We start from the raw sequence: 71236 nt of genomic DNA, 5'->3' as shown, positions 1-71236 counted from the left end.
TAAATATTTAATGTAGAGGAACCGTTCATGTTACTCACTTTGACCAAAGTGTTTTGACAGCCATGCTCACCACATGACAATGATGCTCTATTTAACACTGCAGCTGCAGACAGGAGGATTTGGTTTCAGTTCTATACAATATTGTGAAACTGATGACCTCCTACAAATAAACCACTTAATACATTTTTAAGGAGCGGAATTTAAATGCATTAGCAAGACAATTGTAAGTAAGCCACTACAAGAAAGAAAAACAGAAATTTAATTCCTGAATGCAGAAGCCTGCTTAAATTTAACTGCAATTCCTTTCTTAATAAGCCTATTCAGATGGTGAAAATTAAAGATAATCAAGTCTGCAAAAGCCAAGTAGCATCCTAAAACTGTTTCTCTCATAGCTACAATAATTTCCAAACTTTCCAGACTGCATAATGTCATCAGCCCTCAGAGGCCTCTACACACTTTTACCAGCCAGTTAATTGAATACACGCAGAAGATGATGACGGCTCAGTGGATCACTTAGCTGGCCCCAAGGGAGGTTTGATCCCAGCCTCTCTCTAACATACAAAGACTCAGCATGGTCTAGCAGCAGCTAACCAAGAGTCAGTGTTTCACATCTGAAGATTATAACATTTTTTCAAGTCAAGAAAAGTCAGGGAAATAAAAAGACCTAAGTAACCCAGCCAGTCAAACCCACACAAATAGCTCTGCTACTGTTAGTGATGCAGAAAGACACTTGAATATTCTCACTTTAATGTGGAATCGTTTAAGCACAGTTTGGAAAAAAAAAAAAAAACATGTAATATAAAGTGAGAAACTGAGTCAGCAGTGCTTATCCTTCCCCATATCCCCTGGCCCCCAGGGGTTGTCTCAGTTACCCAGGGGTTCATTAATGCATTCATCTGTTACAAGCTTGCTGGTAGCATGGAGCGATGCCACTTCAGTGTGAGCAGATTTATCAAGCACAGATTGTCAACCTTCCACTTCAAGGCAATGCCATCTCCTTCTAGGCTACTTCAGCAGGCAGATTCAGCTGGATATTGTCATTTACTTCCAAGACAACTCATAAACGTAAAGTGATTAGCCATCCCTTGCAGCGTCTTTTACTGGAGTTACTCAAAATTTAATGCACTTATTACAGTTTTATGACTCCTAATGCATCATTAGCACTTTAATACATCAGACTACAGATTTTTGTTCTTACCAATATCATCAGAAAGGTCAGAAGAGTATGTTAGAACAATAAAGCATGAGGATGAGCTGGTTTGTTCTTGAATGTAGGAAGGGGTAAGACAAGAAAATAAAAAGATAGTAAAGAACTCTCTTCCCCAGCATATTCTGATTCTGTATCTCCCATTCAGTACATTTTGAAAAAATACATTAGTGTTTTTCCATACACACATCTCTGGATGCAATAGTACCAACACAGTCAAGCTCCTACATCCTTTCATTAAGCTTGAGGAAGGACTTGGACTCTGATAACAACCATCTGAGAACTGCTATTTATTGTCAAACATAGCTTTGTTCCCACTGTAGGGCCTGAGACTGAGCAAGAAAGACCAAGAATGACAGCTTTAGCACATCTGTAGGTTTTCACAGATATGGGTGAACAGCACTAGGAATTATGCAACAGGATGGAAGGTCAGAAATCACGGACCTGTCATGTGCAGCTCCTTTTTCTCATGCAGGCCTGCTAGCTCCAATAGTCCTTCCTTCCTTCCTCCTCAGTACCAGGAGTTGCCTTTGCTCCCCACCAGATGGGCAGGAGGCAGCGCGTGCTCTGCTTGGCTCCCAGCTCTGAGGCTGCCAATTAGCCTGCCAGGATACCCTCGTGCAGGGGCCTCCCTTGTTTTAGAAAGTGCTGTTGCTTTTCCTGCAGCCTTTGTGCTATTGTGTTGCAGCATATGTTGCAGTTGAGACAGCTACCATACAATTTCAGGAGGCTTTAAGCATTTGCCCATACCTCATCAGAAGGCTTCAGGCATCAGCCCATACAGAATAACACCATATCACTTCAGAAGGCTGCAAGCATCAGCCCTTCTTATCCTTTAACCCAACCTTTTATAGTCTTCACCTTACATGCTTTACACCTGTGTGCCCTCTGCTCCCTTTAGTGGTTGGTCAGTGCACCTGGGCACTCCATGTTTCATTACCTTCCCTACTGCTCACCTGCTTCTCACAGCTGCAGCCCCATCCCAGTTACCACAAACTGTGTGCCTACACTATTGGAAGGTTAATTAGGATCTCTGCTCTAGCTGCAGGGACTTCACAAAAAAAAAAAAAAATCATCTTTCTTTTCCATTCCATCTCTAACAAAATTAGTTGAAGTTGGTAGATAAGACTGGGAGGAGGATAAGATTGGTTTGCAGGGGTTGGTATTTTGACTGGTTTTTTTTTGATAAAAAGGAAACAAGCCTAGTGTGATCATATTATCAATCACTCAAGCTAAGTATTGAGTGTGATAACACTGAACTATTAACAACACAGATGGTCTCCTGCTTAGTTAGCATTAGCATCCCTTTTGAGTTATTCAGTGCATCACAAGCAATACTGGGACACGGTCAGAAGTCATTGTCACAAAGTGCTGACAAAATATTAACCAGTAACTGAAAACCAATACCGATTTTGAATTGCAGATAGTTTTCAGATAATTAGCACCATCATATATGATCTGTATCTTGGACACGCACTGCAACGGCTGCTCTGAGCGATGCACTCCCAGCTCTGGGACAGACCTAAATCTGTGCCTTTTCTCCCCAGCTGCTGGACAAACAGCTCTTCCAGTGCTAGCATGGACCTGAAGGCGAGGAGCATGAATACATCCAGGCCCCCAGACAAGATGTTTCATCATTCTTATTCCTCCCGAAAGCACAAGAGCTGAACTAATCAGGGCACCGAGCTCCTGGGTCACAGCCAGGGCACCCACGCCAGGGACCTCGGCTCTTTGTCACCTGCTGACAGGGACAAAGCAGGGCTGAGGGGCTTGAGCTCATTAAGGCACAGTTTTCATGGGAAGTTCAGCCCACATGAGGCTGGAGGGATTTTTTTTCTTTTGGATTTGGTTGTTGGTTTTTAAGTGCTTTACGCTGAGCAAATTTCTACAGGGCTCTTTCTTTCCCCGCTCAACTCCACCCTGTGGGCAGCTCCAAGTAGAGAGAAACAAAGACATGGGCATGGAAATGACAATAAGTTGTTACCCAGAACTGCTGTTGTGAAAGCTAACATCTCCCATCAACATTCCCCTTTTGCTAAGTGCAACAGCAGACCACGGTTACAGCTGCCTCACCCCATGCAGATGTTCATATTTATACAGGAAAAAGATGATTACTTAATAGCATTCCCTACACCAGGATTCTTTAATTCTTAGTCATTCCCCAATTTCAGACACAAACACTAGACAACACATCCCTGTTTGAATTAAGAGAGTCAAACAACATCTGCTATCACACTCACTAAAGCCAGGAAGAGTCAATATATTTGCAAATATGTTGTAAGAGAAACCTATCTTGAACAGCATCATCTTGGGAAACAGCTAAACGTCTAATCCATCCATGCTGAATAGCTGCTATCCTGATTTCCAGAGATACAGGTTCTCCCTTAATAGATTCATAGCAATAGTAGTTACAGACAAAGACTGACATCCCCAAAAGGGGTGCATTAAAGACAGTGTCATACCATTCTTCCTGGCCTTGATATTTCTGCAGTGCTTACAAGGCATCATGTACAGCAAAATACATCCTTTATAGCTTTACACACATCTACCAATCAGTCATTTTATAAAGCACCTGGCAGTTTTCAAGCAATGTGAGTCATGACAAACATTTAATCCTCATAACCTCACAAAATTTTAGGGGGATGGGTGTTTTCAGTGTTTCTGTTAGTTCTGTTTGGATTCTTTTGTTTTGAGGTTTTTTTAAACAAAAAGTGGGAACTCTTCTTCAAATACTTGGTGCTGTGTATTTTCATATACTGGAAGAATAAAAGTGAGAAAGCCCAAAATCTACATTACAAAAAAGTCCCATTCTAGAAATTGTGCAGCAGCCCTTTATCTTTTCCACACCAGCCAGTATCACAGCTGAAAGTCTGTGTTAAGAGAGCTAGTGTTTTGTTTTTAAGCATAAAATTGGTTTTCATTTTAAATTCACAACAAGAATATTGCACAGCATAAAACAAACAAGAATACCAAGTGGGAATGCTGATAGAAAAATAGTATTGTGTGAATAACTAACTCATCAGCAAATCCTCCCCTCCCTCAACAATGAAAAGCCAAATATTTATTCAATTGCATAGTGCATTCTTTGCTCAAATATTTCATCATTTGAATTTAAAACAACAAATCTCAATTCTCTTTCCTGAGCATCTCAGGGGAGACCAGAGAGCCCAGCAGAAGGTATTTACACCATTTGACTGGATTAATCTCAGCAGCAATCTGGAGAAAAAGTAGGAAAGGGGGGCTCTTAAACAAGTGATTTGGACCCTCCAGGCAGGCTCCAGGTCAGTGAGAACATGGATTGCAGAACCTGTCAGACACCTGAAGCCAGTGTAAGCAATACCTATTTGGACCATGACAGCAGCATCCTCTTCCAGAAGGCTCCATCTGATTCCAGATGCTGGTCAGTCCAAAGCAGGCTGCTTTGAACTGAACAATATTTCATTGAGGATTTGCCAGATAAGTGAGTTCTGGGTTTCATCGATTCATTACTAAGAGCTCAGCCCTCTTGTGTTTCAGTCACAAGGGACTCAAAGCACCTCTGACACCAGGGCAGAATGGTGTAAGGAGTAAACATGGTGATGCTGGATTTTCCCTTGTAGCTCTAGCTGCTGCTCCCACAGGTGACATGGCATCGCATCGCGTGCCACCGCATGCCAATCCGCTTGTACGTGAAAATAGCTCTGCATGGAAATGAGCAGAGCTTTATAGAGATGCTGAGGGGAAAATGCAAATTTATACAAATAATTTCAGTCATCCGTGAAAAGCAGCAGCCACTACACACCCATGACGGTTGTGCTTGGCTTTTTTTTTTTTTTTTTCGTTTAATCCTGTCATTGTTTACACAGACTGGTGTTTCAGATTAAGCCCCCCTGTACCCTTCCACATGTAAGTCTTTAACATGACAAGAGAATACCAAGAAGGGGGTGGACAGAGGATACTTCTGGCTTTCATACTGTGCAACTTACCACTCACACAGATTCAAAGCATGATTTGACTCTATATCAAGCTTGGTAGGTTAAGTGCTACTAGATCCCAGAATTATTATTGCAATTTGATTCTTAAAATGACTGTAAAGCAAACTCAAATTCATGCTCCAGGGTGAGAGGGTGCTCACTCTACAAGACTGACATATTTAAACATTGCCTCTGAGCACAAACCAAGAACAGCTGACATGTTTGTATGAAATTGTGAAGGCTGCTCTCCAGTGAGAGAACCAGATTTCTTTACAGATCCACCAAAAACATACCCCTCACTCCATTATCATATTCTACTAAGAGTTAATTTTTGTACTATCACTTGAAGCAGGTCACGGAAATCTGGCAAAGTACTTCAAACCACAGAAGGACTCTTCCCATTCCTCTTTCCCATGGAACACTCTTCCCATTTCACTCTTTGAGAATTTGCTTGGATGTTTTGATGTTAATTTTCATGGGCTGAGTAGTCATGGGGTAGAAGCAAAACTTCAGACCCCAAAGGAGAGTGGCCAGCCAGTTTTCAGCCAGGCACTTCCACCAAGCCTAGGACACCCTAATGAGAGAACCTTCAGCTGAGATACAATGCTGATTAAAAATGGTCTTTGACTCCAAGCAAGAAGCACAAATGGAGTTGTTTATATTTTCATACAGGCAATATAACAGAAATTTCTTCCAGCCATGCTTACATCTGACACCTCAGCAGTCTATCACACATTAGTCATCTCCCCAGAATGTTTCTTTTACTATGATGACCTATCACCATTTCTTCCCTAATTGCTTTTGGGATTACCAATATGGCTAATGTGATCAAAAAAACACAGTGAAATCTTACTGTTTCCTGGCCAAATTTGGTTTTCCTCAATGCAATTTTTCCTACTGTATACATTTTTGCTATTCACTGGTTAAGAGATAGACAATGAAAAAAAAAAAAGGAAGAGAAGGGGAAAAAATGGGAGGCTATTTACAGTCATGAGCTGTAGAGATTCACATATTCCACACAGTTCCTCTCCATGCACACCAGGGGTGGCTCAAGAAGAAACTCTTTCCACATGTGTAAGTGGTCCTACATGATCTCATACAGCACCAGCCAAAGATCATAGCATTAACTGCATAGAAGTGCACACACTCTTTGTTTTTCTTCCCCTTCATTCACATTTCTCCTTGACTCCAGCCCTCACTGCAACAGACCAGAACTGCAGCAGGAGCAGTGTGCCAGCCAGTATCCAGTGCCAGCCCATGCAGAGGCTTTGTGGGCTGTACACTTGTCAGCATGTTTTAGGGACGAGCTGGCATTAAGGACAACTTGATTAGACCATGACAAGCAGGTGAAAGAAGGCAGGCAACAGAGCCCTGCCACCCTCGCCCTCCTGGCTTATGTGCAGCCTCTCCTGAAGCAGCTCATTTTGGAGTTATTCCTACATGGAGCTCTGCATTGGCACAGGCGAGCTGTGGGAAGGGTGTCAGGACACTGGCACAGCTCCTGCAGCACTGGCTCTGGCAAGGACAAGGAAAACAGCTGAGCAGAAAAATCAATGTTACAGTCACGCACCGCCCTGAGCAATTGTGCCATATTTATGGTTACTGCTCTTCCGTGCGCTGAGCATCGCCGTCCCCCAGTGCCACTGGCCTCCAGCACCTGAGGACGGGGCGGAGGTGGACACCAGCACGGGAGCCTTTGCCCTGGCAGCAGGACCTTGCACTCAGGCTCACAGCACCACATCCATGCCGTCCCCACCGCCACCGGGCCGTGCCACGGTGTGTCCGGGGGCTCCGTGCCCCAGGCAGGCTGCGGGCCTGGCACCCTGTCCCTCCCAGCCACTGCACCACTCGGCCACCGCGACAGCGCCAGCAGCGACTTCAGGCTGATGCGCAGGAACGAGATTAGGGCTGGATGTAGGTCGCTCTTCTAAAGGACAGCAGCTCAGCCGCCCTGCCTGGCACTGCTTTGATTACTGCTGCAATTACAGTGTGTGAAGGAAAAGGGCTGCCTCCTGCAATATGAACGGGGCAGTTCCTGGGATCCTCCCTGGATCCCCCTCACCTGCACTGTCACACCTCCTCCTTCCCCGCTACTGCAGCGGCCACTGGCAGCCAAGCAGCCTCTGGGAGTGCAAAAGGTTTTAGTCTTTCTAAGTGGAAATCAAAACAGCAGCTTATCTAGCAAGCGAAGTACAAGAAATTCTCTTTGGTTTAGCATTAGTGAGTCAGTGCTATTGACACGAATAATAATGTTTTTCCAACCCAATCAGTACCTTATTTTCAAAGGAATACAGTATAAAAAACTTAGATGAAGGCAAATGTATAACAGAATAATCACACCAGGGCTGGGTGAGCATTTAAATCCAGCATTTCTCCGGCATATATATAGATAGAGAATAAAGTGCTACTGCTGAAACACAGCAATACATCACAGCCATCAGCAGTTCCACAAATGGTGTGTTATCCAAGACAGCAAGAGAGTTACTCCTTTTTAAAGGTTATTTTAACTGGAGATCATACTTGTCAATAATATTGACAGTTCTTTATAAAAAGCATTGTTTCCTTTGGCTGCAGAAATCTTCCTATAGTAACTAAGTCGTTAATGCATAATTCAGATATTTTTTAAAATACATTTTAAATCTTTGTGGTATTACAATGAAATTCTGGTTTCCTCCAATAGCCAAAAAAAAAAAAAAAAAAAAAAAGAAGAATGAACCATTACAGCAATTATCTGTGCCACTACCTTGGAAAATGTAGAAGAGAGCAGAAACATTATTTCTTTATTTATGTTTCAGCATCCAAAAGCAGGGATTATCTCCATACTCCTTTAACTAGAAAAGCAACACTTTATATATGCAGAATAAGATTTGGTTTCACATGAACAAAATATTAATCAAGCTCAGATTTTTAGCAAACAGATTTCCCAAATGAATACACAGTGTTTCCCTATTATTATGACAGTTCACAAAAAATGACAGTTACTTCAATAAGCTGACTAGTCCATCCAATCCCTAATCCATGAGACTTGGTTTTTTCCAGCTATAATGTCAGAAGATTTAGTGCTGCATTTGAGCATCACTTCTTAAGGGGGCTGGAAACATGCTTGAATTCCATTCCTCCCACAAGCCCTGGCAAAGATGAGAAATCCTAAGCAAGCGACCCCAACTGCTTGAACAGCTAACAAAATGAGCTATCTCTGCCTCTACTTGCACCATTCTCATCCACATCTAGGTTACTTAATCTGGACAATCCCTCCAAAAATGCTTTGTGCAAATCTGGACTGTACTTAAAAGTGAAAAGCAAAACTTCTGTAGCCTGCTTATCATTTGTGTCAGTTGCGTAAGTCATGAAAAGGAATCGCAACGGATCAGCTATTCCTCGGTAAAGGGAAACTTAGTCTATTTCCAGCAAACTAGGAAAAAATCCAATTGCCTATTTTCAGAAGAGCCATGCACACAAGAAGTTGTATGACTGTAGTAATGCCACCAAGTTTTCTGGCAGCACACTTCGCGCACAGACTTGGAACGGAGGAAGCGCGAAGGAGAGCGGCGCGGGTGGTGGGGAGGCTCTGCGAGGCATGAGCACGCAGGTGCCAAGCACACACAAGGACAAAAAAGTCTTTTAGCTTTCTAAAAATAAGAGCCTACTAGATAAGAAGCACAGCTAGCCAGACTGCAGCATGCCCTGTTTAGATTTTAACATTTCATTGAAGGGAAATTAATTTCCAATATGTGGATATTTGTAGGTAAACAGCATGAGGTAGAAGAAATGTGCGTTTTTCCCAAGACATTCAGCATTTTCAGTGAGCATGACCAGCATCCACTCTCTGCTCTGCTGGCTATTAAAATAAAGAATTTGATCTTAAAAGTAATGAAGTAATACAGTAATGAAGCCCTCTACAGTTTTCAAGCATACACTGAATAGGACAGTAAGACACTGAATCTTTACACAATGGCCAAAACTAGACAGTGCAAGGTAACATTTACAGTTCATGCGTGGCAAAAAAACCCTATAAAAACCTTATGAATCTTTTCACACAGCAAGCAGGCTACCATAACTCCACCAATATTCATGTCTAAGACAGGGAAGGCACCATCCAATATGGTCCTTCAAGTTCCAGTTCCCACACTGGTTTACTGCACCTTCTCTTCCTCTAAACTGCACCCTCAATGGAGGCCAGTCCTTCCACTTCAGAACAAAACACCCTAATTCTCTCCCTGCTTTCCTCCAGAGCACTAAATTACTTCCCCAATTAAGTATATTTCATATTCTTTTTATTTGAGTCATGTGTACTCTGAATTTTTCTAAACTGTAGTTTGTGACACTCGGACCAGATCCTACAAAATTTAACCTGTTCCCCAAGCAAATGGTAAAAGCTGCTACAGACAGAAAACCTTGTGCCCTGAACATATAACTCACTATATATGCTCATGAAGTTCATATAATATGACAAAACATATGAGAGAAACAATTTAATGAACAATTTGGTCTTTTGTTAAATGCAATGTGAAATATTTACTACAACAAATTCATTTGAGCACATGCAATTCCAAGGCTGATAGTCTCAAAATGGCTCTACCTGAAAGAAGCAGGCATGAAGAGGAAAGTGAATGGAAATTTATTTTCCATAATCCCTAAACATGACAGAAAAGCTCCCTTCACCCTACTTCAGCGGAGTTCAAAAGGGCACTGAAACCAATACTGAAATTTTCATGCTTTTCAAGATATTTCATATAAAATACCCTGCTTTTCTTTTATGACCTCCCCAAATATTAAATGCCAAGAAATCCTTAGATAGTTTCCTTTCCTCCTTCCAGTCCCTGGAAAGAGCCTGGAAGCAAAAAAGTTTTTTTCCTCCATCCTTGAGTAAGAGCTCTGTGATAAGGGCCACAAGTGTTTTGACAACATCATAATCTACACACAATTTTGTTGTGTGCCTGGATACACTACCAAGTTGAGCAATAGGTAAACAGCTTTTAGCTGTTCAAAATTAGTTCACTCAAAAACCCCAAATCAGCCATCTGTAGAACCAGCTGTGGAGCAACTCACTCATTCAAAAAAAGAAAAAAAAAAAATCTGTAACAGAAAACATCATACATGAGAAAGAAAAAAATAATCTAAGCAAAATGAACTATTTGCTTGGTGGAAAATTCTGATCTACCAAGCTTATTTTAAGCCCTGAGCATCCATTCAGTGGAACAAGAACTATAAAATAAAATACTTATCCCTAAAAGCATGTCAAAATGCTATACAACCATAAATGTTGATTTTATTTCATGTTCTGAACAGACCTATCAACACTACAAGAATCAGAAAAGCAGTTCTTTGCCCTACTTTCACGAGTAACATTAAAACATTTCGCTTCAGGCCTGATGCGGTAGATGAGGATTTTTTTTGTGTGTGTGCTTTTTTTTGTTTGTTTTTGTGGAAAGAGATGTTGGGCTTAAGGCAAGGAAAGCCTCCACACAGGGGAGAGTCCCGGGTTGTCCCCAGCCCAGGCAGGGCACAGGTCAGGGAGCTCCAGATGAGGCCAGAGCTGACTCACAGGCAGCTCCTCAGCACGCCCTGCACCGCAGTGAGCTGCCTGCAGATCTGCACATCACCACCGAGCACATCTCACATCCTCAAAGATTTTCTAACTCCTGCTTCTCTCTTCACAGGAGTAGCAGCAGAGCTCCTCTTGTCCCTTCTCCTGCTCTTTGCTCAGTCCTAAGGCAGCTCCATCAGTCAGACCCGGGAGCTCTGTGAACACTGGCTGCCAAGGGATTCACGGGTTTGGAGATAAGCAGGTTCTTGATTACTTTTTTTTTTTTTTTGCTAAACTGGGGATGATCTGTGTAGCAGCTTAAGTCACAGTAACTTTTCATTGATGCCTTGTGACAGCTCAACAAGCTCTTTAAGCACTAGGACAGCAAGATGTAGCTACCACAGCTACATAACACTGAAAGAACAGGGTCATTTACTCCCACAAAGAATTTTAAGAACATTTTTAGAAAGAATAGCCATTTGTGGGTTTGCTGTGATAGAACAGACTTTCTGTTCCCTCAAGCATCTTTCTCTCCACCCATTACATCAGGGAATTCAATTGTAGTACCTTGGTTTTTGAAACCTGTAAGACAGATTTCTAGATGGGCTCTCACTACTGCCTGCCTACAGCAGCATTAGTACTCCCCAAGCTTTAACAGAAATGTTTTCTCAGCTACATCTCAAACCAAAGTTAATTTTTCCACAGCTGTATTATATTTGTGGCTTACAGCACTCCCTGTTCTTCCCCAGAATTTCCCACTGCTGAGCTCCCAGCTGATAGAAAGCTGGGAAATATAACATCAGAAAATATAACATTGCTCAGTGGCAACGTTAAGTCCCATCATATTTCTTTTACTCCACTTCTTCCTCTATCACATCCCAACCCTCCTAAGGCATTAAGAACGTCTCCCAAACTGGCATTACCAAAAGTGTTTGTATGCCCAAACCATATTGCTGGACCTTGCCTAGTTTAAACCAATTGCAAAGACATGGCTTCAAAAATTACTAATTTTGTTAATTTCTCTTTTAAATTATTCACAACTACGCTGTATTTTATAAATGGTATATCCTATATGTGCCAAAATTACTTTCTTTCACTGAAAAATGAAGAGGGAGATTACTTTGGCTTTGAAATCTGCTTAGTGTTGCTGGAGCAATTCAGCAAAACCCACTGAATGACCATGGAAGAGGAGCCTTGTAGTCGAGGCACCACATTGCACAAACCCACCACACTCAGGCTGCCCTTGAGCAGTGCTCCCCAGGAGCACAGCTGTGCACCTCAGCAAAAGACAACGTGCAAAGTCTGGGTACATCAGGGAATGCACAGCCTACCAGCCAACACAGCTTTAAAAATAGTTTCTTTTCAGATAGATGACTCAAAATTTAGGTAGCTGAAACCCCCCCAATAGGTCATACCATGCAAATCAAACCCTGTATACCATCAGCTGGGAGGTGGCTCCTGGGAGTCGGGAGTTTTCTACTAAAAGCAGCAAAACTGAAAACACAGGTTTTTGCGGTCACAAGTACATGTGAAAAAACAAAGAGATGAAAGTACATTTAGCTAATGCTTCAACTTGGAGACCCCAGGGCTGCCTCCATATAGTAGTGTGTGCTCACTGCCAAGGGTAGAGACTAAGTTACCCTGCCTTAAGATAAGGTTCCTTGGAAACATATGTGCATCCACCCCTTTTACTGGTGACAAAAACATGAACTTCAACCAGCGCACATTGACCAGTTGTACAGATCATCGTGTCGTTCGCTTACACAACCAGAAGGCAAGGTACTTCCTGATGCAATAGCTGCAGAGACCTCATCAGGATCCCATCCTCAGGATCCCACTGCCAGACAGAGGGGCTCACAGCTGACTTCAACTTCAGCCACGCACAGCTCCTTTGCCTGCAGTGTGAACGCACGGGAATGGGCAAACATCGGCACTTAGACACTTCCAAACTCCTAACTCCATGAGGAAACGCCAAGCTCCCATGCAATTAAGCCCTGTTATTAAGCCTGAAACTGATCAAATTTTATACACAAAACCCTGACTTAAATAGTTTCTTTTGCATAAACAAAAGTGACATTGAGGAAGAACTGCTGCCTTAAGCCAACATAATCAGCTCATATCCAGTCATGAGCCCACCAAAAATAAACATTTTAGAAAATGTGTTAGAGCCTAAGCAATATTTTTGTTCGATTTTTTCTGTAACATTTTTGGGGTGGAGGGGAAAGAAGGATTCAGGAAGACTATTTCTGAATAGACATAAGGTGCGAATAAACATAATAAAGATGCGATTCCGTTAATATATTCAGTTCTTCTCAGATCCCTCCCCCTCCTTTCCAGTGCAGAGACTGAAGAAAATGCATCTGCCCCGGCAGAAAGCTCGGTCATTCGGCTCCCTCCAATTCCGTAACCCTCGGTTCCCTGGCTCCCTTCTCCTGCCCGTGGCAGCCCGCTGGCCGCGGCGGGGCCGCTCTGCCCACCCGCCGGGGCTGCCTGTCCCCGCCACCGTCAGGGACCGGGCCGGGCGGCCAGCGGAGCCCGGCCTGCGGGTGATGCGCATCCCGGCGGCCAAACGCCCCCCACGCCCGGCGGGAGCCGCTCTCGGCGGGATGCTCCACCGGCCCCTGCGGAGGATGCTTTATCCTCCAAAGTCGCTCCCTCCCTGCGGCTCCCCCCGGCGCAGCGCCCCCTCCTCCTCCCCTGCTCGGGGGGGAGCAGACATTTTGAGGCAGCGCATCCCGAGCGCCCGCCGAGCCGCGGCGGTGCGGGCGAGGCCTCCGGCGGCGCCGCTCACCTGCCAGCTCGTCGGGCTCCAGCCCGCTCTCCGCGTCGATGCCGCACAGCACGAAGTAGTGGGCGAAGCGGCAGGGCGCCGCGCCGGGCCCGGGGTTGCCGCTGCCGCTCATGCCGGCGGCAGCTCCCGGCGGCTCCCGGCGGCTCGGTGCGGCAGCGGTGCGGCTCGGGCGCGCCCGCGGGCCGGGCACGGCGCACCGCGCACCGCCCCCCGTCCCCCGCGGCGCCGAGCGGCGGCCCCGCTGTCAGCTGAGCGGGGCGGGGACGGGCGGGACGCGCCGCGCTGCCGGACCGCCCCCGCGGGGCATTTAAACCCTGCGCCCCCGCCCCAGCGTGCCCGGCGAGCCGCGGACGGCTTTGTCACCCGTCCTGCCCGCGATCCTTGGATACGCGATGAAAGCATAAAGCTCCCCCGCGTGTGAGCAGGAGGGGTTGGCTTTCTTTAAATAAAGCAGGAGACCGTGCCGCTTCCTATCGGGAATGTCCCTTCCGCCCCGCCCCAGGAGGGAGCTCCCGGAGCCTCGCTGCTGGAGCGGCCGAGCCCCGCCCGGCGCCCGGGCTGCGCTCAGCGCTTCCCGCGGGAATCCTGCCCGGGGAAACGGCTTCTTCTCCTCCCCACCCCAACGTGGAAGCAACAGCCACCACCCGCGGCGGATGGCTTTTGTGCGGTCTCCATCCCCGAGCCGTGATGGATGGCTCACGTATGAGAGAGCTATTTCTTGGCTACGCGCATTCCGTTTCCAAGCAAAAATCTAAAATGTTGCTTTGTTCCTAGTTTATTTAATATTTACTAGTCATTCTTCCGTGTCCGGAAATAAATCAGCATTATTTTACCCGTGTTGCTAGAATCATTCTCGTTAGGATCACCCGATGCCAAAACACTGGCAGCTCCCATCCAGGAGCGGCACCTACTTTTAAAGCGGCAGAGATGATTCTTTTGAAGTTTCAACTTTTTCTTCTCAAAGTAATAAGATCCCCCCCATATGTCGATAATTCTGACATCTGGATATCATAAGGATATCATATCATTCAGTATTTTCCAGAACTCTAGTATTATCCAGTGTTCTGGATATCATATCATTCAGTATTTTCACCTTTATCCTTTTGTGTTTTGTCTGTTTATTAGTCCTGGTCCATGCTGCCTGTAGTAATTACCGTCTTGTCATTTTCTTACTGTGGACTCCTATGACCCCTTTATTTTACCCCTTAGCAGTGTGAATCACATCTTTGCTTTTTATGGTTTACATGTCCTTGTTCAACAAGTGCCTATGATAAGAAAATACCTACAAGGAAACTGATAATTCATCCACCTTGTGTCATTTTATGGAGGTACATGGAGTAACTGTCTGACCTGGAGGTCAGCATCTCTCTCTCTTCATCCTGTCAAATTAACAAATTTTATGCCCTTTTATTTCTTAGCTTCCTCTAGTGTTCTAATGAAAGCAGACAATATCTAAACTAATATTTTCCCCTTCTCAATAACCCAAATCTCCAATAAAAATAAAACGAAAAAAATTAGAGGAAGATTAATCCTTTCACAATCCCCAATTCTTATAGTTGCAGCACTCAGTAACAACCTGAACCTTTCTGGAGCTGCAGAGAAATTTTCCGTGAGACCAGTAATTTTCTCGACTTTGCACCAGAGCTAGGTTGTTTTGTTTAGTTTGGTTTGTTTATTAACTTGTATGTATTTGCTTATTCAGCTTTAGGTCAGATGGCAAAAGCTTGACAAGTCAGTCTGTGACTCTCATTCAAAACCAAGTGCTCACGTTGTAGGTACCTTTGTTTTTTGTGGCCCAATGGCATGGATGTCTCCAGGAAGTCCAAGACAGAGGCTCCACCAGCCTCTCTAAAGGATGTATGAGTTAAGACTGCTTCTAAAAATAACCCAAAAATGAACACAATGGTTCTGACCTTTTTACCTTAAGTAAAACCCAGCTGCTAACTGGTTCTAGATTGCTTTGGTTTAGCTGTTTTCTGTAAAGGGCAGCATTTTTTGCTTGAATAAAATTCAATGCACAGACACCTCAATCTCAAATCATATAGCATTAAACAAGAGGAAAAACACAACACATAGGATTGGAGGTGTAAAATTAATAAATCCACTCTTCCTGGGTTATCTGTGAGGTTGAGCTCCCACTTCTATCCATCCGCCACAGACACTTTTTTTTTTGTGGGGGCACTGATTTCTTCTCCTAAGACAACTGATCTTCTGGGCACAGAAGTCACCCTAATGGGGCCACTCAGATCTTTTGCCAAGCAGTGCCAGTAGACACAGCTTGCCTGGCACTGTTAAGCCATGTTATGTCCCTGGGGCCTGGATTTTCTTACCTAAACCCCTCCATCTAAGTTGTTCTAATATTTCCCTCCAGGCTGATCTAGCTTTAGTTACTGCACACTATCTTTGGGTAACTCTTCTTCACTCTCATGGGATGTTTTCCCCCCTCCATCCTGCCTCTCATCCCAAGGAACCTGTAACTTTTATGACATTTGAGCAGAATCTAGGCATTTTGGTTGTTTTTTCACCATCCAAAACCACCCTGCACTGATCACCTGTGCCTCCTTAAAAAGGCTACCCTGCTTTCAGTACTTCTGCTCTACTAGCAACATTGAGTGCTTAAATTTTACAGAAATCACAGCAGGTCCACAAAGGTGCTATGGAGCTTCTTGCAACAGTGAGAGGAAAACAGGGCTGAGACCTAAAAGTATCACAAAGTGCTGCACATACTAACAAATGCCAGGAGTTTGTAAATTTGTACAGCCTGGGAAGCAGCATTGTCTGATAGAATTGTGCCATGATAAACATCTGAGATGATCAGAGATAACTGGGTGGGATTATGGGTATTTTTTCCTTTCACCAACAAAAAGTGTTAAAATTCCACGAGGGATTTGAACAGGATGGGTGTCCTCTAGGGAGATGAGGTTTGTCCCTGGCACAGCAGAGCACAAAGCAGTTTCAGAACCTCTTAAGTATTGCTCCAAGGAACAGGGATAAGGTAGGACTAAGAATTTCAGACTGAGACAGGCACAAAAAACCTACTAGCATAGACCAGATCTGCCTGTGATCTTTGACTTTGATCTGCTCTCACACGGCAGCAGCTTTGTTCCTTCACCAGTTGGATTACCACTGGTACAAGGGAAGGTTTTTGGCTTGGCAGATTTGTTCTTCTTCCTTAGGTATTTGTATCTCTAGTTGCCATGAATATTTCTCTCAATGTCACTTTGGTTCAGGTTTCCCTCTCCATAACCTCTCAGTGAGTCTTTCTTCCTCAGAACCTGTTAGTTTAAACTGGGTCAAATGCTAACAAGCGTGTCAGCTAACCCTGCCCTTAGGATCTGCCATAAAAGATCAGACCATCAAGCTCTTTGGCCTATTTCTGCAAGAAGTCAATGCCCAATGCTTCAGAGAGGTGGAAAAACCTGCTATTTAAAGGTTACATCCCTTCCCCTTGCTGTGACACTGTTGCTTCACTTTCTATTTTCTTCATCATTCTTCCATGAATTGGAAATCATGCTGCTGTGCTCTGCTGTGCTGGATTGCTCATCTCTCCGCAAGCTCCACAGTTCCCTCTCTAAGATCTTTCACAAGCTGCCAAGCCACATTGATTTTCCATTGAAAGCCTCTCCTGTTTTGCTCTAATATCTACGGGGTCATGAGATCCTGTAGGGTGGAAGGAAGGAAAAGATGCAATACGAACGTTTGTAATGCTCAGAACATTTCAATCCTTGGCTGACTTTCAGAGGAGCAGTGTTGTCAGCCCCTTCACGAGGAGCTGGATGTGAATGGTCACGGGATATGGATCAGTTAAAGATAGACTGTAAGACTGAAATCCAAGTCATTCTGGCACAAAGTGCAGAAGACTTGATAGCGGAAGTTGGAAAAAAACAACAACGGAAGATTTTATAGAGAGGTTCATAAAGAATGCAATTTTCATTCTTGGAGCTTATGCAAGAAGACTGCTTAGAGCATGGGAGAAGTGTTGGCTGCTTTAGGGTCTAAACCCAAATAAACCATAAGGCAAAAAGAAAAGAACACTTCCTCCAGCCCAATCCATCATTGCTTAGAAAGCAGATACTGCAGGTTCATATTCTAATATCTAATCAAATTATAATATCATTAAAGCAAGTAACTCACCTTCTATACCTGCCTCATATCTATAAAGATTAAACTTACATAAAGGCACATGGTTTTCCTCTGCCACACTGTATAATTATTATTCATCCAGGAGGCTTACAGATAAAGTAAAAGATTATTGTTTTGCAGAATCTCTACCATAGGACCTCTGAAGCTCTGGTGATTTAAAATTTGAAGGTTTTAAATGTCTAATTCCCTATTGTAGCCCATTGCATTTTATTAATTTTATGTACATTCACCATACACATGCCTTTGCATTGCAAACACATGTAGATTCATTCCACTGTTATCTGCTTTCTGAAAGGATCCTTCAGGGAGTGGTTTCATGAGGCAACTGAAATTATGCAATAGTTTATTGCACTTTCTTCCCCACTCCTTCATGGGACTGACTCTGTGTTCCCACTGCTTCCTTCACAAACAAATCTGTAGCCTTGCCTGCCTCTCCTGAGTGCATCCAGTTCACCATCAGCAAACAGATCCCAAAACACAGGCAGGGATGGAACTGTGTTGTCCATTTTCATTCACATCATCATCATGCTGCAAGCCAGGCTTCTCAGCATGCAGCTCATCCCTCTGCTGAGGAGGCAGCTCTGCTTCAGGGCTGGCCTCTCTGGACCTTCAAACCTCCCCCCATCCTGAATCAGCCTCCTCAAGGGTTTAGTCTTGGAGGGGGGAAGTGACAGCAACGCCCCAGGCTTCACACACCGCCTCAGAAACCACTTCTAGGTAAGTCCTGCGGCTGCCAAGCCTGGTTTCTGGAGGTTTGTGTCCTTCTCCACCCCACTCTTTCCTCTCCCTGTGTTCAGTGGTACAGTATGGCAAAAATCTGTGGTGATTCCTGCCATTTTCCTCCACTTCTGCCTGTGATTCTATACTGAGCTTGTGAGACGCACCTTCTCCTGCCAGGCAGGTGAGGCTTCCTCCAGTCCCTCACTCCATGAAGTCAGGAGGAAGATCATACGTAACCATTACCTTTTGTATGGTTCACTGCCAAGATCCTTGTGTCGGAGACCTTATTTTGCTCTGAGTAAGGTACACTTCCTGCTCTTTGGATGTAGAAGACACAGAGACTGTTCCCACTGCTACTGAGATAAAACCTGATGAGCAAAGTACTGCTTGGATAAATCACTAGCATGTCACGCACTAATGGAGGTGTTGTGCTGGGACTACCAAGCTAAAAGAGCACACAGATATTTCCATCTATCTCTGACAGCATCACTCGCTGCGTGACCTTGGCCAAATTGCTTGTAACCTGACTTGCAGAAGCCCTTGATTCAACTGCCCTCAGGAAAAGAAAGCCAGCACTGCCTGAACATCTGCCAGGCACAAAGCTCTATTGTTCCCCAGGCCAGCCCCATGCACCAGGAGGCAGATGCACCTCTACAGGGCAGCAGCCCCTGTGCCGAGTTCCTCCAGCCACGCGTCCCACCACCATCTCTGCTGACAGATGCCTTTCACACCAGGCCTGTCGAGGCAGGCATTCAGTGAGGACAGCAAACCTCTGCTCTTCATTTCAAACTAATTTCTGCTCTCTGCTAAAGGTGTTTGTTTCCCTGCCTCTAAACTCCAACTCCTCCGTTTTCAGTGCTCCAGGACCCCAGTCCTTTACAAACTGTCTGTTTGGGAAAGACCTGAGAAGGTAGAAGAATCTTGCAACATAATACAGCTGCCCACATAAAGCATGAGGAAAAGGCTGTGTGCATCTTTTAAAGCACCAGAGCTTCAAAGGCACATATTGTGGCAAAGTGAAAGGCATGAGGGGATCCTGGCAAGCTGCTTGGACCACATGCCCACAGCAATATTGTCTGCAGTGGCAGGGGTTCAGGCACAGCTGTGTCAGTGGTCTGTGCTCCCAGTTAGATGATCTCTGGCACTGGGAAAGCTTCCAGAGAAGGTATTCAAGCTGTCACATCTACCTGAGTAACATTGTTGTGCTCAAAGCCTAGTCACAAATATTGCCTGCCTTTATCAAAATCAGGTAATCCCATATCTGCCAATACCAGTGGAAGCATGAACCAACTCCATGGGTTTCAAGTGCTCTGGACAAAATCTGTCCATGAACAGCAGGTAATCCCTTTGTCAAAATGCCTTTGGCATTATTACAAATATAATTAGAGTCTGATTCAAACTTCCCTTTGAAGCCTCATTCAGTAAGAAGTGCCAGACACCCTGCATCTACATTACAATGCATCCTAGCACACTCGAAAGCCCAAGGGCATGCTAAAGAAATCCAAAGCCATCGAATCCATCGCCAATATACAACATGCAATCAAGGACGGATGACAAGTATTTCCTGCAATGAATATGTATTGTGAATTTTTGTGTCATTTAGCAAGGACTGCCTTTGCTCTGTCCTCTGTGTTCACACCATTGCAGTGGTGTTGTTCTGAATCTAGAAGCAGTTCATACTAATCGAGTGTATGTTTCAATTTCCCTACTAGTGCTTTTAGCAAAAATCTAAACATTTACAGGTTCAGCCATATCTTTCTGACACTTTTATTCCTCATGCCCAAGAACAGCACACCTTCTCACAGTATTTGCTGCTTAGGAGAGTTACTACTGACAGCAGCCACACTGCAGCTTTTCTGTGCTGCCTGACTACTCGTGCTTTGCTGGAAATCAGCTCTGAGCTCACACAGAGGAGCTCAACCAGAAGGACAGAGATCAAAGCAGTTTGCTTCTCCTTGAAGATCATATTTCTTAGTGACTTCCTTGCAAAGCAATAGTCCCAATTTATCTAAGCCCGGATCCATGCTGAGCAATTCCAGCAGTTCCCATCAAGCACATCCTTTTGGGGGTGGGAGCATTTGACACTGCCTAATGTGGCAATGAGCTAGCTCAGTACCTCCTCCCAGGCTAAAATTCAGCTGTTACTGGGGAAACCCAGTAAAAAGTCTTTTCCCAGCTAAATCAGAGCCATTGGCTTCCTGATGCTCAACACTACCCAGCAGAGATGAAGGGCAAGAGATGGTCTTGGTAACCTTTGGTGCCAGACACTGTCAGAGTGTCTGGCAGCTCCAACTGTGATGTCAGCCCATGGGTGACATTGAAGACAGCCAGACTGGAAACACGACCTAGGGATGGCAAGGGGGAGAGGGATGGCTTGCTGGGCGTCCATGAATGGACTGGGCAGGACTGTGGGGAGCTAGAGACCAGCCCTGTAGTGACATTGCTTGGGCAGGGACTGACAGCCCCAGAGATGCTGAAATAGAATCCTGGGCTGTGGGCAGGCTATGGGGAGAGCCAGGGCCAGTAAGACCCATTAGTTCCTTCAAGGCCCTGACACTCAGCACACACAGCTGAGATGTGCTGATTTCAGTGGTGGAAGTGCTTACCTTCTTGTGTGGAAGCAAACAGAGCCTGTACGCTTCATTCTTCTTGGGCCATTTATTCATGTTGAGGATTAATTCACCTGCAGGGCTCCTGTCCTGGCTCCCCCAGCACCAGTTCATGGTGCCACAGCTAAAGAGGGTCACAGAGACACTGCTGTCACAGTGACAGAGCTTTAGGGTCATGGTGACACTGCTGCTTCTACTTGATGCAGCTGCTGGCATTGAAGCTTGACACCTCAGCTGATAAAACCCAAGATGAGAGATGGCACAGCACAAGGCTGGAGCTTCTCAGGTTCCCTTTGCTGTTCAGAGCTCTGGGAGCTGTGACTAGGAGGTGTCCAAGCAGCTCCTTGCAAGCTGCCCAGCCTTGCAGGTAACAGGTCCAGCTGGAAGCAAGCTCCTCCCAAGGAGCCATTCGGGTCTTGCTGCACCACGTCCTCTGCTGCAGAGAAAGAAATTGCAGTGTACTGCCAACACACTGAGCTTGCAGAAGCTTGAAATGGACAAAGGCATGGGCTAATGTCAGCTTGAGTTGTTTTGCAAACCAAGCCCATAGAATCGTTTAGGTTGGAAAAGACCTTTGAAGTCTTCCAGCCCTTGTGAATTCATCTGTTCACAAGTGTGTTTGAAATCTGTTGAAACAAAAGTGACAGAACTGCCTGTATCCTAAAGGAGAGGCATGCCAAACACACCATTTTAGAGTATATGCTGCATAAATACGGACGAGAAAGCCAGTGGAGCTAATGCTTTGTAGGATATCGATGAAAATTGAGAGGAGTTCAAAGACAAAATTTTTTTTAGCTCCTTATGACTTTTCCATGCCTCCATGTGCATAAACAGCAGTTATTTGTGTCCTTGGTCACATCCAACTTCACTTTCACCCTGTTCATCATGTGAGGGAGCTGGCCAGTGCTGCAGAGGAGTGTTGTGTCCCTTCCTTTCCTTGCAGGGGTATCACTTGATTTCTATGTCCTCTGGATATTAATGCAAAAGAATGAATAGCACAGGTCCTGTGACCTGACAGGTCCTGTGACCATGACTGACAGCTAAGTTGCCTGAGGACCCTGACACCCTCCCAAGACACAATAGCAAGCATCAGCCAAAAGAGGAAGTATATTGTGTCAGGTCCTTGGCAGAGAGCTTCCTCTAGATGCTCTAGAGAATAAGCACCACCTGTTTGTCTTGTCTGTCTCAGATCTCCACTGTCTTCTCTGTCCCCAGGTCCAAATTTCTGGCAGACTAACATGTCGAAGACGAAATGAAAATTTCTGCTGGTGCCAGGATCTGATCACCAGTGGAAAACTGGAAAAGTTGAATTGTAAAAGCAAACCTGCTGCTCTGAACTGATGCAGCTCCTTGAAAATTTGATTTGATTACCTTGCCTCTTGGCACCAACTGCTGTTAGCATGATCCTTAAAATAGATGACCAAAGCTACTATGGTTTCAAGATTTGTTTCTGGAGCAAGATGGAGCAATTACTCTATCTGGAGAAAAGAGATTAAATTAGTCAGAAGAAGAATTTGTCAAAGACAAATAAGAGGTTTAAACACAGTAGTGAACCCAGCCTGCCTGGCAACACAGAGAGCCAAGACTGGGAAGCATCACTTGCATTTGGGCCCCAGCTGGTGGTCATGATCTCATGCTCCAGACTAAGTGTTGGCTCAGCTCTGGTCTTTGACACTTTTTTTGCCTGTCTGGGAAAAGCAAAGGACTAATATATACACTGAAATAATGAGATTTGCATATCACCCTTGATATATCACACATGGGGAGAATGTGGGACAAAGCCACAGGGAAGACAGATGGGATTGGTTTTACTGTCCCAGGAAGTCAGGAGGGATGAGGTAATGAAGAATGATTTTGTATCATTCAGGAAAACTTAGCTGTTTGTTGTCTGGAGACCAGAACAGAGACCCCATGGTGCCTAAGCAGCCTTCTTCCCTAGCTGCCCAAATTCACTCAGCTTCCACCATCTTTCAGGGCTTTGCCAGAACACACACACAAAAAATGCCTAAAACAATTACAAAACTCCCAAACAAAGGCTCTGATGCCAGGCACAACCACTACTCAGCTGATTATCACAAAATATTGCTGCGACCAGAAACTCAGGAGCCCAAAGGTTGTTGCTGCATGAGATATATGAGAATGACAGTCCCACTAGCTCAAGGAGACTTTAACTGCTCAAAAACAGCACTTGAAAATATGAACCCTCTAGTTTTAAGAGAAAAACAAGTATCCAAAAATAGACTAAAGAGAAGCAAAAGCCGCCTGACTCTGTGCATCTCTCCAATCTTCATTCATGCTAAAAATGTACTCTTGTGTCTGACTGCACATGGATAAATCCAGCCAGCTAAGGCCAAGAATACTTCAACCACAGACATGAACAAAAGACAAAATCAAGAATGAGCTCAGAGATAATAGTTTTCAACTTCTCACTCTTAGCAACAAGGCTCTCACAGAGATCTTCCGTGCCAGAAACCCTGAATCTACAGCAGCACAAAGGTCAGATTATTACAGTTTGTCCTCACTTCATCCCACCTCCACTCTGAAAAATAGCTGCACCTTACAGATTCCCCTTCTTGCCACCACTACCAGAATGCACTTGATGCCTTCATCTCTGCTAGCTGCTGCTCCTTCCTGCTCCTAACCTAATGCAGTTGGCAAGGCAGTGGGGAAGGGTAATCCTATGAAAAGCACATTTGGTGCTTTCAAGACACATCACAGGTAATATGTGATTGTTGTTATGTTAAGATGTCTATTCTTCAACTGCAAAAGACGTACTGTTATTCTAAAATTGGATTGTAGCTGAAGGCATGACAGAATAACTGAATTGCCTCTCCCTCACCTAGCTAGAGCTCTCAGCTTCAATTTTACCTTAGTGACTTGCACCAGCTACATTCTGATAATGACTTGCTTCCACAGCCTCTGGGCAACCACAAATTGAGCCTGATGTGTACATCCTGACTGTTCATACTGAGTTGTTGGAATGCTTTTTACAAATCAACAGCATCCTGAATCCATCCCTTTTCCCCCTGGTGAATTTCCACTGAGGTCTTTTCACCACAGCAAAGTGGAGCAGCTGGCCTTGTCACCTGCACCAGCTGGAAGAGTGACCTGGAGGGGAGGGCACTTGGCTGCTGAACCACTGGCCTGCCTTCCTTTGAGTTTAACCTTTGTATCTGTGAAGATTCATGAATTGTGGGCTTGCTAATGTGAGGGTAGCTCCTCTCTGCCCTGCCCTCCTCTCTGTCCTTGGGCAGCTCCATTTCTTTGTTATTAATTGGCTTGAACAAGATTTCCCCAGACACTTGGGCAGTTGTAGCATCAGCCAGTAATCCCCTAATTCCCTTGGACACCCAGGAGTCCCTTGTGTGCTACTCTGCAACTGCATTTTGCAAGTGTTGCACTCCTCCATGATACACCAAATCAATGTTATGTGGTGATCAAAGACGTCCTTGTCCTCAGAGCAAATTCCAGCACACTTCTGGTAGTTTGCATAGAATACCAGAAATTGTAGCTGAAATTCTTAAGATGTCACCATCTAAAGCAAAAAGCCTTTGGAAATTAAACTCTTTTTCTCATGGATGACAGGCTTTGATACTGTGTTGAAATAATCAGCACAAACCTTGTCCTGAAAGGTTAAGAGGTTCACCTAGACTCTCACAAGAGGCATAGCAGCTATCACTGGTATTGGAGCTTTCTTATGTCACGCTAGGAATCTGTACAATCACAACTAATTCCTTGTAGTTAAATGAGAAAAAAATTTGGTTCTAACATCCCTGCCAGTGTCCCTGGGAAGCAAAGACTTTAACCCTTCTTTTTCACCAAAGAAATCTCTCAGCTGGGAGCAGCCAGACTTCTTTGAGAGGCTGGAACTAGATGATCTTTAAGGTCCCTTCCAACACAAGCCACTCTGTGGTTTTATGATTCTATCCTTTTGAACTGCCGTTTCAAGTGTGATGTTGGTCTGTATTAGACAGCAGTGACTTGACTGAGGTTCATATAGCTACTAAGTAAAGTCATGTATCAGGAGTTCAGAAAAACTAGATCTGAGGAGATACTTGTTAAAACATCAATCAAAGAGGCTGGTGATCTATGTGTAAAAGCTTCCATGAGAACCATGTAAGGCATAAAATAAAATGTGCAAGGAAGAGCTGTATTATCACCTGTCAGTATCCTGGCACTATATCTTACATGACATCCTGAGCTGATGTTGCTAGCATTACCAAGTTCTTTATTCCTAGCATGGTGGTGAGTATCTAGAGGGCACAAACCCCCATGTTTTATTCACAATTTTTATTTCAAAATATATGCTTTATTCACAATTTTGGGTGCTGTGAGTGTTTTCAATACCTCCCTTCTTGGAGACGTACCAGCAAGAGCTGCTGAAAGACCTTTGGAAATTCACAGTTCCCCTAGGGGCTCCAAGAAATAATGGCCACATTAAATAAATAATTTCTTTGATCCACACCAAATAAGACACGGAGGTCCACATTTATACCATTCAAGGGGTCATTTCTAAAAAGACTGAGTGTGGGTCCTGCTTCAGAAGAGTAAAAGGCATGCAAGTATCCCTGTAGTTTAACATGTCTGTGGATTCCAGGCTCCTTCGTGTGGCCGGAGGACATCAGCTTCTGTCTGGTCACTCTACAGCCCAACACGCAGGGGTCAACTTCTCTCGGGAGGCTGCGGATCACCCGCATTTAAAGAAGAGATCCTGGTTTACAAGCAGCTTTCCGACCCTGGAGAGTACATTTTAATTGTAACAAGCTCGCAGATCACTAGATGGCCTCGTAACCTCAGCGATTTGGGCAGACCCAGGCTTGGGCTCAGGGATCGCCCGGTTTAAACCCCTGGTACCCCAAGGGCTGCAGAATCATCACCTCAGGCAATGCACAGAAGTCTTTCATAAAACGCAGCGCGAGAAATTTGGTGTGCTTTGTCCCACCGGGAAGGTAGAGAACCTTTAGAAGCTGCTCGTATTGCCTAAATCCCAGCAGATGGGACTGGAGATGGAGCAGCGACTAGGTGGGAGCTGTTGGGGAATCTCCGGGGTCTCAAAGGGAAGTGAGCCCGTTAGGGAAGATCTCTGTAAACCTCAGAAACTGGGGAATTGGAGGGGATACAGGGGGGTTTTGTGCCTTGTCCCACGCCAGTGTGTCCCAGTCACTGCCACGTGAAAATGCGGCCACTTCGAGGTTTCGGAGGGAACACCAGCGTTCGTAGGTGTAGGTGTGTCTTTCCTGCCACTGAGCTGTGCCCTCCTGAGGGACAGCAAGGACACGGGAAGCCCCCTCTCTCCTGTCCACGCCGGAGAGGGTCTGGGGAAAGAAGCGAAGGGATCTTTGAGGATGGAGCAGGCGGGACGGGAGCGGCAGAGGAGCGGACAGAGGTCCCGCTTGCCCGAGGGGCAGAGCCGGCACCGGGCGCTGCGGTAGCTGCTGCTGTCTCCGAGAGGCTGGAGAGCTTCCCCTGGGCCACACCGGATTGACAGCGCCCCTGATCTGATGTACGAAGGGGAAAAACCCCCTCCTTCCCCCCGCCGTTCAGCTGGGACGTGCGTTATCGCTGCTTTCCCCGCGTGCATTTTTATCAACGTTTTCAAACGCAGGGCTAGCTCGCATTGGCGCACGCCTCTGAGAAAAGCCTCTCAAAGGCACTGGGAGCGGAGCAAGCGCAGGCCCCGAGCAGGGTGCGGACTCGGAGCGGGGCAGGCGCCGCAGGACGGGAAGGAGAAGCGGCCCGAGCTGCAGCGGAGGCGCGGCCGCTTTAAGGGCGGGCGGGCGGGCGGGCGGGAGCGCGGCCCGGCCCCGGCGCGGCGGCGGCGCCAGCAGCAGGTACGTGGGGCCGGGCCGGCCGGGCAGCGGGCCCGGCTGCCCCCTCCCCGGCCGGGAGCTGCCCGTGCTGCCGAGCCCTGCGGCCGCTTTGCCGGGCGGGCCGGGCGGCGATGGCGGCGGGGCGGCCCCGGTTTGCCTCCCTCGCCGGGCGGGAGTGGGGAGGGCTGGCATCCCCCGAGGGCAAGGTGGGGCGGGGTGGCTGGGCTTTGGACGGCTCTTGCTGCCTAAAAAAAAGCAAAACAAACCCCCCAGAGCTTAAATTTCATAGAAATTGCGGTTTTGTTTAGGGTTTCGGGGTTGTTTTTTTTTTGGAGTGGGGGAGGTGAGGTTTTTCTTACGTGTTTTGCTACGTTTTGTCTTCTGGTCCAAGTTCTACTCGTCCACTGATTTATAGTAAGACGGGCAGGCTGGTAGTGTCAAATGCAAGGATATCCACGCTGATTTTATTCCGTGTAAGATGGATGGGCCAGGAGTGTCAAACACAGGGATATCCATCCTATTATCCATTCTCATTTTATTCCCTGTAAGATGGACAGGCCAGGAGTGTCAAACTCAAGGATATCCATCCTGTTACCCATCCTGGTTTTATTCCCTGTAAGATGGATGGGCCAGGAGTGTCAAACACAGGGATATCCATCCTGTTTTTATTCCCTGTAAGATGGACGGGCCAGGAGTGTCAAACACAGTGTCCATCCCAATGCTTTCCCTCACTAAGCATTTAAGCTCAGTTTGGCATCTTAAGCACTGAGCTCTTGGCAGGTACTGACGATTAATTTCAGGAGAGTAACCATCATGACAGGCTATGCAAAATAAACGCGACAGGATCTCAGCCCTGCTAATTTGCAGCAATTCGTGGAGAAAAGCCAGCATACAGCATTTGCTGACAAGATTTATCTCTCAATTGATTGCAGTTACCATCATGCTTCCCTAAGGCAGATGAAGATTATAGAGCTCTGCCTTCAAGAAGGAAAGCATTTGCTAATTGCATTCATTAATTACGTGGACTCTGCTGAATGGCATTCTCCAGTGTGGAAAAATGCAAAATGTTTGATCGTGTGTATTTATTTGTAATAGAAACATTAAGCCTTTAGCCAATGATTTAAACAAAGATTTAGTGGGAGTATCAGCCTAAATAGCAGAGTGTGAAGTTCACAGCTTAACGTTTTAGTAAGTGATGAAACTAAAGCTAGTACTTAAAGCAGAGGCCAGCACACAACAAAAATACCACTAAACATGTATGACTTTTTTTCTAAAGATATAGACAAATAAAGAAAAACTGTTCTAATTAAATGCAAAGTGTTAAGACTCTTTTCACTGGCATATTCTTCCTGTTGTCCCTTTGTCTAATTTTAAGGACAACCTGCACAGCTTGAAGTTGTCCATGATTCTTTTGTTGTGAAAAATCATTAGGGCTGGGATGAAAGTTGTTTTTCTTCACACATTATTCTGCTGGTTTGTGAAAACCACTGCAGAAGAGAGAAAGCAATAGAGTTCTGTTTCTTGTTTGTTTGTACTTGCAGTCTTGCTATTGTGGAAGCACAGGCCTGAAATGCTTCTCTGGTTGCCAGTTTCAGGGGAGGTTCAAAAGCTCTGCCCTGAAGCAAGGAAGTCTGAGTTATTGAAAAGAAATGAGAGAGCAAGGTGAAGAAGGAATAAAATGTATGGAAATACTAATGGATGGTGAAGGAGATCTAAGCAGGGAGGCTGGAAAACAGCTGCTCTCCCTTCAGGCCACTTCTTGCTGAGTGTACTCGCAGGATCAGCATAGGAAAGGCCCAGGGTCTGCAAGAGAAGGCAGGTGAGGAAAGTTTGGTGATAAAGTGCTGAGAGGCTCTCCCTTTGCCTCTCCATGCAGTACTGTGGCTCTCCACTCTCCATGCTCTTGATTCTTAAATGAATCTAAACTCTGACATACCAATCTTTCCTTCTCCTTCACTGCCTGTGTGAAGTGGACTACACATCTTGAGTGGTGTGACAAGGCTGTCCAATCTGAATGTAACACCTTTTAAAAACTTAATTTAAATGTGTTGGATTCAGTTTCTCTCTTTAGACGGCTTGGAGCATGTTTATATAGTGTCTCAGAGTGAGCTACAGGGATGGAGGTCTGCTTTCTTCTACAACTGACAGCATCCACATGAGACTATTGTGCCATAAGACTAACCAGTCCTTTAAAATACAGTCTGAAATGCAATGAATTAACTCTGGTTAAGATCACTTTTGGAGTTTTTCCTATTTTTGTCAATTTTGGAGCTGGCAGATTGATAAATCTCAGGGAGAGAGAGGGAATAATTTAATTGCTTGCCTTTATAAAAATGCTTTTGTATAAAGATTCATCACCATTATGAAACAGATAATTAATCGTGTCTCTTCAACCAACCTACTGATAACCACTGCTATGTCCACAGGCCCTGCAATGCCAGAGTCTTCCTGCAAAATATGAGGATTCAGTGGAAGAACCCTAAATGGGAGTAGATTGCTGTGTGTATATCTTCAGGGAAGAGTGATGTTAAAAGGTTGCACATTCAGTTTTTTGCTCTATTGCTGTTCCACTAACTGGTCATTTCTCACTGGATAAGTTCAGAGTACTCTTCTGAATGGGTCTCTTGATAGCTTCTTCCTTGAATACCACTTCTTTTAGACTTAAAACTGGACAGGGGCAAGGCACAAGAGCACAGGGATCTCCTCTTCTTAAAGTCCCTGGTGGTGCAAAGCCTTGAAGTCACTGAACAAACATCACTTACGTAGCACTTTTCTCCTTTCAGGAATTGTCACCCATCACTATGAAAAACTACATCCTGTGAGTTTGTTTCAAGCTTCATCACTTGCTTCAGATAAGCTGTGCTCTGAGTTCTCCTGAGGACGGCTGGTGTCCTTGGGGAAGCATGGCCTTCCATGGCTGGAAGTGGCTCCTCCTCTTGGGCAGGCAGAACACCCTTGCCAAGGTGTGGAGAGGCAGGAGGGGAGGCCCCTCTCTGTGCTGGAAGCGCTGCTGCCACTGGAGCGCAGGCAAGTCTCTGGACCCTGAGGTGAGAGCGTTTTTGGAGGAGAACACCGAGGTCACCAACAGTGGGCATCTCACACCAGAGATCCGGCTGCGCCTCCTCACCCCTCACTGCAGGTTCTGGAGAGAAAAACCTGACCTGTGGCCTTATGGGGACCCTTTCTGGGCAATTTACTGGCCAGGAGGCCAAGCCCTCTCCAGGTATGCAGCAAAATTCACCACAGCTGATAAGTCCAGTGTGCCAGATGTGGCTCTGTAGCAGTTCCTAATGATGTGTGTTTGCCTCTTATGGGTGCATTATCCATCCTCCTCTGCTTATACTGGAGTGTCCCAATCTCTGTTGGCTGGCAGCGAGTTCCAGCACCTGCTGTGTAAAATGACTTGTGTCTTTTAAATAGAAATTTGTTACAATCAGTGGCCATGCATGTGTGACAATGGGGCTAAATTTGGCTCCATAGAAGCACTGTGCAGTTGTTATCAAAACCTAGCGAGCTGTTTGATTCTATCACTCCAAACAAGAGGATTGCTATTTTGTCATAATGTGTATGGGTTTTTTTGTTGGAGACAGACAGGAGTGTGGATGTGCCTGTGGTCTGTTGAGAAAAGCAGTTTAATGCTGATGCACTTGGAGTGCTGGTTAGCCTGAATAACTCTCCTCATCTAGGATTCAGCAGCCTTATTATTGTGACTTTTTGTGGATTTTCGTCACATCAGAAGCCACATTTTGATTTTGGCCACTGACTGTCAAAATGTTTTTAATGTTCCTGATTCCCAAGAACTAGAGTTCTTTTATTTTGTGAAATCAAATCTCTCACTTAAACAGCAGAAAAAAAAAAATCTTAATTTTTACAGCAGAGAACAAGCTGTCAGAGAGTCCCACATAGATGAAAGGGAAGAATCTGAACTGGGGCGTTACTGTTTTTCTGCAAGAAAGCATAAATAAGAAGGCAGTTTTGACCAGGTAAAAGATGAGTCTTACTGTTAAATTATGAGCTGACTATGCCATGTAGATGAACTAAAGTGCTCCTAAACATGGGGTAAATAAAATAGATTAGTTAATCTATTAATTTTATTATCATATTATTTGTATGCTCAGATATTTGGGTAGCAATAATAATTATCTGGCATTTCATTACTTTTCTTGCTGTTTATGCACTGGTTTGATGTATTAAGAAATGTCAGAAATCAGTTGCATAATATGGAAGAGTTAAAAGGGAGCACAAAAACATGTGGTTGCCTCCATAACTGTCCTCCTATCACAGCTGTTTCCATAGCATCAGAAGTCTCCTATTTCAAGCTATTCTTGGTGTAATCCAAGATTCCTCATTAACCCAGGAGGGCAGAGACACTGTGTACACTGAGCCAGGGGATACAGCAGCATCCAGCTGTCCTGAGTCACCACAATCAGCAGCAGCAACTCAGTAACCACTCAGCTGGAAACAAGGCATTTGGGCATTAGGGCCACATTGTGCCCTACACAAATCACTAATGGAAAGCCATGCCAAATCCCAGCGGAGCCCCATGAAAGGAGAAACACAGCACTTCTGTGGAGATCCCACACTATCCTTGGTCCTGGTGGTAAACTAGGGGCTGTCCTTAGGGGAGTGATGGCCTTAGGGGGATGCTGTTAAACATCTGTTCTGCATTTGACAATCTTACTAGGCCCGCTGGTGCCATTCCTGCTGGTGTTTCAGGCCCAGACATTTCCATCCAGCCATTCTCAGTATACACCAGTCTTAACATTTTTGTTACAATTATCTGCACTGGAGTCCCACTGCAAAAGCTGTGGTTACCTCTAGCCCTCTGTGAAAAGTCAGCCATCACTCTCCCTGTCAGAAGATAAGACAAATGTAGAATCCCTTCTTATTTCTACTTCACAAGAAGTTATGGAAATTGGTAGTAAAATTATGGCAGTTTGCAGTAATTAATTTCACCCAGGGCTCTTCTCCCTGACACCTGGGGCTTTCCTCTCTGCAGCAAACTGAATTTCAAGGCAATTGTTAAAGTTTTGAACCCTCTGCAATGGTTATAATGTGATTAATAGTATTTAACAATAACTACTACTTGCCTTCTGTCAGTTCTCCACTTCCAGCATAAAGGTTTTTCAGGATTTCTCTTGGCAGGTGTCAGCAATTAGATGAAGATACCCTTTCTGCTCACCACATCTCTATTCGTTTTCTTGTTACTACTCAGGAACAACACTAAGCAGTCTCAAAAGTATTTGCATCTCTATCTGCATGGCTCAGGAAAAGAAAGAGGAGAAATTCCTCTTCTTCCAAGCAGTTGCATAAGCAGTGTTTCAGATTGGTGGGTGGGCACCATATTCACTATGAACACATCATGTTTGTTCAGTCAGATTGGTTTAAATTTCTACAAATACTTGCTTCAGTATTTCTCATGCATTCTGACGAATTCTAGTTATCTAGAAGTGTCTACTTACCAGTTTGTGTCTACTTAACAGAAAAGCTCACCTGTCAGAGAAGGAGCTGATTGACATAAAATGTTGCTTACTTGGCTGAATTTCTTGTTTATGGGTTGGGAGGACACTATGGGAGAAAAATTATGGTTCTTGATTTTATATCAGCTGAGACAAGAAGTTTTGTGGCAGCTGCACATGTGGAATAGTGTTAAGGTACCACACTTCATTGCATGTTTGGCAAAAAAGTCTTATGCAGTGTAATGTAAACCTAAGAAATTTGCATGATCTTGTTCACTGCTTTAACAGCTTTTTTTTTCCAGGTATATTTTAGATAATCCACATGTGGTTAAAGGGAGATCAGTTCTGGATCTTGGAAGTGGATGTGGAGCAACAGCAATAGCTGCTGTGATGAGCGGTGCATCCCAAGTCCTTGCCAATGACATTGACCCTAGTAAGGCTTTTTTTCATCTCTGTGTAAAGATACTTACTAATTTTTAAAGCACCTTTAACACTGACTTTTCTTTGCTCCATCTGGGAGAAACTCAATTTCCAAAGAGAATCCTAAGAATGCTAAAAAGAGGAATGGGTTTTGCCAGTACTGGAAGCTGGGTTGTACCAGCCTCTCTTGGCCCAGGTGTATCTCTATAGCTCCCTAGAACAAACAGCAAACTTCGTCAAGTGTTGCCCATACACCATCTGGTTTGGATGAGAACTCCAAGCACAAGCAGCAAGTTGGCTTCTCTGTAGGATCACAGCATTTTCCTGTACTTTCATGTATGTCAGGGCCTAGATTTTGCCTTTTTCCTCTAGGCTTTGTCTTTCCATAATTGATTTATGAATACAGTTTATTCATAATTTAATTATTCATTAGTTAGGAAGGAAGTATATCCATAGATTAAAGTAGTTATTGTATTCTATTTCAATTCTATTATTGGTTTCCACTTGTATCCATTCTAGGAAAAATTCTTCCATTCTGTGTCATGGTGTAATAAGGATAAAATGTCATCACTTCATGCTAGATTTTGACTCATAATAAAAACTGTGGAAGCCCCCTAGATAGGATGAACACATTTAAGAGATGAAACTGAAAGATGTGTCACAGAAATATGTACAAGGGCTGAATGGCAGAATCCTAAAATGTAACTTCAATTTTCCTTTGACTTTTCTTCAGTTGCAGGAATGGCAATGATCTTGAACTGTGAACTGAACCACCTGAATCCCTTCCCCATCACCATTAAGAACATCATTAATTCAGAGGCAGGCAACTGGGACCTCATAGTTCTAGGAGATATGTTTTATGATCAACAGCTTGCTGATGGTCTGCATCACTGGCTGCAGAAGTGCATCAGGATTCACCAGACTGAAGTGCTGATTGGTGACCCTGGCAGGCATCAGTTTTTAAGCCACAGCATTCGCAGTCAGCTGCACAAAGTTATAGAATATTCACTGCCTGAGTATACGAGACAAGAAAACAATGGGCTAACATCAAGTATTGTCTGGAGTTATCAGCCCTCAAACAGCTTAGATGATTCTTGAAGCTGCCTTTCTATGAGATTTTGTCTCACTTGATTGGCTTTTTGCAGGTATATACCATGAAAATGGGAACGAAACAAGGAACATTATCTGTTAAAGTAAACCAGCTTACTGTACCTTCACTGGACTGATTTAAATCATGCTCACTGAGGCTTTTGCTCGATTTGATGTAAAAGCTACATGCAAAGGGGCCTGCATTGTAGTGCAGATCTACAGACAACTTACATGTAGAAGTTTGCATGCTTGATGTTTCCCATGTGTATTTGTGTCTTGCTGACATTACTGTGAAATGTTTTGGATGTCCAGCATACTGCTGTGGGGAGAGGGCTGTGACTGAAGGACTACTGCAGTGCTTCCACAGGCTTTTGCAGCTTATTTATAGAAAATTTCTAAATATAGAAAATTATTGCTGTCCTCCATAAAATTCTCCACTAGATTATTAGCTCATAATATGCTCAACTTGAAGTGCCTTGCTCTTTTTCTGGGTATCTCTTCTGAATGTCAAAGTAACTAATTTGAATCTCCCCCTTTCCCTCTATAATAAAAATTTCCTCTTCCTTGAAACTGACAGAGTGATTATGTAGGAGTTGCACCCAAATCTAAATGCTGCTTCTTGACTGCCAGCCAGTGTAAAAGCTTTAATAAATGGAAAGTGAATAAATAGTACCAGCTAGAGGGTAACTTCATTCCCTTGAGAGTAGGGTCAAATGATCTACATTCTCTACATTACCCTTTGCAATCTGTCACCTTGGGATGCTGCTGAAGATGAAGAAGTCTTTACTTCTGTGACAAACAGAGAATAACGAAACAAAAACAGGGAATACAAGTCTGATAAAATTATTTTGCTGGTCTCCTGAGGAGATACTGGACAAACTCCAGAATCATTGTCAGTTTTATCTGCCAACTAAGAACCAGTTTCATCTGCCAAACCTGGTAAAAAAAAGACCTGATCCTCAGGTAAGATGCTGTAACTGTAGCCATTTGAAGAAGAAACCAATGTTTTCAGAGCAGTCTTACAGGAAGTATCAACTTTAGCAGTCCATTATAGAGCAAGCAGTGTTAGGGAACTAATAACTGCACCATAGACCACCGTGCAGTGGTGCCAGGTGCTGTGGTGAAAGCTTACAAATGTGAAAAAGTGTGTGGTACTCACTCAGAAAACCATGGTATTCATGAAGTAGGAGGTTTAGGAGCACAGTCAGATGTACATGGTTCTATAATCCAACAAGTTTTCAGAAATATCCAAACAGCCAACTTCTAAACTTTAATCTTAATAACAATATATGAATATTCTGCAAGGCTTACAACAGTAACAATGTCCAAACAATCAAGAATATGATGTAGTAAGCACATCCATGAGGTTCTTCTCCCACTTCACCCAGTGCCTGTAAACTTCTGTTGAAAATTACTGTGAACCAAAAAAAACCAGTCCAGTAGAGTTATGCAAATACAAAACACAAAGTCTGAGTAAGGGCAGACTCAAGCTCTAATGGTGAAGGATTTAAAGTAACTTACATTAAACGTTTAAACCTAAAATTAGTGTTACCGCATTGCAGTGTTGTACAGCTTTTTAAGCACCAGGTGAGGAAGTACCACTAAGTCACACATTGAAAAGAGGCTGTAGGGGAAGGTGGTAAATCTACAGGCGCACTTAAGGACACATAAAAGCTGCATTTGCCTTCAACATGACAAATCCAAGGTTGTATTAGCAAGGAGAAGAAAGGCATCTTTGCCACTGAGATGAACAGTAGCACTGTTTCACAAAGTTGCCTAAACAGCTATATGATTCAATATCAAAAATAGTGCAACACAGATTTATTGTCCAAGAGTTCAAAGGAATGATGGGCCCTGATTGATCCCAGGGATTCCACAGGGCATAACAATAAACTACTCCTCAGCAAAAAGAAAAAAAAAAACAAAACAACCTAGTAGATCAGGTTATTAGGCCTCTATCTGGTGCAAAGATCTGCTGCAGTGACAACTGTCGGATGCCTGTAGCTACTGTAGCAAAATCAACTCATCCTTGAACCAGTGGTTTGTAATGGTGCAATTACACCCGCAGAGATCATAGGAACACACCCATCACTGGACTGAGCCATGCAACAAGAATAAGGGATTTAGGTGCTGGTCTTGGAAAAATACACTTTTACTGACACCTGAACAACTTTCTATATAGACTTGCACTTTCAAAAACCATATAATCAACAGAAGAACAGAGATTATAGTCAGACATCATAATATCCTTTAATATCGGCAACAAAAAATACCTTCCATGCAATTAGACCTGAACTTTAAAGAGATTAATATAAGACTAGTTTATTTCTGCAACTCTTAAGTGTGGCTATGACATGAGTTAAATGGTAAAGTAAACATATTCCTTATGGTTGCCTAAATTCTTTAGGTTTCCAGATGTCATCAAATCCATGTTAGACCACCATAGCTAAACCCTTCTACTTCCAGATCCAGAGGATGAACCTCATGTGCTTCATGCCCTTATAAAGCTAAAATGTCTGGCATTAAGGAGCTTCATGCACAAATCATAGGATTCTGACTGGAGGTTATGGTTCAAGAAAGCCAAGGAACATGACTTATAATTGTGATGAGAGCACTGCTCCATCATGTAATAAACTCACTCTACAGTTCAAAACTTATTTTCCAATACTACTATAACTGAACAATAAAATTACTGATATTGTCAGCTTGTGGGGGCCACTGGATATGTAATGAACTGCATACAGCAGAACACACATTCTACCGTCCATGCTCAGACACTATATTTGGTTCTATTTCACTCACAGGTATGCTTATGACTACCAGTGTTTTGTTCCCTAAAAGGATTTTCATGTAGAAACCCAGGCAAAAGCCAGGAAAAATTAAATATTTGCCCATATGTAAAATCCTGTTCTTGGGCACAGCTACTACTCTGAAATTTGTAAAGTCACCATAACAATTCCAAAGCAAGTTTATGTTTACACATTCACAGGCTGTACTTTTGGATGTGTAAAAATCCAGCAAGTATTTGATGGTAAGTAAGAACAGAAACCTGCAGCATCAATAACATCAGAAGAAAGGTACCTATGTTTTTTATTCCAGACCTAGCAAAAGTAAATGGTGAAAGGAGATTCTTTGTTACTACTGAAAGTACATTTGTATCACTGTTAATGGCACCTCCATTCACCAGTTCTGGCTATTGATTTCAGTTAGATTCAACTCCCAACTTCACAGCCACTGCTGTGTGTCAATGTTACATTTGGGCTGGGTACTTCTAATTGCAAGTATCACCCCAAAATACAAACTCAGAACACAGACTCATCTAAACTGGGTTTGCAGCTAAATTGCTAAAGGATACTAAGTAGCAGCCAAATCCAGCACTGCGGGAAACCTGAGCAACGGCCCTGTAGTATTAATTACAGTTTAACTTTCCTCTTAATGAAGTTTGATCAACGCAAAGACAGACAGGGCTCCAAGGAGAGACAATAGGGAAGCCCAGGCTCACAGGCAAGGACTGGAATGGCAACGGAGACCTCCAGTGGGAAGCAGGAGGGATGCAACCTGGCAGAACAAAAGTCACCAGCTAGTTCTTCCAAGGTGCTTGTTTGCTGAAGGAGTTCTCCCACCTGTAAATTTGACACTCACATGTACAGGACAAATAATCAGTAAACAGTCCATGTGAGTTGCTTGATTTTGTTTGATATGATGAGCTGCTCCAAAGCATCTCGGGACTGATCTGAAAAAGAACAAAATAATTTCTTGTTATTCATTCTGAATGTACAGGTGGTGTTTGGAACAGGTACACAACACAGTAAAGGAATTCTACATCTGCATTTATACTTCTTTTGCTATCACAATATCACATTTCAGATACATCTGTAGTAATCCAAACACTCTTGGTTCCTTTTTCAATCACCTAACTGTAAAGCATCACCAACCAACAGAAGTTAAAACACCCATAGGCTGTCCTACTCCATTCCACTGTTTCTTGAATGGATGCTGTTCCACACTTTTTGAAGAGAGTAAGGGTTTAAGATGCTAATATTTTTCTGAAATCTTTGGGTCTTCATCAGCATGCTGAAGGGGAAAAAATTTTGATTTCCAAACAAACAAAAAAATTCCCTCTCTGAAGGCTGCTGCCACATTTCAAAACAAAAACTCTCCTTGCTTTGAAAATCTCAGTATACGATGATTATTTTATCCAGTAAGTTATTTTGTCTGGGATTACTTATAGAGTACAGTGTACTTTTCACAAAGCAAGAAGGTATGATCAGCAAATAATTATCTCCTTGTGATTAGATCTACCTGTTATCAGTGGGCATCCATGGAACAGAAAAATGTGTATCTTGGGACAACAAGTAAGGACAGCTTCCACAGCGATGTCCGTCAGATTCACACAGCGCTCCATGTGGATCTCCTGTCAGGAAAACAGGAATGACAACAGCCTATTAAAGCACTCAGAGTTTTAGAGGCAAAGCTTTCCTTTGCCCAGCCCATTTCAGAGATCCCCAGCCAGAAGGAATAATGACATCTATGCATTGACCTCATATGTGGTCCTGTACAGAACAGGAAAATACCCTAAGGAAAAATAAGACAGCTTTTCTGTAAAGAGTCTAAATTAAAAACATGAAGTGTAAGAGCCTGAGACGAGAGATGTGGGACTCCAGGCAGTTCTTCAAAATGCTGCTTATTGTATAGAAGATATTATTGTAACAGAGCTATGCCTATGGCTGCCAGCTACAGCTTACAGGCAAGCCTGAAGCCATTTTAGTTCTGGTTACAACGCATTATATATTCTTCTTTGCTGAGCATCTTAATACACAACAACCAATCAGCATCATACACAATACCTTTACTATTGCCTATAGCCTATCACAACTACTATCATTGCCATATTATGGTCATTACTATCCAACCACATGAGTTAGCATGTTACAGTTAAGCTTAAAGTTGTTTTTCTGTTTTCTTTCAGTGGAAAATTCTTAGACCTTTTTTCTATTTGCCACATAGGCATGTTTGCCTCTGTTACCTTTCTGTTTTCTTAAGACCTATTCCTGCTTGGTAAAAACATCTTATTTGTTTGTGGTCAATATATCCTTTGCTCTAGTCATAAAACCTCCTTCCAGCTCAACTTAACCTTAGCTTTCTTAGTTGTCCAGTCAACTGGCTCAGCAATTCCAGTTTAGACATCTATTGTTCTTCTATAGCAAAACTTGCTTCCATCTCTATTCTGTTCTCAGGTTCTACATTCAGAGAGCTTTCTGCCAAGCATACATATCTGTAAAACCTTCTTGTCAAACTTTCATATTTTCCAGCACCAAAGGTGAGTTTTCCCAACACACACACACCACTCAAAACATTTGAGTAAACTCTTCAATGAGATTCCATGGTGTTTGAGTCTCATCACTTGCGTATGACAATTGGTTGTCCAGGAGAACAGAACCCAAACTAAATTCTGGTGTTTCCCAAAATTTCCCAAAATAGCCTCTGCTGAAATTTCTGGTATATCTATTTATCTACATGGTTCCTAAAATAAATCAAAGAACTTCTTCAAGATTAGACTAAACCCTGCTCTTTTCTACTTGCTCGGCAGCTGTACAATTACTGTTTCTTGTACATGTTAGGAAAAGATGGAAAGCAGAATAAGGAAACAGATTATTATCAACTTCTTTTCCCCTCCTCTAAATTGCCTTACCTGTCAATAAATATAACATATAAGAAGAAATGCACAAAAAAAGACCATCAAATGAAATTAGTGAGATTAGTGAATAGTGAAATTAGGATTTGGTAAAATATACTTTGGAGATCATAGGGTAAAAGTAAAAAGAACACTGTCTTATTGGAAAGTCTTTGCAATTTATAAACTCCAAGGATCTTGAAAGAGGACAGAAATGAACATCAGTCAGTAAAAACCCTCCCTCAGAAGTAATGCTGCTGAAATTAGTAATTATAATTTTAAAATGCAGGTGTTTCTTTTTTTGTTTATCCCTTTGTTACTAGGTTAAGTCAGTTACCTTTAAATTCGTCGAACATGTTCCACTCACTAATGCTACAACGCCATCATCTGTCACCTGAGGAAAAAACCACAATGGATTAAAGCTCAATGCTTTCAAACACAGCTATTTGGATGCAAAAATTGTATTAATTTATTCACTCCCTGCAGTCAGTGAATACACTTAACACTACAGTATTTTCTTCTCAGCGGAACTAGTAGAGAAAATTATCCAAGGTGGGTTTTTTTCATTCTATTGTTTCATCTTCCTGCCACCTGATTCAGCCTGGCTTTCTGCAAGGATTGTTCCAACTGTGTAACTGCTATTTCTGCAGCTTTCTTGTCTCATTGAACAGTGGGTACACGAATATGGTCAGAGCATAGCACTTTAAGTTTATAGGTTTAAAAAGCATTTCTGCTCTATCTAGACCAATTTAGATTGGGGAAAAAAGCAATCATAGCAGAAAAGTTTAAAAAAAAGTGTAAACATGTAGTTACTGAAGAAGCTTTTACTTAATTTAATATACACACAGGAAAACAGCTATTTGCTATAAAGGAAGAGAAGCAAGGAAATAAAAAAGCAATAAAGGAAGTCTGGAGAAATAACCGTTAACTGGCAATAAATAAAAATTACCAAATGAAATATTAAGACTTTTAATACTCTACTTCTGGAAAAATCAAAAGAAAAATAGCATTTAAAATAAGAACCTCCTACATGATTTCCAGAACTGACATTTCATTGTGAATGCTCAGTACTGGACACACGTTCAACATAATTACTCACCATCAGCGTCAATTGAATGCTACACTTACTGCAAAAAACCTTTCCCTTGCTTCATTATCTCCCTGTAATTATGAAATATGTTACAGGATTGCTTTTGCAGCTTGTCTCTCCCTTCTCATGCTAAACACTGTTGTTAAACCCTCTTCTCTGCCACTTCTGACATTTAAAATGTCATTTTTTCAGCATTGACTTTGTAATACAACTATGACAAGTACAATCACTCCTAAAATATCATTTAATTATGGAGTGTTTACTTCCATTAGGGGCTTGTATTGTTTGACATCCTAGATTATTACCCACATCAGTTTGTCCTAACTGAAAGCAAGCAATAATCTGTCCAAGATTCTACTTTCTCTAAATGGAATATTTTGGATTACTTTACAACTTAAAGAAAATTATTACATTAAATAAACATACGAAAAAAAAAACAAAAACAAGGTAGATTCTACCAAAGTTTATCTTTGGTTCACCATACATGCTCTAATACCAAAATGTGTATTTTTCCAGTCACTAATAAGAAAAATATACCTTTCCTTTTCCTTAAGAGGCAGAAATTAGAAATAAACGATGGTGCTAAATCTTGTCAAGAGTAGAGCTACAATGATCCCCTTTGAACTTTATCATGACAATCTTAAAATAAACCCAAACAAAAGTCAATTGGCTAATTGCCACCATAGCTACCTGAGTAGATGAGAAGTCCACACTGTGAAGAAATTTGCAGTTCTCTCCTAGGGCCTGCAGAGATGCATCCATGATGCCTGAGCAGCTGCCCAAGTTCACTATCTGTAGGAATTGGCAGTTGAGTGCAAGAGCCAGAACTCCACTGTCAGTTATATCACAGCACCTTTTGAAAGATGCTTCACGCAAGTAGGGACAGGATAATGCCAGTGCTATGATTCCTGCCAAAGAAACAAACACTTGAAAGAGTTATTAATTCTCTAACATAACCAGCATGCTGAGTCCAAAGGCTCTGGAACAAGTTTTAAGGAAGGAATAATTAAGATAAAGTGGAAAACATGTTGAGCATAGTGTGGTTTTAGCAGAAATCTAGCAGGAGAGTAACCTGATAGCTCTCTCCTAAGATAATTAGTGCTCTAGGCCTGAAATTTACACCACTGCATAGACTTTTAATTAGTACTGGGGTGGCACTGGGGATTTTTTTAAAGCAATATTTACCCTAGATATATTCTTCGCAATTTATTCCAATCTAACATGAAAAATAAGCCAGAAATAAGATCCCAGTTATCTGTGCACAGATAACACACCTTCTGAAGTAATTCCAAATCTGTTCTCCTTGCAAGAATTTAAGTTGATTTTTTTCAGCTGCTTGCAGTTATTAAGCTGCAATAATGCTTTATCTGAAATATCACAGTCTCGGAGATCCAGAGACTCCACAGCAGGGTGCAATACCTGTAATAAAAACCCACCATTTCAGTCAAACTCTGCTATGCCATCAAACACGTGCATTTTTATATAAAATATTGATATAAAATATTTTGTAATATTAGACATCAGATAGAAGTTTGCAATAGAGGGTGGGGTTACCAGTCCTAGGAACTAAAAACTAAAGAATATCTGGTATATTTGTGCAACAGTTCAGCTCCTACAACATGAACTGTCTCTGCAATATATGGAGCAGGAACACATTACTACTTAAACTATGGATACACAATCTTGGTGGTTCATTTGTTACATGTGTACCCAAGACAATGCCCTCACACTTTTTAGCACGACTTTGGGGGCAGAAATCTGCAGCGCAAAAAAAAAAAAAAAAAAAAAAAATACTGACTTTGATCAAAACTTTAACCTGCATAACAGGTAAGAGTGATATTTGGAAGGTATTTTCCCCTAAAGTATTTTTCTCACCCACACACATACTTTTCCTCATAAACAAGCACTCTCATTACCATACCATGAAGTGGTACCAAATCCTCATTAAATGGGATCTTTCACACCCACAAGACCCAGACTGGAATTTTTGTGACATTTTTCCCAAGAGAATATTTATGAAAGTTAGACCCAATGCAGTGGAAGGCCTTAGATTTTAGTAACAATAGCCAGATACTCCCTTCAGTTTGTCACTCCCGTCCTTAACTCCCTGGGATAGAAACATAAATTGCCATAAACTAGCAAAGATAACAGCACACTTGACTGGCTTGTTAAAGGCCTATTTCTCCAGTTGTTCACTCAATCAAGGTACAATAAAGATACTACAAGGAAAACTGGCTGTTTTGCAAATATGTAAGATTTTTAGATAGACAAAAGGGTTGTCTAGATGCAGCATATAAAAAAAAGACATTTAAAAGTACAGGCTTATATTCTGTGGACACATGCTGAATGGCTTTATAAAACTTTATGGTAAAAGTAATTTAGAATAAAGAGTTTGGCATGCATGTGGTTGGCTGCTACAAGCAAAAAGCAAAGTAAGGGGGGAAAAGATGCATGGTGACACAAGTTTGGACAAGAATAGGGAAGTAAGAGATTAAATAGAAGTATACACAAAAATTCAGATTAACGGAATTTCAACTGAAATTTAACTTCAAGCAAAATTCTTTTAAAAAACTCTGAAAAACAGAGAAAATATATGAAGAATATGAATAAAATGGAAACTGCTAGCAAAGAAAGCTAAGGTATAATATACCCAAGGAAAATTATGACAACTAAGGATATAATTGCAGGAAATTGCAGGAACGGAGTAAGGAAAAACACATGAAAAAAGAACCAGAGCAGAATTTCCCAGGGTCACATGGAAAATAGGCTCCAAGAGAAGGCACTGATGAACTGCTAATGAAGACAGAAGAGACTTTAGGAAGAGACAGCATAAAAATCTGTAAATTAAAGTCTCTAGTTTATTTCCAGACTAAAAATAGCCTAATGGATTTTGTGCCTTCATACACAATCACATGGCTTTAATTATATAATGTTATGACGTTTTGAAATTATTCCTTACTGAAAAGCTAGGCTAAACCAGATTTTGTCCAGTCAAAAGTTTTCCAAAGAACTTGATTTTTACTCAAACAATTACTTTGCGTAAGCACAAAATCATTTTATTTGAAGGCAAATTGTTTTGTTTCTAAGTTTTCCACAGTGCTTCTGCCTTTAGCCTTGGCTCCACTATCATGACTCTGAGAAACTGATAATATTTGTCTCTTGAGTTACAAATCAAAGCAGGAATGCACAGGGAGTCATTCATCTTCTATTTCACCAAGGCCAACCTTTAGCTTCCTTCAATTCTCACGCCTCCCGTTGAGGCTGAACAAGGTAACAGTAAACTGGCAGCAAAACAGATGTGCCCCTGAATTTACAGCTGAAGAAATGTCATTAACTGGGGTCATATTGAAACACATCAGTGTGCAAAAGAAATGGGAGAATTTGAACTATCAATTCCTAGCTCTGCCATCATTATATTTCAAGGAACCAAAACTCAAATAAATTATATGGAGACTGTGTGCTTAGTGTCAGTAGAATTCTATCAACAGAATTCTAACAAGCTGCTGAAGTCTTTATATAACATATATATATATATATATATATATATATATATATATATATAAAATAAATTATGCATGAGCATCTTGAAACACACTACACTCAGGAACAGACAGGTGTGCAAGAGAGGCTGCTTTCCTCTCCCAAAACAGACAGTATAGTTTTGAATGGATTCTTACCTCACTGATATTTGCATCAGTAATTTGCCCTTGCCTACTCATTAATTTAATCAGTTTATCCTTTATATTGGGTGGCAATGACTTAATATCTGCAGAGTATCTGGAAAGGTTCTTTGTCAAACACTGAAGGCATCTGAAATAAAGAAAAGTTACAGTACAGTCAAAAAGAAGCATTACACTGTAGAACTACAACAATCAAGCCATAAATTGTCATCTTCTGCATCTAGTTATGGTTCCCTCAGACATTACCAGTTTCAGCTGTTCCATGCTACCACTGATTCAGCTGTTGCACTTTGGGATCAAGCTGATCCTTCTGTGAAACTCATAAGCCGGTGAAAGCAAAAATCAGCCCCTTAACCATTTTTTTTCTGTGCATTCCTCAAGCTGTCTCTGAAATTCACAGCTGCAGTGTGAGCTGTTCAGTGTCTGATCTGAATGAAAATCCCCTTGAGTAAAACTCTGAGGACACAGAAACAACACTGCCAGGACAAGTGGCTGAGTGCAGGGGGCAGCAGCAGCCTGGAGTAATGCCAAATTAAATTTAGCATATAATCACAGCTCTAGAGTCCCTAAGTTAGAAGTGAGAAGCTTGACTCAGCCAATATATCAAGCAGAAACTCAATGTAATAATTTATTAATTTGTTTGGTCATGTATGAGCAAAGACAGCCCTGGGTACAGTGGTGGGGGCTTTCCCCTCCAACTGCACACTGATTGCTGGGCTGGCTGGTATTTATTGGTCATATTAATGCATATTCATAAGCTTTTCTCAGCAGTTTCTATTTCCCATTTTTGATGTCATCATTCTATACTTTAGGATCTTAAATCTATGATGGTGATATCTGGCTCCTTTCCAAATTCTATACTGGATTATGATCTATTCCAGGTTTCAATATCCTAGGATGTACATTCCAGGATGTGTATCCCAGATGGTGGGGTCCAGCTTCCAGATATGGGGTCCAGCTTCTATTTTCTAGGACCATTAATCTAAGATAGTGATGTCCAGCTTCTCTTTTCTGGGATCATTAATCAGCAACGTTGACATCCATCTTCTTTTTCCAGGATATTTTCACTCTTTCATTTGGAACTTGGGATAGGTTCACTTCCCTCTTTTGTTTAAATCCTTTTACATTCTAAAGCTACAGTTTAAAAATCCTTAATACAAGGCAACATTCTAAAGTTATAATTCAAAGGTTCTTATTTCAAAACAGCTTAAGACTTACAATAGTTAATTGCAAACAAAAGATTGGTTCAAAAGCCTTCTTCCATGCTTTCCTCAGTTATTTATTAGAACTCATATTTACAACTGTCCCATGGCCGTGTTCCACACATTTCACAATTACAATTACACAGGTTGCCCTTATTTACCGACACGAAACACAACTTTGTATTTCACACCTACAGGCAATTGGGTTTGCAACAAAACTTTGTCTTGGCCTCAGGATGCCACCAAACTGCAGGAAATTCAACTCACACACACACAAAAAAAACCCAAAAAACAAACAAAAAAGAAACAACAAAACAAAACAAAACAAAAAAAACCCAACCAAAAAAACCCCAAAACTTTAAAGAGGTCAAAATATTAATGCTGTAAAAATCTGAAGGGTAGCACAGACTTGAAAAAGCAAGATTTCCAGCAGGGAAGCACATTTTAAAAAATCACTGAAGTTCATACAATGTAGGGTGAGCATCTCTCGCAGGTCATTGCAGAGGACACTGTATAGAAGAGACATTTCAAGCATAACCTGGGCAGTTAAACCCAGGCCTTGCCTGCAGACACCCTTATATACCCAAGCATACACCAGGATCACCCGTAACTCATTCCTGCAGAGATGTGCAAGAATTCCATGCCTTCACAGAACCTCACTGACTGCTGGATGATCTCAGCTGACTGATCAACAGAGAAGCCTGTGCCAAGCTCTGTCTCAGAACATATAGGTTACACCATCCACATTCTTTGTTTTGAGATTGAACAGCTTATCTATATATAACATTCCTCTACTTGACTGCAGAAATTAAGAATAGTTGTTTACCTTTAAAAAAAATTCTTGTCAAAGACAATAAACACACCATTTATTATCATGGCTGAAGACCAGAAATGTGAACCTGCTCACAGGCAGGATCTGTGTAACATGGTGAGCAGAAAGCAGGGGCTTGTCTCACTAATGCAGCTTCAAAAGGGGCCTCTAAATCTAAACCAACAACTTACTTCAAATCTGCAGAAAATACTCCAAACTGAACACAGATACATGGAAATCAATGTGAGCTATGCAAACTGTCTCTTACCATGGCATATTAAATTTAGCTTGAATGGTTATTAAGGTTAATCACATTCTTTTCAAAAAGCTAGTAGATATTCTCATAGTACAATACTGATCTGCAGTTTAAATAATTAATCATTTAAATTATAAAGGTTTTCACAGTTATTCTACTTTATAGGAAACTATAAAACACTTATGGGCTACACCATGGCAACTATAATCTTATCTTCAGTGTTTTAAGGTATGAATAACAATCTAACTGTACTCTCTGCTAGCTATTCTTCTTTTATCTTTCAAATGAAATATTTTATTCCTGTGCTTTTTTTTTTTTCTAACTTCCTCCAGAACACAAAGGAATTTGACATTGACAGATAACACAGAGAATAGAAATGTTCAGTTCCCCTTGGGAATTTCAAGATAGAGCATATAACTAGCAAATTACATAAAATAATAAAAAAAATTGACACACACGATGTTAAATGTAGCTGGAACCAGTGCATAAACAGACAATGAGGAATACAGTCGCTTTTATGCTGAAGTTATGCAACAAGAAGCAACCACACATGTCCTAAGAGAAGCTCAAGGCAAAGTCACCCTTTGCAACACCGGGGACACTTGGTGACTACCAGAGACCCCTTCAGATGACCCTCTAGGACCACAAAAGGACTGCCAGTGTGGATGTATGCAAATTAATTCTCGGAAAGTGATATTTATGTACTAGCCGGGAAGCATGCTTGCTTTAAAGAATACGTATGAGCACTATGGAATAAACATTTTGAAAACTGTCATAGATGAAAAGCCCTCCAGATACGTCCAGCTATGCAAGAAAGAATGCCTGCTTTCTAATACTTCAAATTGGGTTAGAAAATTTCTTTCCTAGCCAATTTCGGTATCAATACGGAGAAAACCTCAGAGCAAAAACCCCATTCAGTGGCTTCTCTGGGGCCAGGTGAAGGCAGGGATGCTCAGCCGTGCCTGCGCACGGGGTTCTGTCAAGGATCACAGGCTGTCACCTCGCTGCCACATCCCGTCACCCGCCCTGTCACTCCCCGCCGCCTGCCCCGCGACCGCTCCGCAGGAGCCCGCGGGCACCCCCTGCCACCGCTCCCGCGGCGCCACACTCGCGGCCACCGCCCAGGCCGGGGGCGTGGCGGGGCGGCACTCACAGGTCCAGGAGGAGCCGGACTTCCTCGCCGGCGCCGTCCCAGCTCATGGCAGGGAGCGGGGAGCGCGGCGCGGCCCGAGGCAGGCGGCGGGGGAGCGGGGAGCGCCGCGGTCGGTGCCGAGATGGCGGCGGCGCCCCGCGGCATGACGGGAGATGTAGTCCTGCTCCCGGCCCGCCCCGGAGCGCCTCCCGCAGCCGCAAAAGCGCGGCTCTCACTCCCCATTCCCAGAGCTTAACAGCCCGCAGAAAGTGTTCTCCCAAGCCTGGAAGAGGCTGGGAGCCCTTCCGCAAGGGCCGCAGTGTTTTTAAGCGCTCTTTGCTCCTTGCTGCCGTCAGTGGCGACATCCCGCAGCACCGGCTTTCCTATTAGCGCCATCCATCTGCAGCGATACGGGCCTGCTGTCTGCCAGCTCTTTCGGCCTGCAATTAATTTTGTCTTTGTTTCTCACTTAGGTTTACTGGTGGTTATATTTTTTGGTTTTGTTTTTGTTCTTTTTTGTTTTTTTTCTTTCCTTCTTACATTTCTGCCTTGTGTTAGGTTGCAAATGCAGGATGTGGCCAGGGGTGTGTATTCTATTGCCAGCTGTTAGAGGTGGGGCAGCTTTCTTTATCTCTTCTAGGACCCATCTGTAATAAATTTGACCACACATTTAGATAAATATGATCGAATCAAGGAATTTTATTAATTACACCAAGCAAGGCAAAAGCAAAAACAGCGCTGGGCGACAGGGGAGTCCCCGCTCCACCAACTGCGGCAACCCCAACACATTTCAGTTCATCTTTTATACAGTTCCATAAGCCGTGCTCTGCGCAGGTGCCTTTCAGTTGCTAGGTGGTTGTTTTCTGCCTCCTGGTGGTCCTGTGATAAAGGCTGGGTGGTGTATTCTGCTCCTGGTGGTCCTGTGATGGTGGTCCTGGGTGGTCTTCCTCATGCTTGAGTTCCTGGAACTTGAGGCTTGTTGAGCAATTACACATTAAGCAAGAGCATATTTGCATATGAGTTTCATCTTCATCTTAGAGCCTTAGTTTTCTGGTTTTAACCCTTTGATGAACAAAACATACCTCAGTCTATCACACCATCCTCCCTCTGGGAAATATTTTCTGTTAATGGGCCATTGAGTCTGTTATGAATGAGGTTCTATATGTCCAATTCCATAAACCACAGACTTAAAATTTAGCAGCAGTTTTAATTGAGGTCAGCAATTTTCATTGAGATTAAATAATACAAGCAGATATAATTCAATAGTTACAGAAAAGAAATTTGGCAGTGGTTCGGATAAAGCATAAGCAAAAACCGATTGATTGGGGTACAGGGAAGGGTTCCCACCCTGCCTGCAACAGGATCCAAACATAACTTGTATACTGTATGCTGATACATATTCATCAAAAGTTCCATAAATCCCCTCACATTTTTGATTCTTGAAATCTACGTCACTCTACTGCACAGCGCATTCTCCCATTGTTGCTATGGAGTCTTCTGGTCTCTTCAGGGGTCTTCTTGGAGGAAGGCCAAAGGTCTTCCTCTCTGTTCTCTGGATAACCTGGCAGGTATGTTAAAAATAGGTTAGAAACTATTGTAAAATAGTTGATAGTTGTTAATCATGTACTGTTAGTTTGGTTATGGTAAAAGGGGTTTAAAGGGCTAGTTGTAAGAAATGTGGTACTCAATGTACCATATCACACCTAAGTGAAGTGCACCACCCCCTAAGCCAAACAAGCTGGCCTGGACAGAACTATAATGGGCCAACAAGCACTTTAAACCTTCATGCAAATGAAGGATTCAAAAAGAAACCAATCTAAAGAGACAAAAAAACAGGACAAAAAGGGGGTTTATGACCCATTGAACCCATGCCGCTCCAGCTGGAACATCAGGGACATCACTGCTCAGAAGACCCAGTGCTGGCGCTGCAGCAACCTCGACGGCAACACTCCTGTTCAGCCCGTGGGCCCCCTTGCTTTAGGCCTTTCTTTTTTTTATTACAATAAATGCTGAAATTACTTTTAGTACTGGGAGTGTGGTCCCATTTTTAACAGCTGGCATGCACATTAATCTTGGTGTTATACAAGTAAGCACTATGTTCTAATTAAACCTCATTTATTTCATAGATAAGACCACTATTTTAGACTCCCTGTCTGGAATGGTCCCAACTTTATTCATATTCAAGGTCAATCCTGCTCTGGGAGTTGTCTTTTAACTTCAGTTGATGCCAATTTTGGTTTGGGAGTCAGTTCCTGACTGCCTCCATTCCCAAATCCAAATCCAACTACTGCACCCTGTTTCCCACATGTATTCTTGAAGAAACCCATCTGCTTCATAACACTAATCACATATACTTTTCCAATTATTTTCCCAAATTTTTGATATAATTACAATTTTCTTAGCACAAATCACATCCATTTAGAACAAGTCTTACTGCATGACTGATAAAATTACATCATCCCATTGTGAGATGCTCCACCCGGGAGGAAGAGTCAAGCTCAATAATCTGAGATTTGGGACACCACAGGAAGTCTTTCCCCACTGGATTCCCAGAGGAAGACCAGGCCCATGTACACTACCACTTCAGAGGAAAACTACACCCTTGTACACGATCACTGCATCAACAGATGCTGCTGCATAATAATGCTGCAAGGCCTACAGAATATATTTTGTGATTTGATAATTAGAAATATCCATTAGTGGGTAATTGGATGATTCAAATCATACCATTATGGTGAAAGCTATAAAACCCCCTAAAGAAAAATTGCTTGTATGTGACTAGTTTGACTGGGACACCTTATGCACATAATTAGATATTTATCCTTGCAATGCTACTCAGTCATCGTGAGCCAGTTATTGAAACAAAGGTCAACGGACCAAACAATTTTTGTCTGTTAAAAATGTATTTATTAAGCTGGCTGAGAGAAAGCATTAGAGCCTGTGCTCTATGAAATGCTTCTCTAGAAGCATTGCTGTTCCATATGGATTTCAGTGGGTTTATACAGCATTTTTACCACATTTCCCTCTTTCCTTTTTGGTTAGTATTCAATAAGCAAGCGGTTAGGTGTATATTCCACCAAGCTACTATATTTTTAACCTATTGTTGATGCAAAACCAGCCATTCTTCCTTATCTCTTACCTGCACATATTACATCCAGCTGCTTATCTTCCTGTTTTGCCAGTTTTGCTTACTAAGTTTCCTTCCCATTGTTAGCTATTCTGAAAATAATATCTTTATTTTGTTAAGTTTTAGTCATGTCAATACTTTAATTCACATCTGTTAATTACAAGCTCCTGGTTCCATTGGCAGACCTCCCTGGAGAACCCTTTCCTGGGGTCAGGAGACATGATAAAACTGTAGCAAACTGTGTGGTACTGACATATTCTGTGTGCCTGAGTGACAAACCTAAACAGCAACCAGTTCTTTTCCTATTTTTCACAAGATTCAGTTCACCACTTTCTACAGCAGTGAGTCTGGAAGTGGGTAATAATATGACCAGGGTAGGTTTACTGTTCCTTAGCTTTTCAGCTGGAAGTAACTAAATAATTACTAGCTCAGTGACTATAGCTGTCTAACCTCAGGAGCTGCTTCTGAAGCAGGTCATGAGCTGCCAAACTTCACACTGCATGCTGTATCTCAAACTGGCATCAGATTATACCGAAGAGAGACACATGCTGCTCTTAACACTGGTTTGACTGCAGGCAGCTGCAGGAAGGACTTCAGCCACATCAGCTGAACATGTGGAGAAACTGTACTGATAAAGCACCAGGCTATAAAGAGTGACTCAGGAAGTGCTTGAACAGATTCTCTGCAAAGAATGAGGCCTCAGCTTGTGCTGGTATGTGGGGTTATTCCTCCACATCTGCATTAAAGCACTTGCCTTGGCTGAGCTTCATTAGGCTCCTATCTGCTGATTTCTCCAACCTGTCATTTGTCCCTATTCAGAGGGACAATATGATGTTGCCAAATGAAAAATCATCTGTGCCTTGTGGGCTAACACAATGCTTATCCTTCAAAAACCAATGGCCTATGGAACGGCACAATTTCCATTCTGCAAGAACTGGAAAGCAACCAGCCCACATGCCGACTTCTACCAGTTCACTGGGCAGTCAGGTATCACTCTGGGGTCAACCACCAGGAACCATCTAGGAGACTCCCAGGACAGAATAATATGTGCATAAAGGAGTGGGAAAATATTCATGATTTCAGGGAAATTATTATCATAGTATGTTTATTCTGGAAAATCAATGAATATGCATGTAAAATACAGTATTTAAACAAGAGTTTTTCTTTATTCAGCATGCACAATATTTCAGAGCAGATATCCCCTCATGCATCCAACATTCAATAAAGAATACCTGCTTCATAACATTACATTGGTGCTAAGGGTTTTTTAAAAATTATTATTTTTATCCATTTTTTGGAACAGTGAGTAACATCAATCACTATTTCCGGTTTTGAATCATCTACAAACTTCTGAGCATGCACTTTGCATTTCACATTGTCAAGGTCATTAAGGAAGATGTTGCATTATATGACCTTAGTATTGATGCAAGTGAGTGGTCTCCAGCTTGTCTTTGTGCTGCTGATCCTTTGAACTCAGAAGCTGAAACTGTTTCCAATCTACCTCACTATAAAATTATCCAGTCCATACTGCGCTGGGTAGAAACCTGATCAAGCTCAATGGAAACCTGATCTAGTTAAACATGTGCCTGCTCATTGCACAGATGTTGCACTAGATGACCTTTGAAGATCCCTTTCAACCCAAACTGTATTATAAAGACTAAGGCAAATACGGCTTGAGAACCTAAATCTTTCTATGTCTGCTTTGTAGCCAAGTTCTAGTTCTGTTGAATCTCAAAAGGAAAAAAAGCACAAGATGCTTAAGAGAAAAATGTGTTTTTAAAAGTTAGGCCTACATGTCTCCTGCAATGCTGGGAAACATGCAACGCAGCAGAGCAGGACAGTCCTCTCTGGTGGAGCCACTGCTGTACAGTATTCTGTGGCATGGTTCAATAGCCTCTTTGTTCCTCACATCTTTACAGTATTCTTCCAAGTAAAACAAATCCATCCATCTCTTACTGTACAAACCGAATGTTCTAGAAGGGTACACACTGAGGTTTGCTGAAAGCATTACACTTGCACACATTCCTGTGGGAACAAGCCCTTACAAAGAGCACACACATTGTTAGTGGCAGCACACGTTGTATGCCCATGTTCAGTGATCCCTCATGCTAACATGTGTCTCTGCAACCAAAACCTAGCATTAACTTCTGCCTAAGTTCTACTTAAAGTAACCCACCTTTGCAGTACCTTTCATGATGGTGATATAAAATTTCAATAGCCAAGCCAAATTTTATTTCTATATCTTTTATTTTAAAGAAAGCAAGCAAGCAACGCTGGGTGGCCAAGAAGTCACCGCTCTGCTAATGGCACACACCACTTACAAGTTTGGCAAAGTATATATAATGTTTTTAAGCCTACAAAGCATTTTCCAGTGTGCTTGACTTAGTCTAAATCAGCAAATATCAATAAGCCAGGATCAGCAATTTCATAATCTTTCCAGGTGGTTGTTGGCTTCCTGTCCTTTTTGTGGTTGTCTGGAGGGAGGTCTGCTACAAGTGCATCAAGATTTTTATTGTACATTAGGATTTAGTCGCTTTGCAATATCCCTTATCTTTACCACAGCTTCCTCTATTTTATTCTAAGCATCAGTTGTCTTGCTACTGTCACCCTGATTCTTAAGACTTCCTAAAGCCTTCTGAGTTTACATTCCTTTAGAGAACTTTCCCACACAATTTCTGTAAACAACATATTTTTTACATTCTTTTATGGGAGTGGAGAACACTTAATGTACTAGTGGTTTGTCCAATGTCTTTGGAGAGGTGGCCCATTCACTCTCCAATCCAATGTCACCCTTGGGAAGGTATAAAAGACAGAGTCAGATAATAAACGTCCCTTTTTTACCTTGCAAGCAGCAGGTAGTCCGCTTTCACGTGCCCCACAGCAACATTGCTACCTCATATCTTTACTCTTCTATACTTCTATTTTTTGTTGATTTTGTTTTTTTGTTTGATGCTGTATTTGGCTATTTGGTCAGAAAGTTTCAAAGCTGTTCTTTGTAGTTATCACAGGGAACACATCCACTTTCAACCCTTTCAGCAGATACAAGCATTTGCTGATTCCATTGCCAATTGACATGAATCACAAAAGCATTTTCACAATGGCCCACTCCAATATTGTTACCAGGTCCCAGTCACATTCAGGGATGGGTGCACATTTTCTATTGTGGAAGCACTTCTTATTGCCTTTTACATCCATTTACCAGATTGATTTGGTTTTCCTAATTCATCCTTGCAGAGTTAGACAGTTCCTTCTGAGCCACCTGTGCTTATGTCCACCTCTTGTATGCTTCCTTTTCATGCTTCAGTTCAGTCAAGCTCTCCTTGCATATCCATGCAAACCCTTCTGCCATCCTTTCAGGTTCTCCTGCACAACAGAATAGGCCATTCTTGAGCTTGTAGAAAGTGAATCCTTGTGAGATACAAAAAAAATCCAACCAATCAAAAACAGTCTTTTCTGTTGTTCTCTTTCCAGGATCATATCAAGTGGATTCACCAAAGTAGATCTCTGAACATGCTGAAGCCTTTTGAAATCTAGGACAGCAGTCCTAGCTTTTGTCTTCTTTCCTCCCTTCAAGATCCTGAACTCTATTTTAATGGAGTTCATTTCCAGTGAAAATATTGATTTAAGTGGTGAAGGATGCTGAGATCAGCCTGACCAACAATCCTAAGTAAAATCCATCACAGGGATGTGAAAGATAGATGTTTCCTGACAAAGACTGACACAAGCAAAGATGTGAAAGACAGATGTTTACAGGAGAGAAACAAACAAGTGACAACATCATATTTAAAAATAAAGCTGGCATATCAGTGACTATCAACATGTTGGAATGCATGAAATAGAAGCCTCTCTGGCTTCCTCAGAGAGAGAAAGGAATGCAAGGATTGAATTGGAGCCTTTAGAGAAATTGAGATATATTAAGCCACATAGATGTGAAGTACAAGTGTAAGTTTTGGGTTTAAGTAAGTAGAAATATATCTTAAGTGTCTTAAGAGACTGTGTTAGCTAATAGGAGGCCCTAAAGCCTATTTTAAAGGTCAGTAGTGTTACCTTTCACAAATTAACTTAGCTTCAGACATAACAAAAACATAGCAGAACATTGCTTGCCTTTCTAGATAGAACAGATGCAACTATATGCATAAAGAGGTAAAACTATTTGCATAAATAGATACAATTATATGCGTAGATTTGGGGTAAAAACTGACATTTCTTTTATATATTAGAATTAAGTTTATATTGGTTTAGGAAGAATGTTTTAGAATTGCGCTTTTAGCTGATTGGATGATTTATGAATAAAATCCATGTATTGGGGTGAGAAAAAAAGTGGAAGAAGAAGAAGAAAGTGTGAGAGCTGCTGCTGATGATGCTTTTGCTCAAAACACTGGGACTCTATGCCAGAAACTTTTAGCATGGACTTTAATACTCTGAACTCCTTGCCTTTGAGGCTGATGTATTCATGCAACAAAACAACTTTACTGCAACCAACAACTGCTCTCAGTTCTTTGAAGACCTAAGAGCCACAATATCTGATATCCTTGACAGCAACATATGACTGACATTCAATCACTTTGTGCTGTAAAGGCATAGTTCCACGTTCCAGTAGGGAGGACTTGTGGGAATGTATGTGGAGATTCCTCCCTTGAGTGGGGAGGCCCCTCAGTGTTAATCCTTGAGCCTGAGCAAAAAACTATTTCCCCATGGTCATCACTATGGGTAACACCAATCTACTTGATAATTATTAAGATTTTGTTTCGCAGTTAAAAAGGGAGGGAATCCTTTCTGAACCTTGTGTTTATATGCATATACTTGTGTTACAGCCAAGTTGATTATAAAATCCCCCCCTGTTAGCATAAGCCCTCATAATTTTCTTGATAACCATCACATCTTCATTTGATTGTCATCCTTTCTTCCTCATCATTCTTAGTCTAAAGCTCTTACCAGCTTCAACATCCTGTTGATAAGGATGCCCCCCCACCTTAGGCCACTGTATCCCAGCTCTTCCAAGCAACATTCAGGCCTCAAAGAGCAAACCATGTTCATAGAAACCAAAACCCCATCATAGCTGACTAGCAGGGCTGAGGATACACAAGATTGGCTCTTATTCCTCTTCACCACTACTCCAGAGCAGTATGTATCATATTTGATGCTATCCAAGTCTCTCCAGTAATTAGAAAAATAGAAAATTAGAGAGGATTTGATGCCCACATGAAAAATCAGCAGGTATCAGAAAGCCAGAGAGGCTTCTGCAGGCTTTCCATGATAAATCAGAGTCCCTGAAAAGCAGCAAAGTTGCCCCAGACAAGAGGTCAGCAGACAGGCCCATTCCCTACATCAGAGGGATCAGCATTAAGGGAGCTGCCTTTCTTCTGGTGCTCCTGTAGGGCTCAGGCAGTTCCCTTGGCAGAGCTCTTATCCTCTTGTCTCCAACCACAGCACTGAGCATATTTTGTACTTACAAATGTGCAGGCAGAGCATAAGCCTTCCTACTAGAGGCAGGAGCATCAAGTTTCCAGCTTTCACCATCCTGAGAGTTTTTTACATCCCAGACTGACAGACAGAGTCAGCCTGCCCCTCCTTTAGTGCATAACTCTATGGTTTCTTGAAGCTGTAGGGCCTCAGGGAGGATCCAGTTTCTTTCACAACCCCTGTTGATGCATAGCTGCCTCCTGCAGCTCCTTTGCCCATTGAAACATTTCGAAAGGTATGTCTCTCCTTCTCCTCCACACCAGCACCCACCTTCTGAAGATCTCTCAGGGTTGAGACCTCCAACGTTGCAGGGAAGATTTTTCTAAGAGCTGCTGAGGACAACAGCTTGTAGCACACCCCCACCACTGCTGAGGAAGTGTGTGCTGCTATGAGATAAGGCAGCAGCCCTTCCCACACCAAATGCCCCAAAAGGCCTGTGTGTTTTAGACCCAGTTCTCAGATAGCCCTCAGGCTGAGTGGGGGACCAGACCCTCCCTAACCAGTGCCAGCTGGAACAAAACCTCCAAGGATCCCTTTAATCAAGGAACTGACAGTTCTGCTAGCCCTGCTAGCCTTGCTTTCTGTCTGTTCCCTACAGTATTAGGCAACCTCAAGTTTCCCAAAGGCTTCTTAGATGTCCCTTGACAATGATCCCAGAGAGCCCCAGATCTAGAAATACGAGCCCACACACTGCTGCTCTCACTGTTTGCTGCCTCTTTTAGCTGTGCTTAACAAGGGAGATTCTTGGGACTATTAAATTTTGTTAGCAACGGTGCTAACTCTTGTTATTGCTCAGTATTAACGTGACTGAGAATTATGTTGGCAAGGAACAAGATACCAGAGTGCATGTTGGAATATTAATTTTAAAAACTCTAACAAGCTGGAAAGGAATATTGCAATATCACCATGATCTGATCTGACTGGCAGCCTGTGCTGACATCTGGATAAAAAACAAGGGGTTGGGAGGGGACACAGCTAGGACAGCTGATCCCAGCTGACCCAGGGGACATGCCACACCATATGGTGTCATGCTTAACAATAAAACTGGGGGGAGTTGGCTGGGGGATGGTGGCCCAATGCTCAGAGCTGGCCTCAAGAGCTGGATACTTGATCCTATACAGGCATTCCTGGTTTGTTTTCTTGAATGATAGCAAGATAACACTTGGAAACAAAACATTAAAGAATGCCAGAATACCTGGTTGTGAAACAATGGCACACACATAACTAGTTCAGTTTGGAACATAAAGATCATGCCATTTCCAATGGTTGTTATACAATTCTTGACCAAAAGTTACATGACTCAGTGGCTGGGTGATATTCCAGCAGGCAGTGCCTTTCTCTCTTAGACATCCTTCAAGATACAGTTTTCTAATAACATAGTGTTTTGCAAATATGGCATCTTGACAATCTTTGCTCAAGATACTTATGCATAACAGACATTCTTGATTTAGGGTCAGTGAATAGATTGTGCATACATTCTTGTCCAAAATTTAATTTTGTTAGAGACTATACAAATGCATTCACACACACATAGAGCTTTTGCATTACAGTTATTTGCTTAATTATGGCAGTGTTACTGTCATAGTGATGTATTGGGTTTACCTAAATGTAGTTGATTCCCTTCAGGTTCTGACACCAGAAGGACCTATGCTGAAGTAAGCAATTGTAAATCTTACTTGATTTGTAATTCAGAGCTCTGTTTACTGCTTAAGGAGCCAGGAGGTCATTGAGCTGTATATAAAAAAAGGAAACATTGACAGAGTTTAAATAGCAGTAAAACAATTTTATAGTTTCTACTCAGTCTTGTTTGACAGTTGTTTTTTTTTTCACTTACACAATGATGGCTTGGTTATCCAGGCACAAAAGATTATTGGATTCACTCAGTGAGGATTTAATTTTCCATTATTTTGAACTCATGTATTGTGTGGTGTCTTGAAAGCTTTAGCCAGCCCAGCTGCAGAGCTTCAGAATAACAGCCTTAATGAGGAATCCCTACAGACATCCCTGTGTAGGAGACTGCAGTTCTCAGACGTGTGTAATGCATCACATATACTAGGTGCCTGGAATGCCTCATTGTAAAGGGTGAAATCTTTTCCTGTCTTGGAATAAGATGCACAGATAAGGATATCTGCCTAAATGGCCTCCTAGCAAAGAAGAATTTAGACACCCCAGAGTAATTTTCAATTAATTATTTGTTTACAACTGGAAGACTTTTATTATAACCCAGACTAAATCTTAGTCATCTACCATGTTCAGCTTGAAACCTTCAGAATGGCTTCCATTTTTTTAATACTACAAACCTTGTGACCGTTAACTATCTATATATTACAGTATTTTTCTTATATAATACCTTTTAGCCCATGGCATGTACTAAGGAGTTTCTAATTACTCATGGAAGTTCTGGTTTTCTTGGACTACCCCTTATAAAACCACCCTGAGTTCTTCAAAATGATGTAGCAAGTGTAACGTATTAAGTTCTTTGAGGTCAACAAGAGTAGACTGCATAATTTTATTTTGAAAATAATATTTATGGCACTTCCATGGATAGTTCATCACAGGTATCACATGGTACAAAGAGTGACAAAAAGGTAGTCTGAGAATGCCTTTTCCAAAAGTACCTGCTTTTTTGTTGTTGCAATATACACTTATCCAGAGATAGCATTGGACTGCTGGAACAATTCACCAGAGGCAATGACATTTCATGGGGATATTGAAAGATATTCCATCTTACATTAACTTAGAGAAGCTAAACACACATAGAGGTTTATTGCTTTGGCTTCCCAACTGAGATCTGTAGTAAGAGTATTGCAATTACTCTGGATGGATTATGAATGTAGCATTTGTACGTGAAAGGAGCAGGTAAAACAATAGAGGAAGGGTCTAAAGAATGCCTTGTGCTGGTCTCTAAGTAGGGAGATGACTAAGAGCAGTAAAACTGGTAAGCACCAAGGAACACACTGTTCATGTACCTTATCTCTGATGCCAGAACATTTCTTTGGCTAGCAGTCACTAACTTCTGCTTTCTGGTTCATTAGCCTGTATGAATTATAAGATACTCTTTCCATGCTAACAAGCATAGTGTTTTTCTTAGGAAAAGTGTCTCATGTTCTTAGCTAGTGTAACTTGTGTCTGATCAGTGGTCTCTGCCACTTGAAACTGGGCCTGCTGCATTTTAGTAGACCTTGTATTCTGCTTTTGTCCCTTCAAAGGGTGACTGTTAAGTCAGTGATGGGCTCAAATCACAGGTAAGGAGAGGGTAGTTTGCACAACACTCATTTCAGAGCTGGAGCTGAGGTGGTATTCATGTAGGAGACCACAAGCAGTGCTGGAATACAGTAAATTCTATAGTGTTCCATTATGACTATACATATTGATTACCGTGTACTTCCTGGCTAATACATAAACATCACTATCCCTAGAACTAATTTGCATGCATCTACCTCTTAATGGAAGTTCTTTAATGGTCCTAGAGTATTGTCTGGAGGGTGTCTGGTGGTCACCAGAGTGGTCACTGGAGTGTTATAGATGAATTTGCCATAAAAATAATCTCTTAGTACTGTTGTTTCTCATTACATGGCTTTGCCACAAAACCATTATATTCCTCAATATCTGTTTATGCACTGGTTCCAGCTACATTTAGCATCTTGTGTCTACTTCTACATTCTGTTGTCTACTTCTTTGAAACTCTTTGTTCCCATGCTTGGATAAGTAAGGCATTGTCATATTCCATTCCTATTATCAATTGCCTGTCACCAAGAGTATGTAAGGTGGGCAGCTCTCCAAAATACTCTTCTCCCTGCAGGAAGTTTCTTGGGTCATGGGCCCAAGATGGATGTAAGTTGGTGGATGTAAGTTCCCAGTACTGAGCAGTAAACAAAGATTTGTGTGCTAAACTGTGGTCTAGATGTGCTGAGGCACTTCCTAATTTTTCCAGGCCTGTTACAATCTGTAAGTGCTGATTGTTTTTTATGAGGCTGGTAACTTAAGCTGAACAAGATGCCCCTGCTGCTCAGGTGTTTGTGGATGACAACAGGCAACAATAAAGACATTATTTGTGGGGCAAATGTACATCTACTCTCTGGCTGGCAAGTCTCAAGCAGAAGCAAGGCAATGCTGCTCACATTGTATGCAAAATAAATATCTCTTGGGAAATAACATCAGCTACTGCTAGGAATTATGTAAGCAGAAGTTAGAGGTAATTGCATATTTGGCACACTGCAAAGGCTCTCAAGTGAAGTAAAACTTAAAGGGCATACCATGTAAATATGTGAGGGAAGTGAAGAGTTATTGGCATAATGCAGATCTTTTAAGAGATGCAGTTGGAAAGCAATAGGAAAAATTATACCTAAGAACAATTTGAGGATTTAGTATTGGTTGCATGTGAATTATTTTGATCCAAATATTTGCAAACAAAAAAATAATCTTTTTCTATGCTCTTTCTGCTTAGCTTGGAAACTCTCAAATATGACAAAATTTGAAAAATTGCATAAATAAAGTTCTGTTCTATAATAAACTTACATTTAACATAAACTGAACTTTCACAGAACACCCTAGAGTTTTCAGGTGATTGCAGAGAAACAGTTGGTAAATTTTGTTGGCTGATAAAGCAGTATGGATGGACCAATACTGACTGCACATATGAAGCAAAGAAACATGTTTTTCAACTTCACTGCTTCTCTGAAGATGGCATCCATGAGGAATTTCTGCACTTGTCTAGGCTCCCCTGTCCTCTGCTTTGCATTTCTTTAGCTTAAGCTTAACCTTTTGAAACTGTCAGCCTGGCTATCTGTGTCCTTGCCCTTCCCCTTTTCACAGAATCACAGAATCACTAGGTTGGATGAGATCTTCGAGATCACTGAGTCCAACCCATGCCCTAAACCCATGCCACCTCAACTAAACCTGGCACTGAGTGCCACATCCAGTCTTTTTTTAAACACATCCAGGGATGGTGATTCCATCGCCTCCCTGGGCAAACCATTCCAATACTTTATCACCCTTTCTGTAAAAAATGTTTTCTTAATATCCAACCTATATTTCCCTTGGTGCAGCTTAAGACTGACAATGCTGTCTGGAGAAAGAGATCAACTCCACCTGACTACAATCACCTTTCAGAAGTTGTAGAGAGTGATAAGGTCACCCCTGAGTCTCCTTTTCTCCAGGCTAAACATTCCCAGCTCCCTCAGTCATTGCTCACAGGGCTTGTGTTCCAAGTTCCTCACCAGCCTCATTGTCTCCTCTGGATGTGCTCAAGCATCTCAATGTCCTTCCCAAACTGAGAGCCCAGAACTGGACACAGCACTCGAGGTGTGGCCTCACCAGTGCTGAGTTCAGGGGAAGAATGACCTCCCTGCTCCTGCTGGCCCCACTATTCCTACACAGGCCAGGATGCCCTTGGCCCTCTTGGCCACCAGGGCACACTGCTGGCTCATGTTCAGTCAGCTGTCACCAGCACCCCCAGGTCCCTTTCTGCCTGGGCACTGTCCAGCCACACCTTCCCCAGCCTATAATGCTGCAGGGGTTATTGTGGCCAAAATTCAGGACTTGGCACTAGGACTTATTAAACTTCATCCTATTGGACTCTGCCCATCCATTCAACCATTCCAGGTCTTTCTGCAGAGCCCTACTACCTTCCAACAGATGGACACACAATCCCAGCTTAGTGTCATCTGCAAATTTACCAATGAAAGACTCAATACCCTCATCCATGTCATCAATAAAAATATTGAACAGACTGGCTCCAGCATAAACCCTTGAGGGATTTTAAATCCACTTAGCTCGCATATGTTGTATAATTTAGAGAAATTCCATATAAATCATATTTCCAGACTGATTTGTTAAATGGGCACAAAATTTGTAGTGTTGCTGAGGAAATAACATACCAGCAAGACAGGGAAAAGTGGATGGTGCTGCCTGCTCATGCCATACAGAAATGTATATTCTGTGCCAGATGTTAATACAAACATTTCTGGGTTATTCTGTTTAAAGTAAAGTAAAAGCTTGCAGGAATGGCTTTGTGGAATGTTTAGTTGATGGTTGCTGTAGGAAAACCTGTTGAGATGTGGTTGTCAATAATCATACACTAGATAGGAAAGAACAGGAAAGTGTGTCGTGGGAAAGAAACCACAGGATAGAGATTTGAGGATGAAGGTCAGAGAACATATGCTTTTGGCTGCTTAGACATCTGTGAGATCTTTTAGCCTAAGTAAGGAGAAGCTTCCTCTAAACTGCATAGTTACATAATAGTGAAACTTAAACAGTTTTTTTCAAGTGTCTTCCTCTTTGGTGGTGTCAGGAAGGAAAGAAAGAAAAATAAGGAGCTAAATATATTTTACAAAAACTAACCACAAAAAAAAAAAAAAAAGAAAAAAAAAAGGGAAAAGGCCACTTCTCCTTCAACATAGATTGAGTAAATCTCATTTTTGAAAAGTCTAGTCTTACGGCTTTAACCCGCCATAGATTTACTCACACTTTATCTACAGTTTAGTTTTGTCTTGTGCAAAGCCACATTACGTATTACAATGCTTTGTGTTTAAAAATTACCAGAAATATTGTACTGTTAAATTACAAGATCACAGATGTTGAAGAATACAACATAGTGCAGGTAGTTCGGGTTGCAAGCTGCAGGTTGAGGTCTGGGTGCTGGGAGCCCCAGGCAACAAGAAGTGACAAGTCTCCAACCCTTTGCACAACAAAGGGCACATGGGGACATGAGGGTCAGCTGGGTAACTGGACAGCCAGAGGCGCACCACGAGCCCAGGACTCAAAATCCCAGACTATGATGGGCTTAGGCTGTGAGAGTATAAAGGCCCAGGGATTCTTTTGCTTGAGGTCCCTTCTTGGACAGCAGCTCAAGGTGTTACTTTAGCTTGTTCTCAACTTAATTGTTGCTGTACCCCAGTTAAGTTACTTGAAGGAACCAGAGGCCTGAGACTGTGAAGGATCCTCAGTCTCAGCAGTGAAAGCCTCTGGTGGTGAGAGTGTGACTGCCAGAGTGGCTCCTGCATGGCCAGACAGGAAAGTTTCCTCAATGATATAGTAGCCTTGTATACTCTGAGTTTTACCCTGCAGGCATGGGGTGATGTGGTGGACACACTTGAGCCCTACCTGTCCTTTGGTTCAGACTCACCAACTGGCCCCATGTCCTTGGGGTGCTCTTGCAAGCTGTTAAGCCCCTGTCTCACCTACAAGTGAATGAAGGCATTTTGAAAATACATTTCAAAAGATGATTTCAAGACCCAAAGGTTCAAGATAACCAAAGGTAAAGAACAAGATATCAGAGCTAAGACAGGATATTTGTCTTGTTATTGCTGTTGACTTGAATTATTAAAGAAATATGGATATTGATCTAGTACCAATATCCAACTGTGACAGACAAAAGCTCTCTAACAGTTTAAAGTTAGAAAGTGTATGTTTATTGTGACGTCAGGCAGCATGCAGGATAGCTCCCAAATACACACCACACCTTTCAAGTGATTACAGAGCCCTTTTATCCATACAAGGATTGAATACCAAAAATACAAATACATATTCATAATTTTGGTACATGCCATACTTTGCTTCATATGCTAATTACTCCAAAAGCTATTAAGCATGTGTAGTTTGTTCCTTGAAATGGGTCGGTGGTCCCTTTCATGGGGAGGGGTCCCAAAATGAGGAAGTAAATGAAGTCTTCCTCGTTCTGACCTTACTACCTTTTCAATGCAAATATGACAAAGGAACTCTTGGTAGAACTCCCATTCCTTGTCTTCAATTGGTTTCAGAACAGAGGAGGCCCACAATTGTCTTATGTTCCTAAAAGCTATTTGTCAGTTTCTATATTCTTCATTATAAACCCAGCTAACTAAACATTGTGTTGACAAGCAATCAATTATTAGTTAACTACTAGCTCTTAACTTCATCAAGGCCTGCTCATTTATTTTAATTAACTCTAGTAAGGCTTATCTCTAACTAAAATCTTAGCTCCTTTAAAATCTCTAAATTCCTTAGTTTATGTTTCAGATTTGCAGCCAACTACTTCACTGCACAAGCATGGACAGCCTGTGCAAATCTTTGAGCTTTGAGGTCCCTTTGCTGCAGCAGATGCTGCATGGCCATGATACCTTCGTGAGGTCACTCCTTGGGCTTCAGAGATCCTGTACATGTGACAGGTTCTCAGGAAGGGACTGAGAGCATGCTGAATTCATACTGTGAAATATTACTGATGTGTTTGAGTGTGGGTAATTCCATGAGAAGTGAATCATTGATGGAGTCCCAGACCAAGACAGCATCCAGCTGTACCTAGGCTCTGGAAAGGAGGGAAGAGATCTACTTGACATCTCATGACTCAACAAAACAATCCTTCTTACTCTTCATACCTCCACTCCCTGTCTGAACCATCCTAACTCAATTTTTCTTTGTATGTCTCCTCCATGCAGTAATTAATAAAGTGAACTTTGCCATAGAACTTTGTCAAATTCCATCAGATTTTGTCAAAAATCATTATTCTACTGCAATAAAACATTTTACTTCTTCTCTCTTTTGAGTGCAGTGCATCCTTCTTCCATTACAGAATCTGCAAATATTTAACTTAATTTTGGACAGTGGATCTGATTTGTTAGCCAGATTGTCTCTAAACAGATGTACTTCACACTTATTGCAAGCACAATAAAAGTAGTAGGGAAAGGTAGACATTTTATTCATCCACTAAAATAAATTTTTTCTCCTTCACTGAAAGAAATTCTGCAAGATTAATCAATAAAACTGTAATCACTGAGTTAGAAGAGCAGAGTTTATTGGGGATTATAATTAGTCCTTTTATTATTCTAAGTTTCTTAATTGCTTTTTAACAGTTATTATATATAGTAGCAATGGCTCAAAATGGGGAGAGGCTTTTAAGTTATGGTCTGCAGGGTCTGGGTCACCTTGAATCAAACAAATGACACCTTGTAATATGGGGAAGAACTATCCGTTTTATTGATTGTGCCTGAATGTCATCTTATGAGCACATGGAACAGATTTACTGCCAAGAACCCATCTACTGACATACTGAGTTCACTGCATGTTCTGGGGTGGATTCTTTTAATCTCAGCCTGTTTCTCTGCCAAGAACTTTATTTCATCACACTGTTATATGCTAGAATGAAAAGTTGTACAATGGGCATTGCTATTAACTGTTTTTCACTGTAGCAAGTATTAATAAATCAAAATAATTATTATAATTTTAAAAAATCAAAAATTTGTTTCATCAGGGTCCCGTTCTCCCTCATCATAATTTTCATCAGACCTGACTATAAGAATGTATGTATTCAGTTTGTTGCCTGCAGCTGTCCCCCCTGTGCAGGCCCTGTGACTCAGCATTCAGGTCACAGCCCTGTATGGTAAGAGTTAAGATCCAGCACAAGCCTGAAAGCAGGTCAGTTACATTCCATTACCAGAATATTTTCCTCATTCAGATAATCACAAACAGAAGGGATTGAAGATACTGTTTTTTGTGTGGTATAGAATGAATCAGCAAGGGATAACACATTGAAAGAGATTTAAAGTAATAAAAGCTGGGCTATGTCAGATGCTGTGATACGTGGATGAAGTTAGGCAGAAAATAAGCCCCCTTGCATTCAAGCTTGTCCTCAGAGATCAAAGGGGCTGGGTGAGGCGTGTTTTAATTTCTGATTATAACCAATTTGGCACTATGGCTTGTGTTCAATAAGAACTTTCATGATCACAGATTAACAAAAAATGTAGTTCATTCAAGCAACAGGTTATAGATTCTTGTTAGCATACCAGTGATAAATGCAGTATGTCCACAAAATATAAGTGTATAGTGCTGTGTAGAGGTGTTCCCAGGTACACTCCAGTGCAGTTTGGTGGAGGTGCAGATTGTAACAAAGAGGTGTTGCTGCACTGGGGAGGACAGAGCAGCCAGCCCACAGTCTTGTCTGAAAGTGGGTTCATATTCTTGTTCTCCCAAAGTAGAGGATTTGAAATATAAAATACATACTTTTAGCAAAATACAGATGTGACTGTAGTCAAATATGGTTGGTTCAGGAATATTGTATCCTGCAAATGCAGGCTTCAATTCAGGAACAGCTCTTTTCTTGTGTTGTTATTGGTGGGGTTATTTTTAATATTCAAAATAGAGACAATGAGGGTCTTTGGTTACCTTTGGTCAAATGGAGTTATGTGACTTACAGAGAAACGAAGACAGAACAGAACCATGACACTTCAGCATCCTTCTTCTCCAGCTGAGGCAGCAGTAAAGGCCATCTGACCTTCCCCAGAGAGTCTTTACATCCTCATGTCCTCAAAGGATAAGGGTTATCACAAGGCTCCCATGGATGAGGGGGATAAGGCTGGTACAGAGACCCTGTTGTTGTTCTGTGCTTCACAGAGACAACACTGGGCTGTGAGGCCTCTGCTTTCTCACAGACAGTGTTCTGTTGTTGAGCCTTGCTCCAGCCAGGTGCAAGAAAAGCATGGCTTAGCTCATGTTTTTGGTCAACCATCCTCACCAATTCTTCATGAGAATTTTGTCTGGCAAGTCATGGCAATTATCAATCCTGACACAGCAAGCCTGGCAGATTTCCACAAATATCATTTAAAGAGCAAATCAGAAGTGTGGATGTGAGCATTTAGAACTGCTATGAACATTTTACAGACATGATGTACTCCTTTTCTACCCACAACACAAATGAACCTGCATGGGTATGTTTCTCAGATGCCACTCTGGCACGAAGCACAGTAGGATGGTTTCCTAACCCATTTTAATCTCTTAAAAATTAAATGTTGACATTTTGATATATTGGATACCATGAGAATCAACAGAGTCCCTGATAAGAGATCAGCTTGCAGTGGGTTTCAGTGAAAAAGATCAGAGGGATAATTATATGATTAATATTTGACAAGGCTGATTGTCAAACTATTACAAATATTTTAGAACCATGTTAGGTCATAACAAAGTGATACAGCTGCTCTAATGTTAATGTTTTTAATGTATTAAAGATTACCTGCACTCAAAAAAATCCCAGTAAGTAAAAAGAGTCCTTGTGTTCTTTTACTGTTCCTTTTTTTTTTTTTTTTTTTCATTGTCTTACCAAATTTGTTGGTTTGGGTTTTTTAACCCTAATGTTTTACCTTAAAATTGTGAGATAGTGATGGAGAAAGTCACCTAGTCTCACTATCTGAACCTAACTTTGCAGGTTTTTTTGTTGCTAATCAGTAACTATATCTAGGCATATAGGATTAAGCAGCTGCATTGTGAAATTTATAGAAATTTGTAGGCTTGGCTAATCTTTTGTTTTAAGGAAAAGGGAGCACAATCCTGAGATTAATGGGCTGTCTGGATGAGAGCCATCAGTAGTGAAGTCAGCAGGACTAAGCAGTAACTGAGGGAAAAGTAGTTCTGGCAGGGAAATTGTGACCATGGACCCATTGACCACCTCCTCAAAATGGACCTCCAATGCAAATGGACAGAAGAACTACCCAGGTGCACTAATCAGCATCAGAAGTGAGATTTACAAATTAGCAAATACAGGTTTGAGTGCTAAATACTGAAAAGCTATGTAATTTGTTACCACTTCATGCTGAATTGTTTGTTTGTTAAAATGTATAAATAGTGCAAAGTTTTGATGACTGAGGAGTCAGCCCTTTGGGGGTTACTACACATTTCCCTACTTTGTGCAAAGTACAATAAAGATGACTGAGGAGTCAGCCCTTTGGGGGTTACTACACATTTCCCTACTTTGTGCAAAGTACAATAAAGATAGAATTATTTCTCCTTGGTGTATGGATTTGAGTTGCCTACTGGGTAATGACCCTTCATTTGGGACAATAAAAGCACAGTGAGGACACAAAATATATGCTAAAACTAATATTTAGGGGCATAAATGTAAAAGTACATTTGTAGGAGCAGTGATGGTCTTGTGAGGATGGAAAAGGGCTCCTCTAAAGTCAGTTGAACTGGAGATGGTCAAAAGATTGGATTGACCCCAAGCGGGTTTGGTCACAGGAAAGACTAGGGCACCATTGTATGAGCTGAGTAGGAAATACTCTGGTGAGAACTTATGGGGGTGACTTTGTTCGGAACAAACTGACACAAACCTGCTTTCAGTCCTCCACACATGCACAAAGGTGTGTGGCATCCAAGGAGGCTATCCAGATTCCACACACCAGGGCCTGGGTGTTCAAGCTGTGTGACCACCAGGACAGCACCATGACACCATCCAGGTCTTATATCCATGACCTGTTGTGACAGGGAGGACAAATATGCTGAGTATCAAGTATTCCTCAGCTCCTGAGAGGTTATTAGGTTGTTGACCATGGTACATAGTTTTGTATCTTCACAGTGGTCAATTGTGTTTCTATCTCTGGGCATCATCAGGAGTCATTACAGTTCTTTGTCTCCATGATCTGTGAAACTGGATGGTTCTTGATGAGCTGCTAGTTGGGTGCTGTTAACACTGGCTCTTCTCCCTGATAGGTGCACTTGGCTCTCTCCATACCCAGACATTCCCACTTAAGTTCCATTCACACCAATTTTAGCCTTTCTATTACAGTGTTCATTGTTAAACACCCACGGTTGTTGTCAGCTAATTACGTTGCAAAGACAAGACCTAAGACCAGGCCTACATTCCTTTCCTTTGACCCAGAGCAGTCTTCATCACCAAGGTGGTTTTATTTACTTTGTAGTGACACAGCTGTATTGACAGAAGCCAAGAAGCCTCAGCTATGCTAACAAAAGAGTGATCCTGCCAGCATACTTATGCCACTTGAGTAACCCTATATGAGCTATGCATAATTGTCTTCAGATTTTCTTCACCTTTCTTAATTTTTGTAATAGCTGTGCCCTGCTTTTATTATAGTTACCACATAGTGTATATATATATCTGTTGTGGGAAGGATGTCAGCAGTTTTTTTCCTTCCAATGATAACTTACTACATGTAGCAATGCTGATCAGGATCCAGATTTCTGCCCACCCAGTCCTAAAGAGGACAGGAATCCAAGCAATGTTTCTTGCAGTCTCACACTCACACTGGAGAGGCACTCCCACCTCTGCAGTGAGAATGGGTTAATTTTTTTCTGTGAGGTTGGGGCTTTCTTTACCTTGGTGTCCTGTTTATCTGTAGATCACCAGGAGAAGAGGGTAGCTAAGAGTCTTTATGCATTCTTGCTAATCAAGACAAGTTTATTTACTTCAGATGCAGACTAAGGGTCTTTCAAACGCTGTATGTGTCATGTTTTCCTAAGGGTGATTCCTGACAGCCCTCATACCTTTTCTGTTTTGTATAGCAGTTTAGAGTTCCCAGATTTCTCGGTATTCCAATTACACATCCTTTATTTACTTTACAAAGTAAGCTGCAAATGGCTGGCAAATACAAATGTTCTTTTTCCTTCCCTGCCTTCTGAACATATTTACCTGCCCTTTACTTTTTAAGTTCATCAAACAAAACTGTTGAAGCCAAGGCAAATTAAATTGGAAAATTAAATTATCTAAAAACCTGTTTGCCTGGCCTTCCTTCTATTATGTATAGTAAATATAATTCGTGCCATTCCTTGTATGAAATATGTAATATTGGATACTTGTTAGATTATGCCCGTTGTATTAGTTCCCCCCTTGCAGGCGAAACTGGGTATATATTGGAAATTGATTTACAAGTAAAAGGATGTGGCTCGGCCAGGAGATGGGCCATGTCTGGACTCCAGGTGTTGATCATCGGGTGCTGATCATCGCATAAACAGCCCAAGATGGATATCATGGAAATCCTCAGACAGATCCATGTGAATGCAACCTTCCTGTAAAATCTCATCAGGAATTCACCTACTCTGGACACTGAATTATTTCTCCTCATCACCAAAAAGGAAAATCTTATTAACCTATGGACTGTGAATAGATGAAAACACTGATTGCTGAAATCTTGGCCTCAGGTGGAATTTTCCCTATAAAAACCACTTGGGCCAGGATGGAGGTGTGTGGGCATAGGGGAAACCTGTCCTGAGGCTGACTCCTTGTGGCACACCCAGGGCAGATTCCCGGGCTCGGCTCTGTCTTTTTTCCGTGGCTGGCTAGATAGAATTTGATCACTAATAAAATTATTTTTTTCCTTATTTTTAATCTGGCTGAATAAATTCTCATTTATAACACTTCCAAACTTATTCCACCCTGCTCATCTAGCCTTTATCTTCAGAAATAATAAGCAAGGATGAGCTTTGCTGATGAAAATTCAACAAACTTCTGTTGAAAAATTAGTTTGTTTTTTCCCAACAAAACTTGTGCATTGCTGCCTGCTGATGCATTTTTGTGGTGTTCTGAAACAACATACATTGTTTGTGTTTAAAGCAGAGGAAAAGGTATGGGTGGCCTGAGAGCAGAAGTTTGATGGGAAGACTGGTCAATGACAGCTCCAGAGGTGAGTCAGCCCACACAATTTTTTTCAGTCAGTAACTTGAAAATATTTGAATGGGAACAACTCATGACATGAGGTAGGATTATTGTCCCTTTCAGAAAGTGATCAAAATGTGTGGGGGATGGAGGTCCTTGAGCCTGCCATTTGTGTAATCCAAGTGGAAGGGAAGATCTTTGGGAGTTATCAAAAAGACAAACATCTAAATAGAAATGAATGGCATCTTTCTTCCCCTTAAAATGATATATAAATAACTGGACTTGCTGGACCACTTCTACTAAGGCATGAACCTGTATAAATGCATGAAACATGTCACAGCTTTTCCGTATTTAGAAAGTTCAACTCTGAGAAAGAAAGTTCTATTAATCTGCTTTTAATTCAGTGTTTGTGTGAGAACATGTAATGCATTTTTTGGGAAAGATTCTTCGTTTGGCATAGAGAACATGACTGTACACTGCCAGTAATTTTGTTTATTAGTTAAATGAGGGAGTAAAAGACTGTGAGAATACTGTCTCTATATGCATTTTGGTTGGGCTAGTCAATCTTTAAAGGTCCATTCCAACCCACTCTGATTCTGTGATTTTAGCATATGTGCCAGGCATTCTGGCAATGCATGACATTTGATTTAACTGGGTTAAAAAGCAAAAGCTATCAGTACATGGATAGAGAAGAAAACACAGTTTAGCATAGAATAATTG

The 71236-nt window shown here is 42.1% G+C and overlaps 3 protein-coding genes and 1 long non-coding RNA gene across 11 annotated transcripts in view; 1 reads left to right on the top strand and 3 right to left on the bottom strand.

Annotated features, from left to right (window-relative positions):
• The window catches only part of DENND5B (DENN domain containing 5B), a 107954-nt gene extending 94294 nt beyond the window's left edge, over window positions 1-13660 (bottom strand). For 2 of the 3 annotated variants that reach the window (XM_021539994.4, XM_021539995.4), the window contains exon 1: window positions 13479-13657. In XM_021539994.4, the coding sequence (XP_021395669.2) occupies window positions 13479-13590 (112 nt within the window). In that variant the 5' untranslated portion in view covers window positions 13591-13657. Of the gene's footprint in view, window positions 1-13478 lie in introns of all 3 variants that reach the window. The other variant, XM_085569637.1, reaches the window with a different exon arrangement.
• A 12978-nt stretch (window positions 13661-26638) lies between these two features.
• ETFBKMT (electron transfer flavoprotein subunit beta lysine methyltransferase) lies at window positions 26639-34298 on the top strand. Of its 5 annotated transcripts, XM_085569549.1 has the most exons (6): window positions 26701-26781; window positions 28350-28579; window positions 29187-29294; window positions 29544-29983; window positions 32522-32652; window positions 33373-34298. In XM_085569549.1, exons 4-6 carry the CDS (start codon window positions 29664-29666, stop codon window positions 33735-33737), a joined length of 816 nt encoding a protein of 271 aa, XP_085425675.1. In that variant the 5' UTR covers window positions 26701-26781; window positions 28350-28579; window positions 29187-29294; window positions 29544-29663; the 3' UTR covers window positions 33738-34298. The 5 variants fall into 5 exon arrangements, with proteins under 5 accessions (XP_021395671.1, XP_085425675.1, XP_085425676.1 ...); XM_085569550.1 differs by lacking the exon at window positions 29187-29294; XM_085569548.1 differs by lacking the exon at window positions 26701-26781 and having other exon boundaries at window positions 28302-28579.
• Window positions 34299-34975: 677 nt separating this feature from the next.
• AMN1 (antagonist of mitotic exit network 1 homolog) lies at window positions 34976-47753 on the bottom strand. 2 transcript variants are annotated; one of them, XM_021539997.4, is made up of 7 exons: window positions 47595-47753; window positions 44170-44302; window positions 41767-41911; window positions 41183-41400; window positions 39740-39796; window positions 38031-38142; window positions 34976-37461 (listed from the first exon to the last, which is right to left on the bottom strand). In XM_021539997.4, the coding sequence occupies exons 1-7, from the start codon at window positions 47639-47641 to the stop codon at window positions 37388-37390; spliced, it is 786 nt and encodes a 261-aa protein (XP_021395672.3). In that variant the 5' UTR covers window positions 47642-47753; the 3' UTR covers window positions 34976-37387. The 2 variants fall into 2 exon arrangements, with proteins under 2 accessions (XP_021395672.3, XP_085425673.1); XM_085569547.1 differs by lacking the exon at window positions 47595-47753 and adding an exon at window positions 47337-47477.
• A 504-nt stretch (window positions 47754-48257) lies between these two features.
• Window positions 48258-56566, bottom strand: LOC146763401 (uncharacterized). Its single transcript, XR_014952099.1, has 3 exons — window positions 56434-56566; window positions 53542-54108; window positions 48258-49134 (listed from the first exon to the last, which is right to left on the bottom strand). It is a non-coding gene; the product is annotated as an uncharacterized LOC146763401 (long non-coding RNA).
• Window positions 56567-71236: the final 14670 nt, after the last annotated feature.

Source organism: Lonchura striata, chromosome 1A (assembly GCF_050655825.1).
Source record: "Lonchura striata isolate lonStrDom1 chromosome 1A, ASM5065582v1, whole genome shotgun sequence".
NCBI classification, from domain to species: Eukaryota; Metazoa; Chordata; class Aves; order Passeriformes; family Estrildidae; genus Lonchura; species Lonchura striata.
The sequence above is the reverse complement of the archived record's forward strand: the minus strand, read 5'-3'. Positions and strand labels throughout refer to the sequence as shown.

What these genes read in the sequence shown, in the direction of transcription:
- ETFBKMT (XM_021539996.3), top strand. Translation starts at nt 29,664, where the DNA reads ATGGCCTTCCATGGCTGGAAGTGGCTCCTCCTCTTGGGCAGGCAGAAC. An exon ending in GGAGGCCAAGCCCTCTCCAG is followed by an intron (nt 29,984 to 32,521) that starts GTATGCAGCAAA and finishes TTTTTTTTCCAG; the next exon opens with GTATATTTTAGATAATCCAC. An exon ending in TGCCAATGACATTGACCCTA is followed by an intron (nt 32,653 to 33,372) that starts GTAAGGCTTTTT and finishes ACTTTTCTTCAG; the next exon opens with TTGCAGGAATGGCAATGATC.
- AMN1 (XM_021539997.4), bottom strand. Translation starts at nt 47,641, where the DNA reads ATGAGCTGGGACGGCGCCGGCGAGGAAGTCCGGCTCCTCCTGGACCT. An exon ending in GTCCGGCTCCTCCTGGACCT is followed by an intron (nt 44,303 to 47,594) that starts GTGAGTGCCGCC and finishes TCTTTATTTCAG; the next exon opens with ATGCCTTCAGTGTTTGACAA. An exon ending in TGGATGCCCACTGATAACAG is followed by an intron (nt 37,462 to 38,030) that starts GTAGATCTAATC and finishes GTTCTTTTTCAG; the next exon opens with ATCAGTCCCGAGATGCTTTG.